This window comes from Salvia hispanica, chromosome 4 (assembly GCF_023119035.1).
Source record: "Salvia hispanica cultivar TCC Black 2014 chromosome 4, UniMelb_Shisp_WGS_1.0, whole genome shotgun sequence".
NCBI lineage: Eukaryota > Viridiplantae > Streptophyta > Magnoliopsida > Lamiales > Lamiaceae > Salvia > Salvia hispanica.
The window spans coordinates 32,608,870-32,677,147 of record NC_062968.1 but is presented as its reverse complement, the minus strand read 5'-3'; the positions used below and the strand labels follow the sequence as shown (position 1 = coordinate 32,677,147).

The window sequence follows — 68,278 nt, the reverse complement described above, 5'->3', positions numbered from 1 at the left end:
CATGCTTGAACTAGCAATTGATGGATTCAAGCAACCTAAATCTAGGAATTGGATAGAAACCCTCTCCAAGAGGAAACAAAGCTCTCAAGCATCTAATTTCATCAAAGTCTAAGGAAAAGAAATGACATCAAGAGGTATTTATACTATGGGTCCAAAAATAGAAAGTTGGCCCACAAAATCTAAAAATCGGCATAATCGCCCGGTCGGGCGTTTTTCACATGCCAAAATGCCCGGCCCGGGCGTTTTCCCTGTCCCCGGGCGATTTTCACAAGCGAAACGCCCGGTCGGGCGTTTTTCCCGAAGCTCCCGGCCTTCTCTGCGCGACTTCCGTAAAACCGCCATAACTCCCTCATTCGGACTCCGATTGGGATGTGCAAGATACCCACGCGAAGCCGTTTCCAAGACGAAGACAATGGTGGTAGTTTCATAGCTTTCGGATGTCATCTCAATAGGACGATTTCCAGTTGAATCCAACTGTAGTTGAAATCCTTGACGCACGGCTTCCATGATCGTATCATCCTCCCCTTCTTGGAAAGGATTTGTCCTCAAATCCGAGCCGTCTCTATTCATTGCCTCATCGGGAATCCCTCTAGCTTTGTTGGACCATTGGCTTGTCTTCTCTTTCATCCTTGGGCCCCAATCAACCCATGGCTCACGCCGAAATGAAGACCCTTGACGTCGAGCACTCGTGGTCATATCATCCTCCCCTTCTTGGAAAGGATTTGCCCTCAAATCCGGGTTCCGTACACCTATAAAATAGCACGAGATCAAATCAAATATCCAAGTAGGATGATAGAGATTAAGACCACTAACGACTCTAATAGAAGTCACCATACCACGACGGTGGACACACTCTAACAAGCTCAAAACTAATACATAAGCTATGTTGAAACAAATACCTAGGCAATCTTTTACATTGAAGTCCCAAACAAAACCATGTGATGCATAGTCTTTGACAAAATGACAATAAAAGATACCAACCCCACTAAACGGCTTGATTGTCATGCAATGAAAACAAGTATTATGCCAGACACAAGCTTCACACAATTTGACTCTTTTTGCCTCAAACATTTCCATATTATCTATACCCATGTCCTTCAACATCTTCACAAAAGATTTGACATTCTCATCAAGACAAGGCATATACAAGAAAGGGTCCTCATATGGTGCAAAATGGAAAGTTATCAAGAGAGGCCTAAGCACAAAAATCTTATTCTCACGTTCATGCAACGAACAATCATTTTCAATCATTAACACACCATTCTTGCTCAAATAAGAAGTTCTCTTCCACAAATTGACAAACTCTTGGTCAGAATATAGAGGAGGTTTATGATAATTCACATTAAGTTTGCAAGAAAGTGTCTCAACCAACAAACCAAGTTTATTACAAGGGATCTCACTCAATTGTCCCAACAATTTCAAGAAATGATCAAAAATATATGAGCAATGCATCCATATACCTTCATGCACAACATGTAGAGTAAGAACAACATCATGCATGGGGAACTTATGAGAAGCAACATCAAGTATCAAGAGAAATGTTTCCAAATTACCCCCACACAAATGCTCCAACAATTTTAAAATAATACCACAAACATGAGAACGATGCAATTTTATGTCATTAATCACAACACCATCCACAAGAGACATATGAGTGGAAAAATCCTTCACAAAACGGCCATAGAACACTCCAATCCCATTGAAGGGTTTAACCACTTTGCAATGAAGACATAGCAAACACCAAGTTCTAAAGTCATTATCCATGTTACTCTTCTTGGTCTTACTATCCTCACCCACATACACATGAAGCTCAAAATTACCAACAAATGAAAGCTTAGGCATCTTAGCATGCAAGGAAGTCACTCCAACATTCAAGGTAGAAGCCACAAGAGAAATGTCATGTCTCTCAATGCTTGATTTTACCAAGAAAGGATCAATATATGGTGCAAAGGTAGATTTAGCATTCAAAGTTTCAAGCTCATGAGACCACTTTTTACACAAGACATCAATAACAAATTTATCAACACAAAGGGGCTTCTTTAATATAATCTCATTCAATGAAACATCACAAGGAGATAAGGATAGTGCACTTGAACCTTGGGCAAGGAGTTCATCCACTTGCCCTCGTTCCTCTTGTTCCTTCTCCGGGTGAGTAGTTTCCAAGCCATGTACAACATGATGCCTCACTTCCATGCCTTCAATTAAATTTCCTACAAATTCATGAACACAAAAAGACATAGAAGAAGTGTTAGTGGGTAAGGGTTTAGTTTCCTCACCAAGGGCAAGAGGCAAAGGATCATTTGGTGCCCACCCAAGGTTGACCTTAGAATCTAACAAGCACCCTTTACTCACTTGTGCTTGTGGTTTTTCTCTCATTTGATATTTTTCTTTTCTCTCACCCCCACCACTCTCTCTTGACTTTTGCACCTCACACTCTTGTCTTTTATCACGCTCTCTTGGCTTTTTAGACTCACATTCACTCTCAAGCCTTTTCTCTCTCTCTCGTTCTTTTTCTCTACTAATTTGGATTAAGCTCATCGAAGAGGAGACATTTCCACATACATCAAGAGACTTATGTGATAAATGGAAAGAAGAGGGTGTAGCCAAATTACTTGATGAGTTACCTCTTTGGTTTGTGTCAACACCACCATGTGGGTAGGTAGGCCTCAATCGAGCTCTATATGAGACTTCTTCTTCAATTGGCCTCTCAAACCCCTTATGGCTAACTTGATCTCTCACCCTCCTAGAATACCACTCTCCATGAGACTTGGGAGCTCTTTTCCCACTATATCCTCTATCAAGCCCATCTCCATGGTACCTTGATTCATAGTCACCTTTAAAACGGCCATGGGCACCATTTCTTCTCCCAAACCGATCATTCTCCATGTGATTGACTCTATTTCTATCATTCCCCCTTTGCCATCCCTCATACACCACTTCTTCCATCATCTCCTCCGGGGCAACATTAGGTAGATGGTTGCCCCTAGGAGTAGGAGTCCTAGATGTGCGGCCTCCCTTCAAGGTGTTGAACTCTTCAACTAGGGTGTATTGAGCGGCAATCATACGATCCTCGGACTCCTTCATTCGTGCCTCCATCCGGGTGTCTCTTTCTCTAATCTCAAGTTTGAAATCCGCCATCATTTGAGCCATCATGCTCACAAGGTCCCCCTCGGATGTAGGATGGATCATGCTTGTTTCCTCCCCTTCCGCACTTGTCCCCGCCATTTTGTTGGACCGGGTGCGAGGAGGCATAGAGTAAGCACCTACAAATCAAACAAACTCTAGGAACTAGTCCTAGAGGTTAGTAATAAAAGAAAATAGAATTTAAGAAGATGAACTCAACCTTGATGTCCCAAACCCCCTCAAATCACTCCCCAATAACTCTCGACAAAGGCTTAGAATATTGTGAGAAAGGTGGATTCACTCACACTCACAACTCCAATTCCAAGATTTAAGTGCTTGAGGTGGATCAATCAAGGTATACTCCTTGGCAAACAAAATTCAAGAAGACAAAGCCATAAACACATATTAGCAAGATGCAAGTCAAAGAAAAACAAACAAGAGGTGAAACTTTTGCTGAAATCTGGCTGATCTTTATGATTTTTTTTGGTATTGATTCCCACGCCCAATTTGGATGAATTTTGGTGGATAGATTCCCAAACAAGTATAGATCAAGGTAAAAATGGCCATATATAGTCAGATTTGATAATTGGATAGGTTTTGTATGGTTTTCCCCAACTATGCCAAAACAGGGCAATGATGTTAATCTCCACGGTTAACTAGGCAAATGAAAGAATTATTTGATGAAATTATGCAGGTACATAGGTAACATAACATAGATCATACAAACCAAATTTCAGCTTAATCTAAGCACAATTGATCAATCCGATCATCCCAACAAAACAGAGCAAAAACAAAGGACAAAAGGAAAAATAACCCAACCCAAAGCAACAATAGATCAAACACCTAGTGGGTACTAGGCTCTAGATACCAAATGATGTGGACCCATGTATTGTAAGGTCCATTTCCCAAGGATTTACCCAATTTGGATGCTTGATCTAGGTATTTTTTTTGTGAGAATTGATTTTCTATTTTATCAATAAAGGGCAACCCAACAAGAAATAAGGAAGCTAAGATAAACAAGAAGGAAATAACATTGGATAGGGTGGAAATTGAGATACATAGTCATTGATGAAGCAAGCTAAGACACTTACAACATAACTAACATGCATCCATGGCTAGATCTTCAAGGGAACCACAAACCTCAAAGCATACCTCTACTTGATCCATGCTTGAACTAGCAATTGATGGAAATCCCATGCTTGAACTAGCAATTGATGGATTCAAGCAACCTAAATCTAGGAATTGGATAGAAACCCTCTCCAAGAGGAAACAAAGCTCTCAAGCATCTAATTTCATCAAAGTCTTAGGAAAAGAAATGACATCAAGAGGTATTTATACCATGGGTCCAAAAATAGAAAGTTGGCCCACAAAATCTAAAAAACGGCATAATCGCCCGGTCGGGCGTTTTTCACATGCCAAAATGCCCGGCCCGGGCGTTTTCCCTGTCCCCGGGCGATTTTCACAAGCGAAACGCCCGGTCGGGCGTTTTTCCCGAAGCTCCCGGCCTTCTCTGCGCGACTTCCGTAAAACCGCCATAACTCCCTCATTCGGACTCCGATTGGGATGTGCAGGATACCAACGCGAAGCCGTTTCCAAGACGAAGACAATAGTGGTAGTATCATAGCTTTCGGATGTCATCTCAATAGGGGCACAATACTTGCGGGCCAATGATGACCTATGGGAAAAGATATTCAAGGTATGCATACTTCACTGTGGTATTTATGTAGCCGAACCAAAAACTCAACTATGTTTCTGTTGCAGAAAACTCCTTTCGCAGGGGCATACTACCACCGAGATGACCCCCATTTCTCGAAGCTCGCTTGCTTGTACGGAATGGACAATGTGAAGAAGGAAGGAGAAACTTAAGTCATTGTCATCTCCGACCAGACAGAGAAGATCTCTGACGGTGAGCCGAGCTGCTACGAGCTTGTTGCTTGCGACACAGAGGTGAACTCACCCTGTGTTTTCCCACCTCGTACAGTTCGTCGCAAGCTCTTTGTCGACGAGGTCGTGGCCCCTACTGATCGGGAGTCCTCTACTGAACTTGGTGTATATTTCATTGACTTAGGCCCCAATGGCAAATTGCGCCCAAGGTTTGAGAGGGGAAGGGACTTGCCTAGCAAACCCGAAGGAGACCAAGGCAAAGCTGGCCCTTCAACTCGCTCACCAAACACGAGTTTAGTTGCATCCAATTCTCCGAAGCAATGGTGGCCGCACAACTTCAAGCGACCACCATTTTAGTGGGCCTAATATGAGCGTGGGTATCCCCTGTGTTTGGGCTCATAAATATAGTTATGTAAGCCGTTCACTTTGGCAAAAACATCAAGGGGATATATATTTTGTATTAGGTAGTAACAACGCTCATCTTATAGCTGGGGAAGCATAGTATGGTTTTACCCCTGTAGTGGTACTTTGTCGGGTTGTATGCTCGATTGTTTATGTGGTGTTTTAATTTTTGCAACTTAGGATTGGTGTGTAGTTGGTGCGTTGCTACATTGTTGTTGTTAATAGCGTTGTTAAGTATTTTGTATATCACAATGCCTTCTATTACGACTATGCAAACACCTCATTTATCAGACTTGAAGGGAAAACACTCTGTCAATATGAAGGTCAGTATGCATCTTACACATACATCCAAACACCAGAATGAAATACCATAATATACATATCATTAGTAGGTTCATTTTACATAGATTGGATGCACTCACAAGTGAGCATACCGTCAAAATGGCAACCAAATTGCAAACTAAGTTCAACCGACAATAATACCCAAGGTTTACCTAGCAAAAACCCAAAATATGCATCATAAAATATACGCCTAATTAAACAACAAGGCCATCAAAACACGCTGATCTTCATACAGTCAAGCCCCCTTCTGTTTGTCCTCGATTAGTTTCAGCAGGTATCCAAGACGTGCGGTCTTCTGCATTTCCATAAAGATCTCCATCCGCTGCGGCTTGTCACCTAGGATGTTACAAAGCTCATACCTTTGGTCGAGAGTTAGCCCGTCGACGTCGCACAGCTTAGCAAAGACAAGACATCTTGCCTAGCCTGTCCCAAATCAAACTCGTACCTGATCCGAGTCGAGATCACCTCCAAGCGAGAGTTTGTCTCAGCGTGCAGAGTAGCTAGAAACTCCATGAGTGCATCATCCGATCCAGCGACTTTTCTTTTCTTGCTAGCGTTAGACTTGGTAGTTGATGTTTGCTTTCTGATACTATTTCCTGAGCTCATATCCTGATTGTCCATCGTCTCTGATGGAGGTACCAACCTGTCTGCTTCAATGTCATCGAGGCTTGGGTTGTAGTCATTTTCATTTACCTCACTGTGTGCGCCTGTCTGTCTCCGTAGGATCTCAGCCGCTTGTTTTACCTGCTCCGCCCCCCACCACTCGCACGGTCCTTACCAAATATCATCTTCCACATTTCCCATAACGGCCACGACTTATGGCACATAAACTTGGCGTCCTTATCGGCCTACATCAACGGCATCAAGCAATGTGAATTAGTCTCTGTAAAGTTGCTACGAATAAATACAGAAATTATTTAGTAATCATTACCAGGACGATTGCTTCCCATTGATCGTCATCGCATTCAATCCGGTATTCATTATCAGAATTGAACCCCACTCCACTCCTTCCGAGTATAGCTCTCATGCTACCGTAGTTCTTCTTCCAAGCTTGTAGTTTAGAAGTTACATGAGGATTGCCTTTGATGTCGGTGTTTGGAAATTCCTTCCGGATAGCATCCTCGATCTTTCCTAAATACCCAGTCCGGAAGCCATTGTCACTTTTCCATCCCCTAGAGACCAGATCCAGCAAACATGTAGCGAGGATTTCTTCCTCTCGAACGGTCCAAATCCTACGAGATCGGTCACCTTTACGATATTTCCTTCGAGAAGGTAGAGGGATACCTAACTCCGAAGTTACAAGTCAACCAAAATACAACAAGGTTCATGTCAAACTTTCAGATACAATTCCTTGAAACCATGTATATCTCTGGATTAATGCAGCAACTTACCTTCTGAGGGATTTCCGGTTGAGCGAACAGAATGTTCTCTTCCACTCTCGGCCATAACTCCTACAGCAAACAAACAGCACAAATCGTTTCAAGCTCAAAAACATCATTGTAATAACTAACCGTACAGTCTATTCCACTGTCGATTCGAAGACATAAAACCCAAACTACACCAAAACACATCGTGCATCTTATTCAACCAACAAATATTTGGAAAACATCGATTCACGGCACAAGTATGACTAAACGTCGCCTAGGAAGAGTATTTACCTCCTCTTGCAGCTCCTTTTTATTGAAGGGTGTGGGTATAGTGCTTTACGCAGTCGTGAATTTGAATAGCCAAATTTCCCCAATTTGCCGCCCATAAATTGAAGAGGACGAGGAGTCCAATTGATTTGAATTTGTAGAGGGCATAAAAGTCATTTCGTAATATACATTGTTTATTTGTTTATACACAAAATGAATTAATGGACCAATTCTGGGCCCAAAACGAAGAAAGCAAACGCCAGAACACATTTCAGTAGTTGTGGGCCCTACACATTTAATTCTGCTCAAGAAATATATCTGCCAAACCCATATTTGAAGAACCGAACAAATCCTTATTGTAATTACTCCGCATTCTTCACACATTTATGATGGGATAGTATTAGAACTGTTTTTCCACACCTATGTTCCTTGGTGTGATTTGGTAGTTGTTTTGAGTTAAGAAGACAATTTCATATGGTGGAAACTCTTTTTCGGTAGAGGTTCTTGATTTTATTTATTTTTTATTCTGGGTATTGTTGTGTGTGGAGGATGCTTCTTGTTATGTGTGATGGACACTAAACAATTGATTTCTTTATTATAATTAACTCCTATAATTTCTCATGTAGGTATGGGCAAATGGAGCGAGGTGTGCTGTCTTGGGGCATTGCTGAACTTGATCTTAGGGGTGTTATTACTCGCATTATTGGTGTCCAGGGAGTTGAACTCAGTGAAACAGTGAAGATGAACTAATTCTAGCCCTAGACGATGTAACATTACAGTATATCACCATCCTTCAGGGTAACCTGAAAGCACTAAGAGCAGTGTGTGGGGTGGATGTAGCCGCGGATAACATTGTAGGAAAGAAAGAAACTGGATCTGATAGGAAAGATGCAGCTTCGCATGCACGTAAAATTGATTTTAGTTCCAATGAGGAGGAATGGTCTTTTGTTCAGGGTGCTTTGCAGATTCTCACCGTTGCAGATTGCGTCACAAGCCGAATTTCAGTTTTTGAAGCTTCATTGAAGTCCACACTTACTCGACTGAGCACTAATCTGTCTTTCTCCGTGTATGGTTCAAATCTTGACCATAACCAATCACATTTTGATGACAATGATGGAATTGGGGGCTCTTCAACAGCAGGAAAAGGTTCCTTGGATGTTGCAGCTCTATGGCTTGTTGATGTTCCTGAAAAAGCTCGAAAACTATTTAGCCTCTTAGAGCAGGTACATACATCATTCCCTTATTCGTAAGATTCAGGGAAACAACTTTTTGGTGCCACCCTATATTATATTTTCCAACAGAAACTGATCATAAATCATTTGATTTAATTACTTAATGACTGATACATCCTGGGCTCACGAGTCTTAACGAGTTTCTCTTGGTTCTTGCAGTCAAAAGATCCCCGATTCCACGCTCTTCCACTAGCTTCTCAAAGAGTAGCAGCCTTTTCAGAGGCAGTTAATGAGCTAGTATACGATGTACTCATACTAAAAGTGAGACAACACTTCAATGGTTTGTCTAATCTACCGATATGGTCTTCTGTTGAAGAGGCAAGCGCTTACCCTGTTCCAAGCTTTAGCGCCTATCCTCAGTCATACGTGAACAACGTGGGTGAATACCTTCTTACTCTGCCCCAACAGCTAGAGCCCCTTGCCGAGGGAATTTCCAACAGTGACTCCAATGCTGAGGAGGCACAGTTTTTCGCAACCGAATGGATGTTCAAGGTAACTAAGCTCACTAATTTACTTTAATACTCCAATGTTGAACCCGATCATGTGAACGTGTAGGTTGGTGAGGGAGCTGGTGCTCTTTATATAGAACAGCTCCGCGGGATCGAGGAGCTCAGCAGCTAGCAGTGGATATCGAGTACTTGAGCAACGTGCTGTCAGCTCTATCGATGCCAACACCACCAGTTCTTGCCATGTTTCACACATGCTTCTCAGCACCAAGGGATCAGCTCAAGGATGTTGTCAAATCGGATTCAGGAAATCAGCTAGATCTTCCCACAGCTAACCTTGTGTGTAAGATGCGAGGAGTCAGGCTTGATTAGGGCCTATCTCCCAGCTCGCTTCAGCGATGAACTCATCTCCCTCCCAAATCCTATACAAATATTCGTATTGTAGTGTACTGGAAAAATGGAAAATGAGATTGTAAAAATGCCAATATTGTGGTAGCTTCGTCGAAAATAAGTTTTTTTTTTTGTTTTTGTTCAGAGAGAGAGATTGATAGGGTTGAGAAATGGTATTTACTATACTGAGTACTACCATTTCGCAGCAGTATTAAATTAATTCAAGTAATCATGCAGTCCAGAGGCCGGGAGATAAAAGATCTTTGTTAAAAAGTAAAATGAGAAAAATAAAACTCAAGAGCTCTTGAAGACTACATTGTGATTGATTTGAATTGTTCTTTGTGATACATTGTACATGGTTTTGATCTATGAATACCAGATTTAAATACAGAAACAGAACACGGTCATACGTAAGGCATTTTAGGTCATAGTTAGTTTATTTTTAGGTCATGAAAACAAAACATGACCTAAAATGATCTTAACATGACATAAACTCAAATCTTATAATATGACTTAAAACTACTTAATTATGACCTTCCATGTTTTGGGTTAATTATTGACTAATGATCATCTAATCCTAGGGCCAAGATTTAGGCTGCATTTCTGGATTTAAATGCATTCAATATTTTAAATTAGTAATACAAAAGTTTTAAATTTAAATAAATAATACTCCATCCGTCCCAGTTTTGGAGTCACATTTTGTCATAAAAGTTCGTCCCAATTTTAGAGTCACATTTAGAATTTTTCATATTTTGTCATACAATTATCTACATTGAAATAAACCAAACCAAAACAAAAATAAAAAACCAAAAAGTCAAAAAGGAACTCACCTTCAACCAACTTACTTAATTTATTACATTCCATCATCTCACTTCATTTATTACACACTCCACCATCTCACTTCATTAATTACACACTCCATCAATTTCTTAAAACCCGTGCCATAAATAAATGTGACTCCAAATGTGGGACGGATGGAGTATAAAATAATAATTTAAGTACATTGGATGTGCTAACGTGGCAAAAAGCGACGAGTATTGAAGCATAAAAATAGACGAACTTTCGTTGTTTTCTAGAATTTTCCCCCAACTTTGAGATTTTGTAAAATTTTCCCCCTAAACTTTGAAAATTTCTCATAGAGAAGTTATGTCCATCATCAGCTACCTAAACCTGCACCAAAGTCTACTAGAGGTCGTCGATCCAGTCACCATATATCTTGCTAATTTTGTCCGGCCCCTTCCATTTCTGTGTCGGTCTGTGTCCACCAGTCTTCTGAACCACATTCGGCAGCCTTTGTGCCGGGACTCCAAGGTGGTAGGCATTGGAATAAGGAACGGAGGTGACAGATGCAAGAACAGAATCCACTGAAGTTTTAGTAGCTACTTCCCCTTGAGTGGAAGCATCTTTAACTTCTGAGTCCAATCCGCCGTGATTATGCAGTTCTGTAAAAGAGATTGCATAATTATAGTAACTAAGTATGGCTATTGTACAAGAAAATACAAAAACCAAGAAACCATAAAAATGAAAGAAGAGTTGTGCCATTAAAATACACTTCTGTCACTTCTGTGGCCCCTAGGAAATGCGACAACGCAATATTGAACGTGTGTAGATACATAAGCTATATAGTGTATCCCAATATCCCTACTAGAAAGAAAAGAGAACTGCTAAGGGGAGGAAACGTCACATGTTAGAACGATACGGACAGTGCCACCACTTCCAGGGGACGAAACAGAACAATGGTATTTATCTCATGTATCCTACCAAACATCTAAACAGAAATTTATCATCTTATTCAGCATGTTTCAAGCCATTCTTCTTAATGCCTTGATGGTATATACTTAAGTCCTTAGTAGTCAGCAAAATACATGATAACTCATCAAGAAAATTGACTGGTAATATAGATGGACACGAAAATCTCATCTAATGTGCTTATATGGTGATAAGAATTTATACCTGCTGCTCCATGGGCGAAATGGCACTTGCTGCCAAACGGGCAATACCCGGTAAGCTCCCACTTATTACAAATCCTTGTTTTCCAATTTGATGGCTTCAAGGCTACTGAATTCGCGTTATTCCCATATCCACTAGCGCCGCTGCCAGGGCCTAAGCTTATGGCAAAACTTTCTCGGGTTTTTGACTGCTCATCGTGAAGGAAAGTGCAGTTCTCACCATAAGGGCAGCCTTCCTCAGTATAGAACTTCTTGCAGTGCCGCCCTTTGTTTGACCTCTGCGTCTCCTCAGTGGCTCCCACAATCGGTATCTGGAATTCCTCCCTTGGCTCAGACGACGCTGGCCGGTCTTCCTCATGTGCAGCCACGATTTCCTGCCAGTTAGGGGGCGGTTTCCTGAGTTCCTCTATGTTGTGTGCAAAGTTACAGTTGGTGACATACGGGCAAGTGCCAGCTCGGAATTTGCAGCACAGTTTGGTCTTGTAAAACATCTTCCCGATCGCCTTTGATCTGTTGGAAGACATCAAATCCCCTGACTTGGATCTTTTACTTGGAGGCTCGCTTCCTGACCGGGCCTGTGATGGCATTCCCTCATAATTCGGGTTTGAATTAGTGTCGCCACTCCACATTCCATAGTCATCCTCGGTAGCCCAAATCGCCTGATCAGATGACCCCGGCCCCCAGTTCTCACTACCACCATTCCCAGAGCTCCCAGAAATAATTTGCACCACATTCCCATTAGAAAATCCATTATCTCGGTGCATATCCATTTCCAAGAACAACAACAATAGTGAAATATACTCCCTCAGACAAGAAAAAACTCAAGCAATTTCTACTTTCTAGTAAAATTCTAGCTTTCTTTGTTGTCTTGTACAGAAAAATGACATAAAGCAAAATCTACTTGCAAAATATACAGAATACTACTAGTATTACAAATTAGATTAGAATTACAACGAATGCAAGCACTGGAAGTTAAATAAATTGGAGTACTTCAAAATCTAAGAATCACCTGCTTTTCCTCAACGGCAACATTTCATTCAGTAGAACCCTACAAATTAGCAAGTTGAATAAAAAAATCAGCCTACAATAGAACAATCAAACTAGTCAAAATCAAGTTGACTGTTAGAGTCTGAACGGTTACAAAAATATTGAAAAAATTAGTTTAACTTGTGTTTACTGCAAAATTTAGGAAAATGGATTTGTTACCGAATTGGAAGTGAGTTCCGGATCTTAGAATCTTAAAAGGGAAAGTGTAGGAAATTGGGTTGAAGAAGGAAAACAAATTTGGTTTGATGATTAATTTGCGTTGAGCCAAACGCCGCCCATCTACTTGCAACTGCTGTGTACCTGCTTTGTCACATCAGTTTTTCATTTTTTTACTAGTAGTACTCGTACTACTACTTTATTACAAAAAATCTAAGTAAAATAAACTTGTTTTATTTTCCTTAATACAGCTCCGGCCGAAATGATACATTCATAATTTTTCAATACTGCTAGGTCTAGTACTCATATCAATTCAAATCAGATAGTTTAATTTAACAAATACTTCCTCCATCCATCTCATTTATATTCTATGCAATTTTTAAAAATTACTATTTGAGTGTATAATAATTCAATGTTTAGAAGTCTCATTTATACTCTTTGATTGCCGCAATTTATAATTCCAGTTAATTGCATTTAATCTTTAAAAAAACTTGATTTTTGGTCTTAATTTGAACAAGTTTTTCTTTTTTAAATATAAATTTTAATAAATTACCAATTTATGGTATCTAATTACTTAAGAAACCTGTCTACATGTATATAGATTCAAATCAAATAGTTCAGTTATTTATATATAACTATACCAACTTATTGATCACTAGTAAATCATGTTTTGTTGCAGTTTTTCTGCTTAAATACCTGAAAATTAAAGCCACGCATTATGAATGAAAAATACAGTTGCGACAACGCAAAATAAACCTTTATCCTACAAACATCATTAATAAATAGCAATAGCAATAGCACTAATATAAGATTTACTTTACGATTACAAAAAGTAAAAGAAATCCATTATTTAATTTAATTGAGACCAACGACCAGAAATGCCCATACTGGAGAGTGCCCCACAAGTTGTGACCGTGCGATGCGTGTGAACGGCATGTCCGAAGATAAGTGCCTTAACGCGTGCCAACTCCTCCCACACGCTTCCCTCGTGCGAAACCCTCCTCCTCTCTCCTCCGTCGCACCGCCGCCGTCTGCCCGCCGGAATTTTTTACACGTCCCTTGAATTCCGGACGCTGCCTTCTTCTCCGCGTAGTTGGCTCGCCGGAACTCGGAGTAGATAACTTCCGACGGCGCTTGTCTGGATCCGCTACGTCGGAAGTGAGTTTAATTTTTTGCTCAACTATTTTATGAGCTGAATCGTGTGTAATTCCGGTGGATTTATAAGGTTTTGGAAACATTGGGATTTCTGTTGAGCAGTATTATTGCTCATTTGTTTTTAGCTGATTTTTGGGTTTAGAAAACTTAGCTTAGCTGATTTATATAAATGTTTCTCTCTGTATTCTTGCTACTTAAGCAATGCTGCAGCACAATCAGTGAAGCAATCTCTTCATGAGCTGAACTTACTAGGGAACGACAGTAACGGTGATGTTAAATATGTGAAAATGCTTGTAGAGGTATATGTATGGAAGTTTGAAAGTTTAGCTGTAGAATTTATCTTCGAGATAAGAAGTTCTAAGGATCTCTTCCATTTAGGCATGTATAGAGTTGTGATATATGCAAAACTCAATCTTAATGACAAACTCCAGATCGAACACGACATTCATTATTAGATCATTTTTAGTTCATTTTAGAAAATTCAGATTTTTAAAACACAGTGATCACATAGGTCATTTTCAGATAACACGGATGTCATTTTTTTTTATCGTTTTTGGTTCATTTTAGAAATTTATAGTACTTTGATATGATGACCACCCCGTGTTTTTCCAGTTCAAATTTTCTAAATGAACTAAAACGATCTAAAAATGAACTCTGTCTGATCTAATAATACCTTGTTTTGGTTCTGCAGTTCTGCATTAGAAATTACTAGTAGTTCTTTATGATTCTCTTGACTTTGTTTGTTGTGTTTCTATTGTAGTATAAAATTAAGCCAAACAGTCAGAGATCCTGAGTACGAATGCAAACCATCCCATTTCATGGGAAGTATGCCACAAGTAAACTATAATTAAGGTGTGAAGGTGGACGTACATTCGTCAGCATGACTAGTTACTGCAAAATATGTGCCTCCTTGAGGTGAAGATAACAAAGAGATACGAGGAAACTGAAAAGGCTGATGGCAGCAGAGATGCAGAGATTTGGCACAAGTGAAGAAGATGATGATGAAATGGGGATGGATGTGAAGGAGGAAGATGATGATGATGATGATGATGATGATGAAGATGAAGAGAAGAACATGGTAACCCCTGCTATGGTGGGTGTGGATGTTGGTGTGTTGTCAACAGGGGGTAGTAATAGGTATGTACATAATCAGCAATATCAAGATCCGCCTACTCCGCAGGTAGGAGGGTCTCGACGGTGTAGGCCTCAGGAAGAGAAAGAGAGAACAAAGCTGCGGGAACGACAACGTAGAGCGATCACAGCAAAGATATTGGCTGGGCTCCGTAGGCACGGCAACTACAACCTTAGAGTCAGAGCTGATATCAATGATGTCATTGCTGCTTTGGCTAGGGAAGCAGGTTGGGTTGTTCTTCCAGATGGGACCACCTTCCCTTCCAGAGCACAGGTACCACTATTGTTGCTGTGCTTTTTTCAGTGAATTTACACTTGCACAAAAATAAATTCTTTCTTGCTTGATTTACAGTGTTAGTACTAATTTGCATTTTTCATTCATTCTAAATTCTTGTATTATGGAGTAGTATGGGTTTCTTATATACTCCCTCCGTCCCATTCTAAGTGAACCATTTTCTCTTTTGGGATGTCCCATCTAAATAACACATTTCTAAAAATAGAAACATCATTCGCTCTACTTTTTCCCTCTCTCTTACTTTATTCTCTCTACTTAACTCACAAAACAACACTACATAAAATCCCGTGCCGGAATAGAAATCCTCCACTTAGAGTGGGACAGAGGGAGTATTTTATTAGTATTCACTTAGTCGGATGCCCCTTGTTGAACATCACTGGCACATGGATGATGTTAGTGTTGGTCCCCCGGTTGATTGGGTAGAGTTTTTGAGATGCTACCCTAGAACTCTGAGATCTGAGGTTTAAAAAGAAGAAACTAGTAAATGAGTATTTCATCTATTAATGGTTCATTTCAATTAACATATTATTATTCTCTTTTACCTAATACTCCCCCTGTCCCACAAGAATATGCACTTTTGGTTGGGCATGGGTTTTAATGCACAATTGGTAAAGTAAGAGAGACGTAGAAAGAAGTAGTAATAAGTATTGTTAATGGTTCATTTCAATTAACATATTATTAATGGTTCATTTCAATTAACATATTATTATTCTCTTTTACCTAATACTCCCTCTGTCCCACAAGAATATGCACTTTTGGTTGGGCATGGGTTTTAATGCACAATTGGTAAAGTAAGAGAGACGTAGAAAGAAGTAGTAATAAGTATTGTTAGTGGAAAATGAGTCCCACCTCATTAGAGAGAAAAGAGTTTCCAAAATTAGAAAGTGCATATTCATGTGGGATGGACTAAAAAGGAAAGAGTGCATATTTTTGTGGACGGAGGGAGTATATATTAATGTGAAATCAAATTTCTTCTATATTTACCTTACATGTTTGTCTAAGCATGCTACAATATGTGCAACTAAGGCTGCCTTAAAGCTGAAACAGAAATATCCTAGCTCATGTCTGCATCTGACATTCAAAGTTGAAGTGGAGTCTGTGTATTCTAGTTGTATGGATCTTGAGAAACTGGTCTTGAACTAATTTCATTTAAATACCAACAGAGTACCGGCCCTACTGGTGCAGCACAAAACACAGCTGTGACATCATCTTCTTCACAAATGCCAGCACACCATACATCTCCTACTTCCTTGAGAGGCATCTCCCCAGGCTATAAAAGCACTGTTGATTATAGCTCAGGTCACTTGAAAGGTGTTTTGGTGCCCACCTCATCTCCTTATGATGTATCCTCCAGCACTAAGAGTCAAACACCAGCAATGATTGGGGATGGAGGAGAGCTACCAAATCCTAATGATCCTCTTCTTGGAGGTTCAATTGATTCAGTTGACGCCATGCAGGCAAGTATCCTGGCTTCTCTAGATTGAAATTCTTACACTAGCTTTTGAATTTACTTCTTAGGTGCATTTTGTAGTTGCCTCATTTGGGATACCACATGATAATTTGTCCTGAACATTGATTGGTTTTTATGCCCCTAGGTTGTCGACATGCCATCAAAACTACAGGAGCGGGAATTTTCTGGTACCTCTTATGTTCCAGTATATGTTATGTTGCCAGTGAGTAAGCTAATTTTACTGACCCATCACCTTACTTTTTACATATACTGGTCCAGTTTTAATGGTCCTATGAAGTAAATATTTTTTGTTTACATATTGACTATTTGACAAAATGACATGTATTCTTGGAGATGTTTTAGGCTTGTTTTTAAGGGCAAGTGATTCTTAGAGCACCAATTCATTTTGGCTGCAGTAGGTTGTCATTTAGATGAACTTCAGCTTACGAGAAAGATAATTGTTAACGCCCTAAACATTTTGGTGCCAGTTGGGTGTCATTAACATGAAATGCGAGCTTGTTGATCCAGATGGTCTAGTGAAGCAATTGAAAATCTTGAAATCAGTTCATGTTGACGGTATTATGGTTGACTGCTGGTGGGGTATAGTTGAAGCGCATACACCTCAGGAGTACAACTGGAATGGTTACCGGAGGTTATTTCAAATGGTGAAGGAGCTGAAAATGAAGCTGCAGGTGACTTTTCATGTCCTGGCTACTTAGCATTCAATTTAACCTCTATTTCAGATTCCTAAGTCTACATGATTATATCTAGCAGTAGTTTTCATCCAACAGAAAATACAAAATAAGTCTTAATGTTCTGAATTTTCAACTGTTCAAAGGTGCCAAGAGTTTCATAGATTTTGTTTCATGTAGAGAGATGAATTTATTGAATCTAAAATCTCATGGATGAATATTACATCACTTGAACCAAGTAACTTTGAGAAAATATCTTTGGGAACCCGTTTGAATGATTATAATAACGAGAGATGGAATATTCAGCTTATGGCATTGGTTAAGAGTCTAAGGTAGTCTAGATAAGTACACTACTGTTTGCAGGGTAGAACCTTAGACATGCTACTGTGACCTCTTTCTTGTTTCTTATGTTTATATACAGTGAACTTCTTCTACCACTGGTTAAGATTTAATATGATAACAGGTTGCTATGTCCTTTCACGAATGTGGAGGTAATATTGGGGATGATGTGTGCATTCCCCTGCCTCACTGGGTCACTGAAATCGGTCGAAACAACCCAGACATATTTTTCACGGATAGAGTTGGAAGGCGGGACTCAGAATGTCTGTCTTGGGGTGTTGATAAAGAGCGAGTTTTAAGAGGTCGAACGGCTATAGAGGTGATGACTTGATATGAACTAATGGTCTTATGTTGTTTTTGCGAACTGAGTTACAATTAGAATATTTTTTGAGCATGTAATTTTCCTGTCGACATATTATTTCCACTTGTTAATTTGTACTCCCTCCGTCCCACAAGAGTATGCACTCTTTCCTATTTAGTCCGTCTCACAAGAGTATGCACTTTCTAATTTTGGAAACTCTTTTTCTCTCTATTAAGGTGGGGGCCATTCTCCACTAACAATACTTTATATACTTTTTCTTTCTATCACTCTCTTACTTTACCAATTGTGCATTAAAACTTGTGTCCAACCAAATGCATAATTTTGTGGGATGGAGGGAGTAGAAGGAAGGAGAACCGGAGCTGCTGAAAAACTGCAATGCTTTTTTCTTGTGTTTTTCTAGTGATTTTCTCTTTGGTTTGATGGTGATTTGATGCCTGATTTCTAGAAGCTGCGCTTTCTTAAAGTTATCCATCATGTTCACCTACCAGCTAGCAACTTGATTTGTCAATAGGAAAAACTTGTCCTATAAAATAGGTTTCAAACTACCCCAGCTACATCAACAAAATCATTAAGATGGTTGTGATGTTAGTATTTGTTAAGCTTAACCAATGCTCTAATTAACTAGCTTGTGCATTCCATTGATCTTATAATTTGCTTAACTATTGTAGGTCTACTTTGATTGCATGAGAAGCTTTCGGGTTGAATTTGACGAGTTATTTGAGGATGGTGTCATATCTATGATTGTAGTTGGACTTGGTCCATGTGGAGAGCTGAGGTACCCTTGTAACCCTGTGAAGCATGGTTGGAGATACCCTGGCATTGGTGAATTTCAGGTAATCAGCTTTTTGTAAATTTGTTTCTAGTACTGCACTTAGGATAAGCCATGCAACCTTGTAGGAAAGAAGTGGTATGATAATTTTCGTACCTATCACAGCTTCTGAAGGCGTTGAGATATACTACTAATGTAAGATATTTTGTATGAACATGATCTATAATGTATCAGACAATATAATATATGTGCTCTATTCCCAGTGCTATGATCAATATATGCTGAAAAGCTTGCGGAAGGCTGCAGAAATTAGAGGTCACTCTTTCTGGGCCCGAGGACCAGAAAATACCGGTTCTTACAATTCACGGCCCCATGAAACAGGCTTTTTCTGCGACGGGGGTGACTACGATGGTTATTATGGCAGGTTTTTCTTAAGTTGGTATTCTCAGGTTTTAGTTGAGCATGGTGATAGAGTGCTTTCTCTCGCCAAGTTAGCTTTTGAAGGGACACAAATTGCTGCGAAGGTGAGCTCCTATGCTATAAACTAGTGATTATTTCCTTATGTAGATATGGTTTTATTTTTTACCATCTTCAATTCTTCAGCCAGTATCAATTAATTGATGTTGAAATTTGGGCCTTTTGTTAAATCATGATCTCTATCTGAAAATGTTGTCATATTTTGATTTTTGAGCAGATGTCCAGCATGCACTGGTGGTACAAGACAGCTAGTCATGCTGCTGAATTAACTGCTGGATTCTATAATTCTAGCAATCGCGATGGCTATGCTGCTATCACGTCAATGCTGAAGAGGCATGGCGCTACTCTATGCTTTACATGTTCCGGAATGAGCATGATGAATCAGAACACCAACCTCTCCGAGTCCTTGTCTGATCCCGAAGGATTGCTTTGGCAAGTAAGCTAGCGTTAGCAACTCGGTTTTGATATTTTTCCATTTCTATAGTAATGCCTTTGTCTTCACAGGAAAGACAGTTTATTTGCTTAATTTAACAATTGTACTACCATTTTATGTTGGAAATACACATCATTCTCCCTCCAAATCATGTATTAACTGCTGGATCGCAATTCAGGTTCTGAATGCTGCCTGGGATGCCAATATATCAGTTGCCAGTGAAAATTCTTTTGCGTGCAATGGCAGAGAAACGTTTAGTTATTTATTGGAAAAGGCAAAGCCCATCAGTGATCCTGACAGGAGGCATTTTTCTTCTTTTACCTATTTGAGGCTCAGCCCACTTCTCATGGAAAGACCGAACCTCGTTGAATTTGAACGGTTCATCAAGAGAATGCATGGTGAGTTACTGTTACGTACTTAACGTACATTGAGAATGCATCATATTCCAGTATACATCTCTACAAGTGGTCGAATTAGATTCAAAATTTATAAGAATTCCCTTTGGCTCACATACATCTATCATCTCGATCATCTCAACGTTGAAATAGTGATATGAGCCATTTTAGTCTACTTTACTAGCTTGCCTGATTTCATGAGTCATTGTAGGTTATGTCAGAAGCAGCCATTATAGTTTTTATGCATTTTCTTGTTCTAAGCGAAGACACATTTTTATTGCATTAAGATAAGATTGACATCTGAGCATTCTAGTAGAACTTTTGTCTAAAATATTCACAAACAGATCAAATCTGCTGTCTAAACCAATTGTAGATCTTACCAAACATAATGGTGATATTATCTCCCGTGACATAATTTGCAGGGGAATCTGTTCTCGAGTATCAGACGTAGTTCAAAGTTTGAGAGTAAGAATACTGACTTAGCTTTTCTAATATAGCTCGTACGTACACATCTGTAACTAAACGATTTTTAGAGGACTGATCGATGCTCCCCATAATGTGCTAAGTTATACCATAGGAATCAGTCCCATTAAAATGATTTGAATGTAATCTGTATGTATTGAAGAAACTGTGCAAATTAACTTGTACAGAATGGGTAATATATTTATGCTTCTTACTATTGTTGTATGCTCCTTTCAACGAGTTTATTTTACGTTATAACCGGGTTTCTTATTTTATGGATCATTTTTTAATCTTACATCTTCAGTGAAAATTATGAAACCAGAGCTTGCTTAAGAGCTAATGTGGCTTCAATTTATGTTGGCTTAATATGTGTTCCATTTTTATAGGTTTTTCCTTCAATGAGATGTGAGAATATGCTTAGCTTACTTTCCTATGGTTTTTAATTTTGTTTCCTTTGAAATTTCAGTTCGTATTAGTCATTGCATCATTTTATTGATGATAGTTTTACATGTCGCAATGATAGAATTTTGTTATGAAATTTTATAATTTTGTATATTCAAATCAAACACTAACTACTTACTTAAAAGGGTTTATGCATAATATCATTTGAATAAGTAATGTAATGTTTAGGGATACCATATTGAGAAAAATCTGAAATGCATGGATTCCATATAAAAATAATAGTATTAGCTAATTCTTTATTTACTTTTTTTCCTTTCTTTAAATAATAGAATTAATAATGATATTTTATTTATTCCCATGATGATTTGAAACCCAAACCGAATGGATTGGATGAAGTGACCAACGCAAATTTTCGAATTTGAGCAAGAATTGACATGAAAGTCAATTTATTACAACCAACGCAATTGTTCATGTTTTATTGTGTTTTGACAAGTTACTAAATTTATACTAGTACCTTGACAAGTCATCAAACTCCACCAACTACAATTAAAATCACTATTCCCTCCGTTAGCATTAATGTTAGATTATGGAGTACTTATTTCTTTTTGGACCATTTCATTAAAATTAGATAATTTTCTTTTCTGTAAAAATATAACTTATTCTATTTTTTCCTACTTTATTTTCATAACATCATATATTTTTTAATCTTCGTATCAAGAAATGTTTCAACACTAAAGAAACGAAGAGAGTATTTTTTAAAGAAATAAGTTGGTGGAATCGGACCGGACGTCGATTCACTAATCTATATTAGTGCAATATTTCAAAATGAACAAAGCCAATTCTAATGAGGCTAATTTTGTCAAAATGAGTAAGCATTAAATAAGTTTTTCCCAAAATAAACGTAAAACAAAGAAACAGTTGTAAAGTTGTAATCCTTCATAACGGTATTCAAAACTGGTATATATAAGGCTTCGCGCTTCATAAATTCACATTTCGTCGCTGCCTCAATTTTGCAGCAATGAATCCCGAATCAGGTTCCTTCTCTATTCAATCTTACTCCTACAATTCAATTCTATTACGTTCAACTCTTATGTACTTTGGTTTGGAGCCAATTGTGGTTTTCTCACATGATTTGTTTCAAGTGGCAGTGATCGAGTTTTTGGGGTGTGTGCCGCTGCTCCAGACGCTGCCGATTTCGTCTCACAAGAAGATCGCCGAAGTCGTATTCATCAAGCGCTACGGTAATTTTGGTTACGAATTTGTGTTTGCTTTCTCGAATTTCATCTTTTGGCATATGATTTGCTGTCGAGTTTTAGGAGGGCTTTTTTTTATCGGGAACTAGAATTGACTGAGATGGTAGCTCTATTGTTATATGTCTATTGACGAGTTAATTGAATTGAGCTAAAACCAGTTACTGTAAAGCATTTTAGCAAGACAGGCATTTGAAAAGATTCATTTTCTTATGTCAATGTGGACCAGCTTTTTGGTACATTCACAATTTCACTTCAATCATCTAATAACTTTTTCTGCCTGCAATAATGAAGACCAAGGAGATTCTATAGTTTGTGGAGGAGATGAGGCTGATGGGATCTATTTCATATGGGAAGGAGAGGTAATGTTGATTTTCATTATAGACTATTCAGGTGTACAATATGCTTGTGTGATATATTTTCTTAACTGTACTCTTACATTCTTGCAGGCTGAGGTCTGTGGGTCTTTACAGTCCGATGATAAAAGTCACGCTGAATATCACTTGAAGCAATATGACTTTTTTGGCCATGGTTAGATGCCAATGCTTAAATTTTCATTGTACACATATGTCCTGTTGTACAGAAGATTGGTAAACTAAATGGGTTCTATGTAACTTCACTTTTACTTCCTCTGTGAATACATTTTGTTAAAACAGATGGTACTTGTTATAATATACTAGTCTTCCTTTAGCCCAACCTTAGATACTTACTCATTGACACTTGCATATTCTTGGTAATTTTGTATGCATCTCTATACAGTTGTATATGAGAATATATTGAAGGCTGAGGTTCTATTGCAGGTATGTCACCATCTACTCAGCCAGTGGATGTGCTTGCTTTGTCTAAGGTTTCATTGTTATCTTATATGTCCAGTATATTTACTTGTGCAAGCATGTTCATAAATATGCCCTGGAATCTACTCACGTTTCTAGTTGTGCAGCTGACTTGCTTAGTCCTTCCAAATGATCAAGTGCATTTGTTAAAACCAAAATCAATTTGGAGTGCGGATGACGCACAGGAGAAGCACCCACTCATTGAGCGAATTTTACAACTGGATCCTATAGAGGTATGTACCAAGAAGTTACTCTTTTTTGGGAAGTTACTTGATTTAAAGTTTTGACAAGGGGCAAGTGGAAAACTAATACTAGTATTCGTATGCAAACAGTATCTTTTGGTTTCCCTGAGTTCACCTCTTGTTTATATTTGTTTAGCTGCATTGTACTATAAAAAATTGTAATCATTCTGACAAATAGTTATCCTTCTCCATCACAGGTTGATATTTTCCAAGGTATTACATTGCCTGGTGCAATAAAACATGTAAGCGTGTTTGGCGGCCAATTTCTCGGACAGGTATGCCTGAGCTTAAACGAAGAGTCCTGTTATTTCGAATTCATTTGGGAGGCCAAATGCAATTTATGATGTGATTGGTTAAGTAACTACTTAAGCCCATTTCTAAAATTTGTGAACGGGCTTACCATTTGAAAACTGTTGCCTTCACCTGGCATAGCATGGGCCTTTTACATAGTGCTCTTCTCGATTTTCCTTTAAACGTTGTATGCATTGGGTGATGAGTGCAGGCACTAGCTGCAGCGTGTAAAACTGTTGATTCTCAAAAGATTGTTCACAGTTTGCATGCATACTTCATTCTTCCTGGCGATCTTAGTAGTATGTATCAATCTGAATTCACTTTCCTCAGTATCTCTACCTTTATTGCTAATTCTGAATTCTGACATGCTTACTTACACAAGTTTGTTCATTGCTTTCCAATTAAATAAGTATCTAGTTAGTTAAATGTATCATAATGGTTTCAGGACCAATTATATATAAAGTGCATCATGTACGTGGTGGGAAAAGCTTTGCAACCCGAAGGGTAGAAGCTATACAAAGAGAGAAAGTCTTGTTTACACTAATGGTTTCTTTTCAGGTAAATCCATCTTAAATGTGCTGAAACTAAAGATGGCATTGGTAGCCCATTTTTGGACTTAAATATCGTTGTTCTGTGATTGCAACTTTTCTAAACACACTGCTATAACATACAGAACGAGGAACAACTGTTCATTCACCAGGTGGTAGCAATGCCTTCTGTGCCTGATCCAGAAAAGGTTTTGAATTACTATGATTTTATCAGTTCTTATTAGCAGTACCTTTTATATTCTGGAAAATTTTAGTTTTTTGCTCCCTTTTCAGCTTATATCAAGGGAAGAGTTGCACGAACAACGTCTTGTTGATCCTAGGATTCCGAGGTCAGACTTCTTATCGTGAGCATTATGTTCTTTTAACTGTACCATGAGCTCTTCACTTTCTGGTCTAGTTTCTTATCAAACGTGTCCTCTCAAATGCAGAAATTTGTCAAAACCTTATAGATTATTAACATGTGTTGCAGGACATACCGCATTAGAGCTGCTGGTACTGATTTTTTTCCGTGGCCCATTGAGCTTAGGTTCTGTGAGCCTGATACTGCTGCCACCAATTACAAAAAATCTCCTCCAAGGTCTCTGTCATATTCATTGTGATGTAGTAATAATTTTGAAGGCATTCTCTCACTTGCATTTCTGTTCTTTACTCTGCAGTTTAAGGTACTGGTTTAGAGCTAGAGGAATACTTTCTGATGATCAGGCTTTGCACAGGTCAGGTCACTCTCCTTTACCAGCCCCTAGACGCTCCCTTATTTGCTTATAAAACATGAACCTTTGGGACACCAAATAAGAACTGTTATCAACTTGAATTGATAGTGCCATATTCAGAATCATATCTGAGTATTATCTGCTTGTAGGAGGGGAATCATACGAGTCCCCTTTCTTATCGCGAGTCTCCTTTTTATCACTGCTTCGGATGTACGTATAATTATTGAAAATCCTGTGTATAAATGATTGTACAGCGGATTCAGTAATTTTATACGTACAATGAAGTGATAGCGAGGGGACTCTGGATTCACAATAAGAAGGGTACTAATAACCAAACCGTATATTACTGGACATTTAACCCTTTTCCCACACTGTATTGGCATTGATGTTCACTCCACTTCCTTGCAGATGCATAGTGGCTTATGCTTCTGATCTGTTTTTTCTCCAAGTGAGTTTAAACCCACATTATGAAAAGGATCTTAAGTCAACAAATGTTAGCCTAGGCCATTCGTAAGTCAAAATTTCTCATATTTTCTTGTAATTGGACCAAGGAGCAAAATCTTAACACTGTATATTTGATTGCAAAATACTATTGTCTCAGGATGTGGTTTCACAAGCCTCTTAGAGCTGACGATTGGCTGCTATATGTGGTGAGTAGCCAACGCACTCCTATTCATATTACACAGTTGAGCAAGTTTTAATGCTCTTTGTTTTTTTTTTTCTCAGATTGATAGTCCAATTTCTCACAGCGGTCGTGGATTTGTTAGTGGACGAATGTTTACTCGAACAGGAGAGGTAAATAAGTCATTATTTACTGGAGAACAATGTTGAGTTTAAAATGGAATGCTTTTTTTGATGAAATCAATTATTGTTAGCAGCTAGTTGTTTCTATAGCGCAAGAGGGATTATTGAGGAGGGCGAGGGAACCAGCTCCAGCTCCAGCTTCCGCATCCAAACTATAAAATTCAGTGGCATTGATCAAGTCTATTTTTTTCAACTCTAAAGGAGTCGTTTGATACTACCGAATAGCCTAGAAAATGGCAGTATTTTGGTCAAAGTCTGATGTTTGATAGTAAAGTATATTTTCTTAATGGCCCTTGAAAAATGCTTGGCCCGCGTATCTATTCTTATATACTCCAGTTAATTTTTCGGACCGAACCCCTCCGATTGTATTCTTGCCTCGAACAAGGGACCCAGAAAATGTACTGCTTTCCACCAATACCCCTCCTCTCTCTTCTCATCCAATACCCTTCTTCTCTCTCTTCTTCTTTTCTTCTCTTCTCTTCCCTTCCAAGGGGATGATTGAACTCCAGCAATAAAAATTCAATTGAGTCTCGTTTTTCAGTTGGATTTGAGGATTTCAATTTAACTCATACACTCTGACTACTGCTCTCCCTCCCATGGGGCGTGGATTCAAGGTTGTCCTTTCCCTTTTGTTTCTCTGCAAAATATATTGAGATTTGCGAATTCTTGCGGGGAGAGATTACAATTGATCACCACGCCTAATTTATTTCAATTTCTTATTCCAATCTTCAACAATTCTGACTTTTGTAAATTGACTGTAACTTGTTGTATAAATTTGCAGATTTGGGTTGTTTAGTTTTACGTGTGTCATTAAATTGAATCTCTTATTTTGTGATTATCAGTATTCAATTCAAATACGGAAAAATAGCAAAGCATCACCGCTGGAAAAAAAAAATGAAGAGTTGCAGAATGGAGTAACATCTGCGCAATAGATTTGTCGGAGCCGGAGGCATAAACTGAAAATGCCTAATTAAAGGGTGCAAGTGTCATTTCCCTATTAAAAATGATAAAAGGAATATAATCGGTGTCCACTTCCGCCTTGTATCAAACAAAAGTAGAGCGACTCTCTATCGGTAGCTTTCTTGGTCAAAATCTGGATGAGTTTCTTGGCACACCTTTTCCTCACATTGTTATCAAACATACCCTAAACAGAGCTGCCCCATTCAGAGAAATGATTTGTGGTAGAGAATAAACTGGCTCGGAAATGAGGGAATTAGAATTCCACCAAGAATTGTGCTAAAATTTCAATTAATTCAATTATTTGGCATGTAGGTTATGCATGCTCAGCCCTTGTTAATGTATCTTGACACAGCTTCATGATGCTAAAATTAGACTGTTTCTCATGATTAATCCCATCCCCAATCCTATGACTACTTTAATCCTAGACAAATCGTATCATGAGTCTGTGACTTACCTCCATAATGCTGATTTTTATTTTTCAACAGCTATTTTTACTCCATAAACTCCTTCACCAGCATGTGTATATGTATAATTGAACGAGGATATATACTAGTCCAAATATGTTTCTTTTCTTTTTTCATTTTCATTTTCTTTTTTTTATATATACGAGATGTTCACTTTGACTTACTTCTATCATCTATACACATATATACTTATCTAACACCAAAACTTTGCCACTCTCTTCTAAGAATATTTCAACCGGGTTGTCTGTCTTTCTCCAAGGAGTTTGGCCATCCATTCAGGGAGTGTTTCTTCCCACAACTTCGGTTTCTGTTTGCACTTACACGAGCCCGAATGAGCTTCTCATTCCTCACAACCTCATCTATGTTGTTGCGAAGCCTGAGGCACATCTCATCAAGAGCCAGCACTGGGAAAGGCTCTTCAATAAGAACACCAACCTGTAAAAAAGCCCTCATGTTTAACAGCGATATTGTGTTTGTGTTTGTATCTGTGTGTGAGCAGTGGATTGGTGTTTATACCTCCTCAATGCAGAATAGAGAAGCAGCACTAATGAAAGTGGCGGGCACAACGATCCAATGACAATCATCCCAAAGTATGATAGGGAGAGTAAGATGCCAGAGGACTAGGAATCTGGAGGTAAGTCTAGTGTACGAGAGAGGGATAGGCGTGCCCATGATCTGTTCACACACTCCAATACCCTCTTGAAAACAGCCAAGATTCGATTCCTGCAAGGATTCAAACCAGTTTTACATTGAAACGAGCCTCTGAAATCAAAGGAAAATGGACTTTTACCAGTAAATGGCGGTTTGTGGCCTCGATATCAAGCAGCTGCAGGCTTTGAGAGATGAACTCGATGATGCAGCGAGGCCGGTGCTTGGAGCTCAGAACTACAGACAGGTCATCCACCTCAAGTAAGTTGTCGAGATCTTGTGCAACATCTGATCCATAAACGATGTGACACTGCCATTCATCGTCATCATTCATCATGATCATCATTTGGCAAACCTACATACATACAATCCTCTACAAAATAGATGCAAAGACTAGTTCTACTTTTTGAGACAGAGATCAAACAACCAAAAACCTAAATCCCAACTGAAGCATAAAGTTCAGAATCCATTTCCCCCAAATCAATCACTTTTGAAACAGAGACCTAAATCCCAACAGAAGCATAAAGTTCAGAATCCATTTCCCCCAAATCAATCACCTTTGAAACAGAGACCTAAATCCAACTGAAGCTTAAAGTTGAGAATTTATTTCCCCCAAATCAATCACTTTTGGAACAGAGATCAAACAACCAAAAACCTAAATCCATCTCCCCCAAATGAATAACTTTGTAAAATGGAATCAAACAATATATGCAGCAATGACAACCTTGAGAGCAACAGGAAAGGCGATGATATACTGCAAAATGGCCTTCTTAAGCATATCATCATCGGCGCTGCGCACATTAGCATTAATCTGGGTGGCAAACTCCTCAGCACCGGAAATGACCTTAGTCCAAGCCATCTTCCCTTCCTCAAACCTGGAATACGATGCTTCCGTCCTAAAAACGAGCAGCAGCGCCAGCGCAGGAGCGGTGAGCTGGTAGGGCAGGGAGGAGGCTCTGAGGGTGGGGAAGAAGTCCGGCAGCAGATCGAGCGAGACGGCAGTGTTGTAGACGGCGACGAATACGGCGACGGAGGTGAAGGCGATGACGGGCGGGACGAGGGAGAGGATGACGCGCGAGGTCAAGCTGGTGAGCAGGTGGCGGACGTGGCGGAGGGAGCTCCGGTGCTGGACCCAGCTCTCGTGGTCGTAGAGGTAGCGCTTCTGCTTCATGCCTCGCTCCTTGATCTCGTCGGCCCAGTCGGGGATGGCGAAGAGGACTGAGAGTAGGGCGGAATCGCGGAGTGGGGGGGAATTGGAGGGTTTGGAGGAGTGGCAGGCGCAGGGGAATTTGGGGGCTGGTTTGATACATGGATTGGGGAGTGGTGAGTGGGAGTAGTAGAATTTGGATAGCATTTTTGGGGAAGAGGAAGAGGAAGAAGATGAAGATGAAGATGAAGATGGGAGCGTGAGGTTTGGGAATTGAGGAATGGGGTTTGTGTTTGCCATTGGAAAGGTTTTAGGATTTGGGGGAAGAGAGAGGGGGGAGAAGCAACATAAACATGTGACTCTGCTTTGCCAATTGCCATCAGATAATACAACCACAACCTCTCCCCTTCCACCTAATGTATCACATGACTCCACTTAAATTTTTTCACTTTATCCATTATAATAATACCTTAAACATAATTACTAACATCATTAATTTTATAAATATTTAAACTCAATTTTTTCTTCTTTTTTTAACTATAAACTATAAACATTATGGATAAATAGAGTTTTATTTTCAAACGTGAATTACTGGAAACTTCTTTTTTCTTCTCATCCATTTTGTTGGTATGACAATTTGTTTACAATTTTCAATTTTTTATTTCCTGATTTTTAAATAATTAGTTATTAGAGTAAATCAATCAGAATTAGGATGAACGAACTTAGTCTACAAAAGAGTACTTACATCACTTCATGAACCGTAAGAGTATATTTTTAAAAAAATACTAGTAATATTTTAGTTAGAAATACATATACCATTATATCATGGTTCATTATCACTACATAATTAGTTTCCATCTTTCAGTTTGTGGAATGATAATTAATTAGTGTTTCGAATCCTAAACCAATACATGAAAACTTTCTTCAAAAAGTTTTCATGTAAAAACTTGTACAAACTTCAAAAAGTCGATAAAGATTAAGACAACATGTAAAAGATAACTCTCAACCATTGCAAAAGTACTATATGTTAGGAAATAGCATTCACAAAACTGGGCAAAATCAAAAAATGCAGTTTCCGATTATACAGACTGTGTTACGGAAACTATAGCAAGCTATTATCAGGAATGTACTACTAGCATTTAACATATTATGAGTGTTTCTCTGAAGCAGCTGAAGGAGGCTTTTCGATCTCACTTTGTGGAGTTTCCTTCTTCAATCCAAAAACGAACTCTTTCACTGACTGTTTTGCTGATTCCACAGCATTTTTTATCTGTCATTAGGCAGTACACATCAAGAGCTCGGCAATGAAGCATAGTATTTAGCAGTTCTCTCCCATGGCAGATTCATCACAAGTAGAGAAAAAAATCAGCGAGATCACAAGTAGAGATGAATGTATGAAATTCAACATTGGCAAAGCAAAAAAATGCTCGTATCCTCTACTACAAGTTTGCAACCAACAACACATTGTGTGCTTCCCACCCCATCCAATGAAAAGGACAAACGAAGAAATAATGCATAGTATTTTTATGAGTTCTACTATCCAAGGAAAACGATGGAGAGTTATAAAATTATGACTTGCTGGTTGCTGAAACCAGAAAATCACATTTTCTATTTCCTAAGTAATGCTGCAAGTCATCAGATATGTGAAAGACAACAAAACCAGACTGCTTTTAGTTCAGTATTGGAATAACAGAAACTGAGAGGCAGTGGTGGTTGGGTACAATCTACATCCTAGCTCATCAATTTCAAAGAATGAATCATATGGCATGCTTTCTCACGTTTGAAAACATAGGAATCAAGAAATCACATCTTTTGCACATAATCATATGCACCAGCTTGGTGAAAGCATACCACCTATGCTTGTGTTCAAGACGAGTGTATGCATTTGTTGGAACTCCCTTAATAGTTCAGTTAAGGCGACTCAAGTCACATGTCGGTTTGGGACGACCTCACAACATATCAAGGGCAATGCAAATGATACATGTTTTAAGTTCTGCATAGCTCTCCCGTAAGTAAAACGCATCACTAGAATTTCAGCCAACTCCCCTGCAACGTCTACTAAGCTGTGTTGCTGAGAATCTCATCCGGAAACCTCCTTTCTGTTGATGTATTTGTTAACAACTTTTAACATCAATACAACCATAAGACTCTATGATCCAGTATCAGAAACTACAATAAAAATTAACAAAGCTGGACTTTAGCTTAATTCATATTCCCACTTTCACCTTCCTAATCCTCTGATTGCATCTTAATTAATGAATGTATTTACTACTATTGATTTGTTATTAGCAAGTGATCCCTCCAACATTAGAGGGGGAAAAGTGGGATAAAATCGTTCCTGATTCCCCACCATATTCATTTATTTATAGTAACATCAACATCCAAATTTCACAAATACTCAATTTTATTTGTGAGATCCTTCTCTTCAACTCAATTACCACTAAGACTACCCAATCCAATATCGTAGCCTTGGATTTCCCTCTCCAATCAAACCTCTAATGCTTCAAATCGAACTAATGGCAAGTGAAAATCCAATCGGGTAGCAATTCTAAACTACAAATTAGGAGCACAGCAAATAATCAAACAAAACAAAACAAAAAGGAGCCAAAAAATAAAAAGAGAAAGCGAGAGGATGAAGGTAGTTACGGGATCCAGAAAGTTGGGTTCAGGACCGTAATCAGCCGTGAGTAGAAGATAAGAAGCTGTGGCAGTGGCTATCATGGTTGTCCTCCTCACTAACTTGTCCGTTTTGGGGTCCATTTTCTGTAAATCAGTATCTGAAATGGATGAGTTTATAGCAAACTCTGTTGCAAATTTCCAGATGATTCCCGTGCTACAATAAATAAATTTTTCATTGCTTACGGTTTATGTATATTATCAAAGCTTAATATGAAATCCAAGGGTCCATAGCTCAGTGGTAGAGCAATTGACTGCAGATCAATAGGCCACCGGTTCGAACCCGGTTCGGCCCTTAAAATGTGTATGTATTTAATCATGGACTAATAAATTTTTAACTAACTACTTTTTTGTTAGGTAAGATGGTGGAGCTTGGTGGTAAGATCACTCATTCATAATCCATGTATAAACCCTCTTTAGATAACTTGATAATCTATACCCCCAAAATTAGGAGTACGCAATATAAAAAAATCCAATTTAAATCAAAATCTAAAATTCAAGTCGAATTTCTCAGATTTGCGTTTTGAAGTTTTCGCATTTTGGTAATTCCATTCGCATGAGGCCTTTTGGGAAGTACCCCAAAAGCAAAACTAAAGCAGACAATTTCATACTAATAATGTGGAATTCGGATGTGCGCTGCCTCGAATATTTTAAAATCTAAAATATATCTGTGTTGGACAACTTATTATTAGATTTTTGTATCTAGGTATTGAATTTCAATTTTTCGGTATTAAAATTTTGAATTTTTGACATTTTCATGCAGTTTTGGATTTTTTTGAGTCAATTAGATTTCATAGTTTAAATTCCGATATTTTCATACAATTTGAATCGAATCGAATCGAATCGAATTCATTTTTCATAAAATTTCACAGTTTCGGATCGAACTGGATTGAGCAAAAATCCTATCCAAAATCCGAACCCGAAATGCTCACTATACCGAAAAAATAAAATGAAAGGTGATGCAACAGGCACGCGCCAGGGGTGCGAGTGGGCGCGAAGATTTGACAAAACACATTGAAATCTGACTATTGAATAAAGATGAGATATATCCACCAAGCGGCTGCTGCTGCTCTCCTGTTGAAGATTTTCTCTTTCTATCCCTACAAAACAACCGCGCACCACACTAACTCAAAACCCGCATCACTATTCCCCTCCACACTCTATCACCTCACCTCATCCCACACTACACACAGTGCACACGAAATTCCCAGCATAAAAAATGCATTATGTTTCGGATAAGAATTCTTTCACTGTTATGGTGAGTTCATCAATGGCTTATTCTCACAACCTGCGCTGCTAGCTGCTTTTCATAAAAACACTCTCTTTTTCATCAACCCCTTTTTGTTAGATTAATGTTATTGCATGGCTGCTTTTGGCATAGGCGATGATGTTTCTTTCTCTTGAGGTGGGCCTCTGTTGCTTTCTCTTCTCCTGCTCTTCAAGGGCTGTGTTTGTAGTCCATAGATAGATATGTTTTGAGCTTATGAGATGAATCTTGGAGCATTGTGTTTGGCGAGAGCGAAAATGGAGAATTTTATCTTAAAAATGAAGTCTTTTTCTTGTTTTGATTTAGTACTGTGTACGTTGTTGTCTTGAAATTTTGAATCTTTTTCTCTTCTTTTGAATTGAAAGTTGAAACCATTTCAATCTCGATTTCGTGTTATTTGGGGATTACAAATTTGTAAATAGCACATTTTAATTATTTTTGCCACGATTCAAGAACCGTGGGATTGAGCTTTCTCTTGCATTGCATAATAGAGCTATTGGGCTCATTTAAGTTGAGTTGATAGAGGTCTTCCAGTGCCGAGTTTAAGCATTGTCAAAATCGAACAGAGCAGCATCCAAGCCAGTCCCAGAGTTCCATGTTTTGCTTGATGAAGGCATAATTTGATACCGATTTTGGAAGTGTTGTATTTGGCATTTTTGGAGTGCCTTAGATTGGAACAATTTATTAAGTAAGCATACATGGATCAAAGGGAAGCTATGACGCTGCAAGGTTCGGCTCCCTATTATCTTCATCAAGGAAATGCCGAGTCTGTCATGGGACTACAGGGATCACCCGGCATGAATTCGTTGACTAATCCTGGTTTGCAGTACCAAACCAACACAGGGAGGAATATGATGGGATCATCGTTGCCTTTAGATACTTCATCGACAATGTCACCTCACGGGATGAGTGTTGGCCCACCTCCCGCACTTGGTGTAGGTCCGCCTCCTGCTATGATGCAAGGGGAGCCTGTTCGTAGAAAAAGGGGAAGGCCACGGAAATATGGGCGTGATAGTGCTGTTTCACTGGCATTGTCGCCCTCCACATCTAATCCTGTGCCATTTGTGAGACCTACTCAGAAGCGGAGAGGACGACCACCAGGGACGGGGAGAAAGCATCAACAAATCCCCCTTGGTATTTCTGAATCTTGTTCTTTATCTGTTTCATGGCTGTGCTTGGATACACTTGCTATTTCTTGGTAGCAATTAAATACAGGTTTTGGATGATTTGAAGTCTATGGTTGCATGTTAATGATTGAGTTTTAGCTATTTTTTTTAACTTTTTTAGTGATGGAAGTTTCTTATTTGTTGTCTTTGATCCTAATAATGCCTTTCAAACGCATAATTTGAAAATGGTATGGCGCTTGAGCTTGATTGGAAGCCATTAAATAGACAAGATGCTGCATTGACCAATTTCAGTGCATAAATGATTTTGGGATAGGAATTACCAGTTAAAATATGGTTTGAAAACTAAATTCTTAAAATTTATGATCTTATCAAATGCTAGTCTTGAATCATGTCTTCATTATGTGAATTCAGTGATAGAAATTACTAGAGAAATAGTAATTTACTATGTAAACAGGCACTTGTATAAAGACAGGGCAGTTGCAGAATTATGTAGAAAGTAAGGTACTAAGTTTCTTTTTAGTGATGGAAAGGCTTATAAACAAGCACTTGTATAAAGACAGGGCAGTTACGCGAGAAATAATATATCATGACAAGTGGCTGAATACATAGTGCCACCAGCAAATACCTCATCAATTGAGCCTTAAGCTGCTGACTCACCCCTTACCTATGTCATTCTGCCCCCTCTCTTCCCTTCCCCCCCCTCTCTCTCTCTCTCTGTACAGAAATATTTTAGTACTATGGCTTTGCACAGAAATATTTTAGTAGTGACAGAAATGTTTAAAGTTTCGGATCTAAATGGAGGAGCGCATCCAGGTTATTTAAATCTTCTCAATAGAGAAAGCATGTATTTTTCTTGTCAAAAAGGGATCATTTAACATGAAATGCATCAAATTCCCTAATTTAGCCGATATGCATTATTCTCAAGCTGAACCTTTTTGCTCAAAATGCAACCCTTTTTAACTCATTAAATACATATTTGAGGATTTGCTGCTCTGTTGTGTGTTATTGAGAGTCTCTTATTGTGGAAACGCTGATAAATGCTCACTTGTATCATCATATATATGTACCTATCAAATTCTTGATATCACCCCAAGCCTTAAAATTTAGTTATTGCCTATTCGGCGATAATAGTCTAGCAATATGCTCACATCGTCTTGTCATATGCACATATCTCATGATAATATGAGCATTTTTTACTGTTGAACTAAAATGTTTATTTCCTTCTCGATGCCTTTATGTTCATAAATGGCGTCTCTCAATTTTTTTCCGAATTTGATAGCATAGTGTCAACTGAGATGTTTATGATGGCTAGTTCTTGCATTTTCTTGATTTTGTGGGGAATTCATCTTTTTTGGCCAGGCGGATCTATCTTTACCGTGCCTGGAAAACTGGTCCCACATATCATCAATGTTGCTGTTGGAGAAGTTAGTGCAATCTCAACTATCTGAATGAATTTACCTAACATTGTGTATTTATCTCTATCTTCCACTCTTCCACCTGTTTACGCATCTAGCTAAGAAACTTCTCGAAAGAAGATTTATGAACTTGTAATACTTTTCATAAATAGTGTAATGAGATAAAGCTTCAGCATATCTAGTTCTTAATATTTGGAAAGAAAATCATGGAAAATATTGTTCAAATGAACTCGGATAAAACTGAAAATGTAAATCTTATGATACGTCAGTTTCCTGATATGCAACTTCTCGCTTATGTAACTGGCCAGTCTATAGACAAAATACTCGGCTGTGAGAAAGGGAAGGCTCGAGTCATTTATTAAAACTTGATATGGTCTAAATACTTTGTATGTCTTTCAGGGCATCTCAGAAAGGCATTTTCTAAATTTTTCATGATAACAAATGTCAACTTCTTTACATCCTTAATTTATAATTAGTGGATCATTTATTGTTATAGTTTTTATGCAGGATATTAAAAGAAAGGTACTGTCGTTTGCACAGGGGCGGCAGAGCACTGTCATTTTATCAGGAAATGGTACAATATCAGCTGTAAATATTAGAATATCAAGTTCTGGTGGGAGCGTCACATACGAGGTATGTATATGCTCCATTTCTTATTGCAAATATATTGTGAAAACTAGAGGCATCAGTACTATGCTCCAGCAGTTCATAATGAGGGTTAGATTGTAGTCCATCGAAAAATTTAAATACCTTATCTTCCCTTAACTTAAAAGCTATAGCTAGCACGATTGCTGTTAAGAAATATACTTTGTAATAGCTCACATGTTAAACTATGAATTTTGCAGTTATTTCTCAGTGTAATTAATGCAAGCTTCAACTTGTGAAACTTCCTTGGCTATCTTATCTAATTATGATAGTGGTAAATTCCATTTTTAATAGAACTATTTATCTTGATTCAGAATCTTTTGTTGAAGTATGTCTTGTTGATCGAGTGTTTTTGTCTTCCCTTGTTTCTTTGGTTCTTGTCTTGTAGTATATTCTTGTCTCAGTACCAATTATTTCTTGTCTTGTTTCTTCTTGACTCAGTAACTATTTTTCTCTGCTTTCGCTTTTCTATAGGGACGCTTTGATATTTTGAGTTTAACTGGTTCGTATGCACAAAATGATGTGAATGCGCTTCATGGCCCAGTCGGTTGTCTGAATGTTACTCTGTCTGGTCCTGATGGGCGTGTCATAGGTGGTGGAGTCGAGAGTGTCATGGTTGCCTGCAGCCCTGTTCAGGTACCTTTAGAATATTCAGCACTGAATTAGGCCTGTTTTCTGAAATTTTATTCAGTTTCAAGATATTCACTTAGATGATACTTTCGGAACCACTCATTTGATAAACGCCTCCAGGTTGTCGTGGCAAGCCTGCTACCGCGCACTTCAAAGATGAAAAACGTTGCTGGGGGAACTTCAGCAGATTCTGAAGATCGTACAGTTGGGAATCTCGTCATTCCAGCCAATGCTTAGCCTAGCTCAGAATCTTAGCTCAGTTTGGTAGGGATAGATAGCAATCCCATTTCTTATATTTTGTTCAAGTTATCGACTTCAACATCCAGCGATGTCTGGGTGAAACCGCATTATTGATTAGTCTTTAGCAGAGCATCTGACTCTAACCATGTTGCTATTCTACCTGACATAGGTTGCACTAATTCAGATCTTTGTTAATGATTCAGTTCTTCACTTTATACATGTTTCTTGAGATTAGAAATGGATTTATCTGTGTCTATGCAGGAGTTTTTGCTGTGAAAATGGAACTTAGTTTCAAGTGTTACATTCAGAAATTTACAACAGTATTTATAGGTGGTCACAACATGCTATCAGTCCTAGCAGGCAGGCGGCGGAAGAAGTTGAGCGGTGCTGGAGGCAGCTTGCGTCGGAATTTAGGAGGTCTCATGGCGTAGGATCCGGCAGTGATTATTAGCAGCTGAAGAGGCACGGCGTAGAACACCACGGCTGACGCAATGCAGAAGGCCATGAATATGATGGTGGCGCGAGGATCCCGCCAGCTCAGAACCGCCTGCACCCGCTCCCCCTGCGACGCCACGTCCCCCACGACTCTCTGTATCTGGCCAGCAACGCTCCGCAGACGATCGTACCTCATCCGCAGAGTATCACCACTTCTAGCCGTTGGGAACGTGTCAAACTCCTCGTCAAGCTCGTCGGCCGTCGCGGTGTCTGCACAAGACAACCTCATGTTCATGTGTGGTGGATTCTTCGGCCTGAACCTATAGTTCCAGAGTCCAATGAGGAACATGTATAGGTACAACGTTGGCAGGATCAGGTCGGGGAAGAACACTAGCATGACAAAGAGGGCGTACACGAGCACCGTTGTGACCGGATTCTTCCAGTGGCAGACCTCGTTGAGCCACTTTGAGACAGCGAAGATGCCGTTGAAGACCGCCATCAATCTGTAGAAGTTTGCCTTGCTTCGCCTCATGCTCCATAGATGTGAGTTTACATCACTCATGTATTCTACAACCTCTTTTCGGAGAGGTGGCTCAGCCCGGCTCAGACGTGCCGCCAGGATGTTGACCGCTTGGTAGCGCAGCATGTCAAGCTGCGCCACCGACAACGGTCTTACGTAGTGCATTTTAGGCAGGAGAGGCCTCGAGTATAAGGACATCATGTTGAGCATCGACGTGCATGTGAATCGGATTGCCAAATGCAACTCTCCCATCTTCTTCACCCCCGAGGGGTGAAGAACGACCAATGGATACGAATGCGTGTAAACACGATTCGTTTCCAAGGTCGAGATCCGGATCCGAACCTTCCCGATCTTGAGGTCTCTGTGGCTATTGGCACCACCAAAGTGTCCGTTGTCGAAAACGCCCACAGTTAGAACTGTGGCCGGATCGTAAACGTCCCAAGTGTACTGCTCATTGAACTTGGGGTTTAAGCTATCGGTGATAGTTCTAGTTCGAATCCATTTCTGTCCATATTTGGCCACACAGAATGTGTCTGAAGTCCCTCGACCGTTTCTACTCTTCATAGGTGTGAGGGCGTTGGCGTTCAAGATTCCGAGCTCAAGCACACCTACGGGCGGTTTCCAAAGCTGCTTTGCTGTTGGCCTGAGATCACTGCTATACTGCGTGGATTCATCTAGAACATGGTAGCCTCCATCGAGGCAGATCCGGAGATGGATCCGGCTTGCAAAATGATCCCTCTTGAGCTCCACAGCCTCGGTGGCACTCGGCTTCTGCAGGTGCCACCACTTTGTGTGCACCACTCTGTCGTCGGCCCGTTTCTCAATCGTTGCCAACGGCACAAAAGCCTTGCCAAGAGACTCCTCTTTGTTAGGCCCGACGCGATCATCAACTGATATCACCAGCTGATCATCGTCGAAGGGCTCAGCGGCAACAAACATGAGGTCCTCGTTCCATGACGCGTTCGAGGTCTGTGACTGGACTGGCTTTGTTCTCAGGATCTGGTTCCCAATTTGGGCCTTCACGTGCACGACAGGGTACCGGTTCCTGTCATGTGTGACGAGATCCTGGGCCTCAATCACGTTCACGCGCACATACCACAACCGGGGCGCGTGGTACACTTTGGACCGGATGTGTGCGGTCGAGGCGGAGGTGTCGACGAGGCTAGCTGCATCGGAATGCCAAGCATCAGCAAAGGCCTCATCAGCTTGTGTGCCTATCCAAACTGCAACCATGAGCTCCCCGTGCTTCCTCTCGCCCTTGCTGTCCTCGAGTCGGTGCCACTCGGGCGCCAATGGGCTGTCCGGAGGGGCCCGTCTTGGGATATCGTGAAGGTCGAACTTCACCACGCCCACAAAATCGTCCTTGATCACATCCTTGTCCATCACCACAACTTCCAAAATAGTGGCTTGCATTCTGTCCTTTGAAAACGTGAACACTGTGTTCCATTCTGGATTCTTTGTCTTGTCGAAATGGCGAGTAACGCCCTTGTAATTACCCAGCTTCACCACCACGTAGGGGTCGAGGCTCCCTGTGGCGTCCTTGGACGGGAGGTCCCGTGCCTTCACAACACGAACAAAGAGAAACTGCATAGGCTGCACGAGATCATACGTGCTGGTAGCCCTAATCCGCCCCCCTCCGAGAACCGGATTCGTTTCTCTGAGTGAAAAATCATTAGGCTGAGACGATGTGTTCAGATGCATTCGAGCAGACTGTGATGACTGAGGCTCGAACATCATCTCACTAGTGTTGTATTGCGTTGTTTGGTACGATGGCATTGTATAAGAAGAAGAAGGTCGTTGTTGTTGTGATTGTTGCTGCTGCTGCTGTTGTGGTGGTTGATGCTGTTGTTGTTGTTGCTGCGGCTGGTGGTGTTGACTATGATCTGAGCCAGCAAGAGTGTACAAACTGCGCCTAGACCGGGATGCCTTCTCCTCGTGCCTGTGAGAACGGGGTGATGGTTCATCGTGGATCGAATGCAGGCTAGAGAAGGACGAGGAGGAGGCGTAGTGATGACTAGGGGTGGGATCGCCGGTGAGGTAGACTTTCAAGGCGAGCTCGCCTCTGGTGGAGGAGAAGAGGCTGTTTTTCTCAAGGGGGTAGTTGAAGACGACAGAGTCAGAGAGGGGGACGAAGGAGGTGCCGTTGATCCGGACCTTCCCGAGGGAGTGTTTCTTGGAGGTGGCTCGATTGATGCTATAGAGGTGAGCCTCGAGGGTGAGGTGGCGGAGGTCGAGGGGGTTGGCGACGTTGAAGTAGAAGGTCTCGTTCCAAAAGGGGTTGAGGTCTCTCTCCTTGATGGTGGTGCGGAACTTCTGGCCATCGAAGACGAGCTCCACGGCCGCGCTGGACGAGCCCTGCCCGTCTTTGGGGAGGAGGTTGTGGGCTCGGACCACCTCCACTGCTAGCTTCAGGTTGTTCATCTGTTCATGAGATATTCAGAGGCGTGGGATTCAAGTATTTAAATGTGTACAAGTAAAGTAATGCTTACATTACAACATTAATTAAGAAGAAAAATCAAGGAGGAGGAGGAAGAAGAAGAAGAAGAAGTCGTGTGAAAGTCGTTTTATACTAATTGTGAGAAGATTAATACAACATTTTGAGTCGTGTTGGGGTGAGGTGATCAAGAACAAGACATGCCTTCTGGTTTTAAGAGAAATTAATATTTGTACAAACGCAACTAACTGACTAGTTCTACTTTTTAATGACAGAGTTATTGGTCAACTCAATCTTTGTGAACTTGCAAGTTGTATTTAACAGAATATTTGTCACCATCACATTCCATTTTTCTACTACATCTATTCAAATTTTCAAATCTCGGTAATTTCCTGTAAATTGCAAGGCCAATGTGTAATTGACATTTTCTTTGTTTTTGTACATTTTCTTTGATTTATTAAGGGGCTCAGTATATTTATTATAGATTTTGAAAATACTTGATGTAACTTGATTTGAAGATGTATAATATTCACTGCTTTCATAAGGATGATTCTTTTATTTCAATAAATAATAATAATAATAATAATAATAATAATAATAATGTATCTCAGGATTATATACGGAGTGCATTTGTTTCAAGAGATTCAATCTCAAAACTCAATCTTATAGATAATCATGCAATAATTAGTCTTAAGCCAACTCCCTCCAACTAAAATAACCTTAGAACTTAATCCTAGATAATATTATCTTAGTACTATTTTATCTAGCAAACCGAAAGTGACCTTATGTGATAAATTCGATAGTCTGCAGTAATATGAGGCTAATTTCAAAAATCGTTTACTTCTATTTTTTAATTAATCGTTTACTTTTTTTTCTTCCTTATGGGCCATGCTACAATCTTTTAAATGTCTATAATTAGAGTTTACTATTATATTGATAACATCATCAGGCACGACATAACAAGTTAATTAAAGATTAAGTAACTAAAGACTCAGCTTGTTTATTTATGTGTTTGTTTATTCTGACAGCAAATAGGTAGCTTAATTGATTTCACCAAATCAATATCTTATTTGATTATCGAACAATAATCTTCTATCTATTCAGCTTAAACAATTGCATAATTTGCATTTGAACTTATAACATTTTTCTTTATATAATATAAGAATATAAGGGTAGTAAGTTAAGGTATACATAGTTTTTTTTATTTGTTGTAAGATAATGATTTTTGTATATATACTGCTTCAAAATTATATATTGGCTTTATGTTACAGTTTATATATTATAAACAAATTTCCTAAAATCTCTCTCATCCTTTGAAACTTTCAATGCCCTACCAAAATTCAAGGATCCATATCTCTCCACCCTATTTTCTTCTTCTCTCCCTTTGATCTCTAATCACATTTACTCGAGGCTGCTCGAATTTTTACTCAAGAGCAAAATGGTAAGTCATCTTTGCCATTCCTACATCATATAATTCTTTTTATATGTCATCATTCAACTACATTCCCTCCCTTTTTTTATGTTATGTTGCTAGAATGCTTGGCTCTCATTGATATCCACTTTCTTCATGATATTTTGATTGATTTCCTCAGCATTATAAGGTGAATTTATGTATTCTATTTGCTTGATTTTTTCACTGCTTATGGGACAAGTTGGCATTAGTAATATCAATATGTGTGTGTTTGTCTGTGTAATATCTTTTGTTTAATGCCTAATTATGTGTGTGATATTTGAATTTAGACCTCAAACAATATCAAGATTCATGAATGATGCAAAAAATAATGCAGATCTCTGTTTTGTAAGGAAGTAAGGATCTCTAATTAGAGATTTCACACATTTATCGTAAGAAAATGAAGTATAGGAAAATATCAGATAATTTATCACATATTAGTGCTGACCACCTTCTTTTTATCTCATGTGAAAAGAGTGGGAAAAAGGGTGAAAATAACATAATCACAATTTTCCATCAAAGAGTTAGGGGGAAATTTATCAACAAAAATTGCTATACCATCTGTTTTACATATATTCATTAAGGCGTCTGACATGATCAAGAATATTGATGTGCTCCCATTTTTTTTTCTGATTATAAGAGAAAAACGTGTTCATGGTTTGGATTCTCAACAGGCAAATTCTGCATCCGGGGTTGCTGTGGACGACGCGTGCAAACTGAAGTTTTTGGAGCTAAAGGCTAAGCGGAACTACAGGTACATCGTGTTCAAACTCGATGATGGACTCCAGCAAGTGGTGGTGGAGAAGGCCGGGGGTCAAGACGAGACTCACGATGACCTCAACAATAGCTTGCCCGCTGATGATTGTCGGTATGCTGTCTACGACTATGACTTTACAACTGATGAGAACTGCCGCAAGAGCAAGATTTTCTTCATTGCATGGTGAGATCACATGAAACTCCAAATTTTTGCAACTATTGTTTTTTTGATGAAATCATGAAATTGTTGTGATATTGCCTCAGGTCACCCGAGACTTCGAAGGTGAGGACCAAGATGCTTTACGCGAGTTCAAAAGATCGTTTCAAGAGAGAGTTGGATGGAATTCAGGTTGAGTTGCAAGCAACTGATGCAAGTGAGATGAGCATGGACATCTTCAAGGAAAGAGCTTATTAATTCAAGTTTCTTTAATGCTGAGACAGCACTAGTTCTATTTTTATTAGTTATTCAAAACTTTCTTAATCACATGATTTCTTTTCCTTTTTCAAATCTTGACATTTGTTTTTGAGTTCATAATCTTGACATTTACCTTCTCTTGAATGACGTATAAATTAGTTTCTCTTGAATCATTTTCTCTCGTATTGTTTCCTCCCGTACTCGTCTTCCAATGCCTCCACCTCGTTGATGGCCTCCATATCCGCTCGTGCAAAATCTCCAAGATCTCGAAGCTTGAAAGGTGGAGGCATCTTGCAGGGAGGCGAATCACTAGGCGACTTCTCAATGGTTTCCTCCATGAACTCCCTCAACTTCCCCTGTGCAGGGCAGGCCAGCAACTCCGAGCAAAGCTGAGTCGCGTTTGGAGGAATCTTAGGCTTGTACTTGAAGAGCTTCGCGTACTCATTTAGCAGATGGAACATGTAGTCATAAATATTCTCCATTTTCAGAGCCTCATGGGCGAAGTGGCTACCGGCTTCACCAATCTTCTTGGCCTAAAAAGCAGAATTCAGTAAAAAAAGAGTGACGTAACTGAAAAGATGATATGATGATACATACCTTTGCAGTATGATTGTTGCCATATTCAACTGCAAATTTGATGGAACTGCACTTTTGGGCGTCCCTGATCGGCCAATAATGGCGTTGAGGGATGAGCCCCCGTGAGAAGAAGTCGTGCCAACGCGAGTTGATGAGCAACGTTGGAGAGTTGCATGCTAGGATGTCTTTCTCACTAACAGACCATCCCCATCCTTCTGCATAAATCTTGTACCTTAAATCACAAAAAAGGAATCTAGAATAAGAAACAACACAACACTTTGTTTCTCCTGTGTAAAAAAACACAACCTGTGGGTGCACTGGTTTGCAAGATTGGTCTGCTTGAATCCTTTTCGTGCCTCTTCATCCCAATCCTATGATCAAAACAAGAGAAAGTTGGTCTATATTTAGGGGCCGTTTGGTTAGATAACTTCAAGATAGAAGAGTTATGATAGGATAGGATAGGATAGGATAGGAGTGGCTACGAGGGAGTAAAGGCGAGCATTCCAATCAGTTTGATTAGTGAGGTTGCATTTCATGAGTTGGTGTCTTTGTTTAGAAACCTTGGGGTTGCCTTTCCAGTAGGCGTAGGGAACTCTATCCTCCCATTTCGATTTCTCCATCTCTTCTTTCATTTCCTTCACAAACACACCCCATGGCTTTATATTTACCTCTGTCCTGCATCCCCATAACATCACTCAAATTTTTATTTTATCATAATCAATCAATAACTATAATCTTAAACTATTTAAATTATAAATCCTACTCATGAAAACCAAAAAATGTTTAAATTAACATAAACCCCAATTGTGTATATATGGTCAACCACCTCTAAAAACTGTTTAAGATAGAACTAAAACATAAACTTGGTAGAGATACACCAAAAGGTGCCTAACCTTTATCATTTGGGGTATTAGTCCATAAAATCATAACTCTTGCCAAAATTTGATATTTCTTACAAACATTGGCCGAAGTTTGAGATTTCCCAAAAACTTTAAAGTTTTCACAAATTATCAACTTAGCCACGACCAGTTTTAAAGTTTACAGAGTACTAAATTTTGGGCAAAGTTTGTAATTAAGGACCAATACCCCTTACCATTTCTCTTTTCTTCAATTAAATGAGTGTAAATTTACATTATTATTCTATTTAGTGATCCAAACAAAAATTAGCAATCTATAACTTTCATTTTTTGTGAGTGTAACTACATCATAAGGAATCGGTTCCATTTGAGTTTTTCAAAGTTTGTTAATCTGTGTAAATAAAGGAAGGATGACTATAATCTTTTCTTCTTTCTTTGCATTAAAAATTACTACTATAATTTTTTCTTTCTTTCTTTGCATGAAAAGATGACTATAATCTAGAGATAGATGGAGTATTCAAGATTGTCAATATTTAAAAGAAATGTATACTCCCTATTCATATGTAATAAGATTATTTACAACTTGTGTTCATAATCATATGGCCAAATTAGAATCAATTAGGACTCATTAATCACTCAAAAGTAAAATTTATAAAATTTGATCATCATATCAGCATGGAAGAAAAAATGAAAATGAGAGAGAGTGAAGAAGCACATTACCAGAAAGACCAATCGGGGAAGACGATATCGACGGTGCGATTATCCGCGCAGTACTTGAAAAGCGGCGGCGGAATCGCCCCTGCCGCCTCGTACTTCTCCGCTTCCACCACCGGCCGATCATCGCAGTCAAACATCAGTTCCAGATCGGGCAATTTCCCACCATACCTCCTCATCAGCTGCGCGAATCCCCACAGCGCGCGACTGAAACGCCTCCTCGAAATTCTCCACGTACATTTTCCCGCCTAAAATCGTAATCCGGAAATGCGCCGTGCGCCACCATCTCCTCGGTGATCCCCGTGCTTCTCCAGTGGCGCAAGTCCTCGTGAATCCATCGGAAGTAGTCAGGGCACTGGGATCCGCTTCCCTGATGAGGATTCGCCTCCGAAAATGCTGCTGGTTGAAATTTGGGGCAAATTCTGGTGTGATTCCATGCCGCGCAGTCCGGAGTTGGTAATGGCTTCTCAACGGCAATCAGAAAATCATATTCACCCTGCGATGATTGGAATTTGTTAGAGTAATTAAAAGGAAAAATATCCAAAATGGGATCATGAATTGTTAATTATAGTAATCTAATTCTAATTGTTACTGTATTTGGTTGGAGAAGAGACCAGAGTTAGAATCCATGGCGCCGAAAACACCAAAGAAATGAAGATGAGAAGCAGAAGAAGAAGCAGAGGATTGGAAGGCCTTAGCATTAGCCATGATTTGATGTTCATCGTCAATGTGTGTGTTTCATTCACTTCAATATTGAATATTTGTATGCAAACAGTTGTGAATTGTGATCATACAGTTGAGATTTAAATAATAACACTGGGTTATACAATTTCGAAATCTAATTATTTAGACTAATGCCACATGTAAAATTGAAAATGAATATTAGTGAAAAAGTTATACTCAATTTAAATTTTAAGCATAAGATGGGCTTGTACATGGGCGTGGATCGATTAAAATCGGCTTCATAAATTACTTATTGGTTATAATTGATCCTCATTAAATTAGTTAAATAAGCGATGGACACTTACTTGAATTAAATTAATTAAGTAAAGATTTGCGAATATATTTTAATTCAGTTTTAATATTATTGTGGTATGTTCAATCTATTTCAATTTCTCAAATTGTGTACACTTTTTATATGTAATAATATAGGATCGAGTATCAATATTAATAATCACATCATATTAATATTCGATTTTGTATGCTGTCATTATGATTAACTTTGAATGTATATGTTTTAATTCTTGTAAGAAAATCTTATTGAATTATTTAATTTATAGTAAATTATTGATAAAGTATTATGGCGTTAGGTGTAATTTATATATTATATAAGTATGATTGAAAATGTAAAAAAAAAAGTGAAAATGAAATATTTTTTTGAATATAAATAATTTGAATGAATAGAGTAAAAATTTCTATTTGATGTGATATATATCGAAAAATAGGTTCAGTTTGGTATAAATTGCTAGATGGAGATGATCTAGCAAGATAGGGAGTACTTTTATGGCTCATTTGGTAGCTATCTCATGTTTCGACTAGACATTATATCATTATGATAGTAATCATAGTTTCGATTAGTTAATTTATATATATTAGGTGTTTGGTAGATTAAGATAATTGTGAGTTATTTTAATGTAGTATTTGGTACAATAAGTCACAAGTAAGGATTAAAATTATAATTGACAAAATTATCCTCATTAATTTAAGTTAATTACTAAACTATCCTCATTTTGCCCTAATAATTCCTAAAAAATGTAACAGCCACTCCCCAGATTATCACCACTGAGTTCTTTGCTTCTGAGCAGAGTATTATATCGTTCATTCTACATCACAAAGAATCTGGTGAGTTTTCTCATTTATGTTGTGTGGGAGTAAAATTAATTGCTGGACTGGACTTTCTATTTTTTTTAGCCATGTTTGGTTGACGAGAAAATAAACTTGGCAAGGAAAATGATTCATGGGAAAATGAATCATAGGAATATGATTACCAACAACTTTACTTTCTCGTGTTTGAAAAAAATCAAGATTTTAAATTTTATATTTGATTTAAACACTAAACTGGAAATAAAATAATTACTTTTAATTAAAATATAATAATTATTATTATTATATATTAAGATGTTTTTTAATAAATTACTATTAATTAAAACAATAATGATAATAATTTTAAATTTATGATTATTAAGAATAATTTAAATATGAATCATCCATCATAATAATAATACTATAATTGTAATTCTAGTTATTTATTGATATTATAATTATTAAATAATATAATATGATTATTCTGATAATTATAATTGAATAAATTTAAAATTTAAAATTTCACTAATTGTTTGTTGATTAATTATTAATTTTTAATATAATAATAAATTATTATTATTTATTACTCCCTCCGTCCCTGATTAGGAGTCACAGTTTGACCGGGCACGGGTTTTAAGAAATGTAAAGAAAAGTTGGTTGAAAAAGTTAGTGGAATGTGGGACCCACCTTTTTATATTAGTTTTTTTATAAAATGTGTGTGAAGTGAATTAGTGGAATGTGGGACCTACTTACCATTTATGGTAAAAATGAAGTGTGACTCTTAATTGGGGACGGACCGAAATGGAAAAATGTGACTCTTAATAGGGGACGGAGGGAGTATATGCTTCATAATTTAATTAAGCATATTATAATTGTTTAATAAATTATAATTATTATCAGGATAATAACAATTATAAATAATATAATATAATAACATAGTTATTACTATTATAGTTTTGATTATAGTTATGTATTAACTATATTGAAATTAAGTAAGTAAAAATTTAAATATTTAAATTATTTTTTAAAATATTTTAATTAATTAATTAATACTAATTGTAATAATCTAATAATAATAATATATGAAATTATACTATACCCCATTAAATAACTAAATATGCAAGAATCCTAAAACTTGGAAAAAGAATACTTAAGAAAAGTAGTGATTTAGAATCCTGGAAAGTTGTAGAACTATTTTCCTTGTTTTCAACTGATTACTTTCCCAGCTTAATTTAAAAACAAAGAAACAAGGAAAATTTAAAATTTGAGGATTCAAATTACTTTTCTAGACAGGAATCCTAACAATCAAACATGACTTTAGTTGGAATGTTATAGACCGTTTAATACATTTGATAAAAAAAAAGGTTAACTCTAAAATTTCACACCCGACTAGTCTGAAATAAAAATAGTGGCCCGACTGATTAAGTGGATTAACCTTGATGAAAAATTTATTGTTAATTAACTTTGGAATTTGATGATAATATTTTGTTATAGAAAGTCTAAAATCGGTCCTCTATATTTGCTAAAATAGAAGTTATGTTAAATTAGGACGAGATATTTAACGGACAAATAGAGTACTCCTATATTTTATATGCATATTTTATATGCAGGAATATATGGTGGTTTGTAGTACTAGTCTATATAAACTAGAAACAAAAATCAACATATTGCTATGACAAATTACTCAAAACACTATCAAGTTTGGTCAATTTTAGGTTAATCAATTTATAAAAATTATTCATTATAATTTTGATATTTTTTTCAACTATCCTATAATCTCAAATTTGGGGAAATTATACATGATATGACAAGCATAAAATACCATGCAGACAAAATGTTTGACTACTTAACAACGTCGTTTAATACAGCTACTCAACGATGTTTTAATTTTTACACATGCATGTTTCGGTATCAATAAAGATTATTTTCTTTATTTAACAATAGCCCTATACTAATAAAAAATTCAATAAGCATTGTCCTATCCAGCTATCCTATTCCTATCTATAATGGCAAAGTAAATTTTATCATTCAACAATTTGAAAATTATAATCAAAGACACATGCAACTTGAGAAAATGGATCAATGATAAATATCATGTATTCAAATCAATTTCATGAAATCAGATATGCAACCAATATTATTGTCAAACAAACTTAAATATTACATCCTTTTATATCCATTATAAAATGTTATAAACCTTCTTCAATTTCTCTCATCCCAAAACGATTGTATAGTACCACAAAAAGATAAAAAAAGAAAGAAGATGTCTCGTGCTTTTTCTGTTTTGGTGCTCATTGGTTTTTTAGTTCTTATTATTACCCCATCTCTTGCTCGTGATTTAGAGGATAATGCACTATTGTCAGATTTGAATTTAAATGAGAATAATGAAAGTTTCGAGGATAACGAGACGTTGAATATTGAATCGCTCAGGCACCATCGCCGTCGTCGTGGCCGTCGTGCTCCTCCTCCACGTAGCCATGGCGCACCAGATAACCACCGCCGCCATGCTCCTCCTCCCCACCACCGCAATCAAGCTCCTCCACCGGAAATGTTTTAAAAATGTAGTACTCATTATTGAAGAAAATAAATTAATACATCCATTATTGTGAAATTTTCTTATATACGAGAGTTCAAGTTTACCACATGAATATTAATATAAATATTATAGTGCACAACTTCTTAATTATTTAACGGTGAAAATATGCGTATCATTTCCAATGAGACATAAAAATCTGTTTAAAACTCTCTTAATTTGTTTAGATTTGATATAGTTATAATTACGGTAGATAATTTGAGTTATTTGTAATACATATATGCATTTTAAGCTATATGAAAATGAATCTATTAGGTATATCTAAGTAAGTAAAATTATGTACCACATAACCACATTATTAAATTGTTGAAATCAAATCAACATTAAAGTTGGCTCATGAACCCTAATTAATTAAAAAAAATAGAAGTATTTTAGTACTAATGGTATGTTAAATTATAATATTGATTAAGTTTTTTTATTTTAATTAGTAAAATTTAAAAATTATGAATTTATTTATGCGAGAACTATAGTCAATAAACATCTAACGAGACTCATTTGAAAATTATAAGCAATGTGACACATATTTATAGCATTCAGAGAGGAGTAATACTTTAACTCAAAATTAACCGATCAATTTATTAAATTTGAAAATTTCTTATTACTTTACTATGGAATTTGAGGTCAAGATTTTGTTATCTGTGTGGAATTTGATGACAAAATTTTATCATTTGCGGAATGTACGTACTTTGGTTTTCTCCTACATTTAATAAATAACTTTTATAATAAAATTAATCAATTAGTTATTATGTGAGTCGTTCTTCTTCACACCCACTTTTGTATTAGTATAAATATTTAATTAATATTTAGATTTGTCGATTCAAAGAAGTTGTTTAATAAAAAAAACACTAATTACTGTTGCGGCATATTTCAACCGTTCTGAAATTTGACTTTATACTTGCTTATGCAACTTGCAAGATGCACATCATTTTGGGAAATCAGATATCCGAAATTTAAAAACTCGAAAATAATTCAATAGTTGTGAAGCTTTTTCATATGAAAATTTTCAAAGTTAACTAAATATAGTAAGAAGTACCAAGTCAAATAAACGGTGCAATATTCATAGAATATAAAAGTCCAGGCAATTACTTAATTATAAATGGAAAACACAAAATCTAATTACGTACAGTTACCTAATTATCATTCGCAATTTTGAAAATAATAAATAAATAGACCACTCAAACAATTGCATTATTGGTAAAAAATTTAATATTATTGACCCACAAACTTAAGCATTATACTCTTCGCATCCACTATAAAATAGCATAAACTTTCTTCAGTTTTTCTCATAAAAATATCATTCATTGAACAAAATGTCTCGTACATTCTCTCTCTTGATACTCATTGGATTTTTAGTTCTAGTGCTGACACCATCTCTAGCTCGTGATTTAAAAGAAGATGCATTGGTTTCTAGTAATATAAACGAAACCAATGAAGTTGATGAGATGTTGTGGAATATAGAATCGCTCAAGCACCGCCACCACTGCAACTGCCGCCACCAAAGCCGTCACGCTCCTTCTCCTCAATGCCATGGCGCTCCAAGAATCCATCGCTACCTTCCTCCTCCTACCTAACATTGCCATTATGCTCCCCCAACCCAGCATCGCCGCCATGCTCCTCCACCGGAAAGCTTTTAAAAGTGTATCGGTTGTTCAAGAAAAAAACAACAAAACAAATTAGTATACTTGTTGTGATTATTTTCTTATGTATGAGATATACTACCTTATGAAGTACTCTACATGATTTCTTATTAATTAACATAATGAAATATTGACCCAAACCTAAATATCATGCATCATTTACATTCATCATAAAAATGTTATAAACTCTTTTCAATATCCCTCGTGTCAAAACATTTCTTCATTTAAGAATAGCCCTGATTATGTATACCAAAAAAAAATCAACAAATATATTAATGATCTTATCATCATTAAAATTTTTGAAAGTAGTAACTAATAATCAAATACACATGCAACTTGAGAAAAAAATGCATTAACGCTGAACATCTTATATTTAAATTAATATTATGAAATTAGATATGCAACTTATATTAATCACTAAAATCCTATGTATTGCATCATTTTACATCCATTATAAAATGCTATAAACTTTCTTCAATTTCTATCATCTGAAAACTATCATAGTGTATATAAAAGGTAAAACGAAGATGTCTCATGCATTTTCTTTTTAGTGCTCATCGATTTTTTGGTTCTTGTAATTAAATTTACCAAGTATAATTTAATTAACGTTTCTTGTGAAAATTAATTTTTAAAATTTTCTTATTTATTTTGAATTAATTCAATTGCGATACCGAGTCATGAATCATTGAAAAAATAAAAATTTTACAAATTAATACTCCCTCCGTTCCATCGTAATAGTCATTTTGTCATTTTGGTACGTTCCATAGTAATAGAGTTATTTCCCTTTTTAGTAAAATTCAACACATTTTTCCTCGCTTACTTTACTCTCTTACTTTTCTCCCTTTATCTCATAACCTATTTCATTTCCACTTTATTTTCTCTTTACTTACCTCATCTAACACAATTTTTCTTAATCTCCATGTTGAAAAGAAACGCCTCCGTTACTATGGAACGGGAGAGTAACAAGCAATATCAAAGTTCATTTTCCCAATGATTCTTGAGTCAATATTACAACTGAATTGACTGAAAAATAAATATAAGAAAAACAAATAATTTTAATAAACACAAAATAATTAATCAAATTTGAAGTCCATTAAATAAGATCCAACCAAATAAAATAAAAGTATTAAAACTTATTAAATCAAAATAAAAAAATTGTCAAATGATCAAATAAAACAAGATGTATTAGTATAAGGGCCTCGAAATATGTTTTTCCTATTATTTTCTTCTTTCTTACCATACATACATCCCACGTTCCATTACCAAATACTTTTTCCAGCAAATTAAAATAAAATAAAAGGCATGTCCAATCCAACAATCATCTTTATTGAAGAATCTACATCCCAAATCTAACACCAGTTCTAACTTCTAAAACATCACAATATGTGAATCAGTAACGTCAAGAACTTAGAAGCAGCATTCAGAAAAGTAGTGCACAAACTCACTCTCATTCGTGAAAATCGTACTCTAGATAAACTCTCGTGGGTCAGTGACAAAACCAGACAACGCAGATGCAGCAGCCGTGTATGGAGAGGCTAGATAAATCTGTCCCTCTTTATGGCCCATCCGACCGGGGAAATTCCTGTTTGTGGTTGAAACACACACCTGCATTTTACCAAGATTGCAATATTTAGTTATATTACTACTGGTTATGTTATAACTTCTAGTCCTCTGCTCCATGTATATAAATCTCTATAAGCAGTTCAGAACAAGAAGATATTAAGCCCAAAGAAGACCTTTACTTAATCGTGTTTTTTATCGCCAACCTTTCTTTTCAATTCTCGCTTGACATAACAATTTAAAAAACCCAATTCCAGCAACAGAACATTGAGCTAGCTCAATTGATTCAATTGGAACATACATCAAACTTTTCAGAGTCGGGGGTTGTGAAGAGAAAAAAAATAAGTTATGAACAAGTTCTGATAAATGCTTGAAATTAGGGAGACAAGCATGATTATCCCACTTAATAAAATTATTTGATGAAAACTTGAGTTAGCAATCAGACATGCAAAAGCACTTTCTATCACCTTCTTCCTTGGAGACCACAGGAATTACTAATTGGGCAAAGCTAGAATATATTGTTATAAAACACAATGGTGTATACCTGAGCTTCATTCATGCGAGCATATGTGTCTCTTGGTCCTCCCAAACAAGCACCACAACTGGGGCTTGCAGGAGTGTCGCATCCAGCTTCCTCAAATATCTGTGAGCAAGTTTTCCCGCCCGATCCTGGGACCGGAAGGCTATATACATCCATCCAAACCTGTGAAATATGTGTAATTAGATACAAAATATTGAATGTTTGGAATTGAGGTTTTACCTTTGGCCTGTTTAGAAAACATGTGTAGTTTAGAAAAAATACCTTCTGCGTAGCTGGAACTAGGAAGGTTGGGACTTTGACCTTTTTACCCTGCGAATCAGCAAATATGTTTTAAGTTCGAGAGAGTTTTTGCATCCCAACTATAATTTTCTAATCATCCAGAGAGAGTACTGATACGAGCATAACCCTAGAAATATCTCCATATCTTTATTAATTAGTGAAATTAGGATATATATTTCTTGCTCATTAAGTTAGTATAGTATTATAAATATAACTATTGTTATTCTCTTCACTCAATCAATGAAATAACATATTTTGCTCTACTTATTTTATTGTTTATTTTCTTTCTGCAAACCCTAGTTTGGATTTGATCCCGGGGCAAGCCTGCGACGTCCACTTTTATCTCTCCGCCGCCGACCTCTCGTCGTCGGATGACTACGGAATCTTGTTAGGATTGCTCTCTTAGCTATTGGTGTTTTCATTGCTCTCTCAATGAAAGCACCTTATCAAGTGAAAAAGATAAAGAAAGTGGCAGAGAAACCGTGCTCCGTCGACAATCGGAAATTCTAAACGGAAAACTAAATAAATACTCCCTCCGTCCCTAAGCGAGACGTTTCTATTTTGGCACAGGAATTTAGGTAGTGGTGTTTAGCGAATTAAATTATTAATAGTAAAGTAAGAGAGAGAGAGAAAAAAGTAAGAGAGAAGATAAGTAAGAAAAAGAAAGAGAGCATAAAGTAAAGAGTGAGGATAAAGCAGGAGAGAGGAGTGAGTTGATTGTTGCCAAAAAAAAAAAAGGAAACGTCTCACTTGGTTGGGACGTACCAAAAAGGAATACGTCTCACTTAGGTTGGGACGGAGGGAGTATAAAAGACCAATAATTATGATTTCATTGATTGATTCAAAAGAATAACAATAGGTCCTACTTACGAATAACCTAACTTGGTGAACAAGATAATAAAGAATATATGGGAAAGATATGCTAAATCAATAATATATGAAATAATAGAGATATGGGATCTTCTATAGATATATCCGTATCAAGTACATATGCTTCATTTAGCTTAAAATAGACTGATCTGATACTTTTCACAAACTGTAACATTCACGGGTAAAAGGTCCACACATTTATTTCACACACACTTAAGTGCATAAATAAATAAATCATCTCCAGTACTAGGCACTAGCATACACTAAAATTAGGAAGGTTTTAGACAGCAATGAGGTCGTCAGATTTTGAGCTTACATAACAAGATTCTCATAATTCAAGATCACAAAAAGGCCTACTGCTAAAACAATATTTAGCTACTTACCGAAGCAAGAAATACTTTAGCAGCAGCCATGAAATCTTCTGTTTTCCCACCAGTACAAGATCCAATATATACCCTGTCAATTTTCACATCTTTGCATTCTCGAGCTAAAGCACGATTGTCGGGAGAATGAGGCTGATATCCATAAAATTTTATGTCAGTGTATAAAAGATGATAATTTTAGGGTAAAAAACAAGGATTCCCTCTATATTTCACCAAAAATGCAAAAAAAAACAAAAACATCCAAAATATTTGGGTTAATTGGTCCTCTCAAAACAGAACTACACATCAAAATTATCAGCAAGTATTAGAGATGTGTTTCATTCCACCTAAAATTCTAGGAATTCGAAGAGTTAAAACAGTTTCGTAAATCAGGTCGGCTGATCCATTTTAGATTTAACGAATTGGTGTTCCGAAAGTGTAGTAGTGTACATCTTTCCATGTCTCAATTGAGCTAATGAATAGTAAAAAAATACCCTTGCAAAGAATGCTAGTCATTGAAGTATTTATAACTTCAATAAAATCATAAAACTTAAGTTTGATGATTGTAATTAATTTCATTGTATACTTCAGAAGAATGAAAAAGGATTGCATCACTTCGACAAATTTACCTTTTGCTATCATCATGATTCACAAGTGTAAGGGATATAATGGACAAATAAAACCAAATACGGTTTACTATAGGAGGGGGTAGGGTGATATCGTGCAAGAACTTGACATGTCAAGTCATTAGCTATAACATAGAGATTATTTTCCTTTTATCCATTAATTTATGGGTTAACAATATTTATGGCTTGATCTTTTGGGCCAAGTTGCAAAAATGGCATGACCTTTAAAATACCGCAAATAATAGTCTGATTTTTGGACACGAGTGGCAACTATGGCTCATGCCAGTATTTCTTGGCTTTATAAGCTGGGACGGAAATTCTGACATGGAAGGCCCAAACGTAGCGTGGATGTTCTGACTTATATTGTAAAATTAAATGGAAAATATATATATTGGGCATCAAACGACGACATGTTGATGCTCGAGTGAAAAATGCATTTTCCACATATTTTTAACAAAATAAATTAGAATATCCAAGTCGGATCTGAGTTTTCCACGACAATTTTTAGCCCAAAAAAGTAGGCACAGGCCATATCCAAGTCACATCGAGTCTTGCTAATTTTGCAATTTTACACAGATCATGCCATTTTTGCGATCAGCACAAAGGTCTGCTCATTTGAACGAGAAGGCCAAGGTGTAAACAGTAATTAACCGTGAATCGAAAGGGAAAGCACATTAACCAAAACAAAAACAACCACACCCTAAAATATACTCCCCCCGTCCCACAATAAGTCACATTTTGCCATTTCGGTCCGTCCCACAATAAAAGTCACATTTCACTTTTACCATAAATGATAAGTAGGTCCCCCATTCAACTAACTCACTTCACTCACATTCTAGTATAAAATCAATATAAAAAAAGTGGACCCCATATTCCACCAACTTTTTCAATCCACTATTATTTACATTTCTTAAAACCCGTGCCCACACCAAATGTGACTCCTATTGTGGGACGGAGGGAGTATGTTTTACACCCTTTTCTATCAAAAAAAACACACCTCAAGAGTATAAGAGTTACTTATCATACAATAATCTTCCATTTACAAAAGAGATTAATGAAACAGAATGTCTATGAGAAACATTTAAGTCTCTAATGATAATTACCAAGAGGATTCAAAGACAAACAATGGGGTTTATATTACTCACCTTAGCTACCAAAGGCTCGAGCTTTGAAATATCAAACCGGTACTCTTTGAGAAACCTAATTAAAAGAAAAGGGAAAAATAAACTTGACCATAAGCACCCAATTGTACAAGTTTACCATATTAAAGACATGACATGATGCTAAAAAGATCATAATAGTTAGGTTTCAGTATATTAAAATTGACAGGAAATATATTGATCAATGTGTTAAAGGGAATTCCAAATTTATTTCACAAGAGAGGTTTCCATATATCATAAGGATGGGAAATACACTGATTAATATGTCAAAGAGCATCCTAGCACAATCTCTCTCAGCTATTATTTGATTTAAGAATAAGACTAGAACTCTAGAAGTGTCACAAACATAAACTGTTCAAAACTTGCAAAAGTAACAAGAAGCTACCTGGCTCCCCCATCGCTAAATACTGGTTCAAATGGCAAAGATGTCTTGTCCTGGGCAGCCAAAAAGTAATATCACTATTAATAAAAGGAAAAATAGTAAAATAGATGTTCTCGTTTCTTGCAGATTTCAAAAGGCATCAACTAAAGAAAACTTGAACCAGCATGTATATTTATTATTCATATACTCACAATGACTGGTTAGCTGAGTGAAATTCGTGAGCCCTGTGTGTTTTTGTTCAGGCACACACTACGGTTACAGAATTTATCTCCTAAAACTAACCTCAAGGAACTTGTAAGTGGTACTATCAGCAGGGATGACACCATTCTTTCCACCAGCTTCAACTACCATGTTGCACAGAGTCATTCTTTCTTCCATCTTCAGCAAAAAGTAAATTTCAAGTTACACAAAGAACAAAATTAAAGTGAATTCACGTCATTATCCTCAAGAACCTATATGCATTAATGAATGGTTAGACGCACTTACAGTCAAACTTTCAACAGCAGAACCAACAAACTCCATTGCTTTGTATGTCGCGCCAGCAACTGAAATTTCACCAATAATCTACAAAATACGCAGCACATGAATCGATATGTTGCCTTTGATATTAGTGTTACCAAATGATTATAAGCTTGCATGTACTTACTTGCAGAATTAAATCTTTTGCAAGTAGATAGTTGGGCATTTCACCATCCATTACAAATCTCAAAGTCGGGGGCACCTGAAATGCATTTACAAGAAATACTCACTGATTCATACGTTCATCGTATCTAAGACGTGGAGGGATAGTCTCACAAACAGTCAATACCCATTAAGAAATAAAAAAAATTGTGAATTATCATTTTAGTCTTAGATAGTCAAACTTTAGTCTTCCAAATCAAATAAAACTGTCAGTGGTTAATTATTAAATCTGCATGACCAGAGTGAAAAGAAAGAAATGGGACTGGACGGGATATTGAGCAATTTAGAATTCGTGAAGAAATTACACGCTGTGAGAGATACAGAGTTAAAAGAAAACAAGATGAAACAAGATAAGAACGTGTAACATCAAATGTACCTTAAGCAAAAGCTTTCCAGTGCCCAACACGAAACCGGCATCGGTGTTTCCGATTCCAGTAGCAAACTGACCAAATGCTCCAGCAGTACACGTGTGAGAGTCGGTGCCCAACAGGACCTAGGAGCATAATATAGTTCATAAGTTATCACAGGGTTTGATATCATTTTTAAATACAGCCTCATCTAGAATTTGGTTACTAGAGGAGGCCAGAGGGACACCAAATCACGAATACAGAACCTTTTTCTAATAACATATATACCTCTCCAGGTCGGCAATGGCCTTCTTGGGCAAGAGCCACATGGCAGACACCTTTGTAATCAGGATTAGCCTAAAATGTCAGTTGATCAAACTCAATTGCTTTCTTCAAAAAACATTTGACAGGATAATTAGTAAGTTACTAGTTCCAGCAATTAACAAGTAGTCATACCTTGAAATTTCCAAGATCTTTGATATCGTAGAAGTACTTAATATTTTGCTCATTACAGAAATCCCTCAAGATGTCTACATTGCGATTTGCTCGTTCATCAGTTGTGAAGATGTAATGGTCAGGAATGATAACAACTTTTTCACGGTCCCACACCTACAATAGAAAATAGCAAGCAACAAATAAAGTGAGATAGGCACACCAAAATATACAACAATTGTTTAGGAAAGTGTGTAAAGCAGACAATAAAAATTAACTTTTAGTAAAGATAATTTACGCCAAACTTTTCCTTTTGTTTTGAGAACAGCATACACAATAACACCAAAAAAATCATCCAAAAAATATCTGTAGGAGAAGATAATTTAAGTTTTCAAAATTGTGGAATATCACCAAGACCCTAAATTCAAGTGGCAAAATAGAATACAAGAAATTAAGGCATGAAGTACCACCGTGAATTCACCTTTCTAGAGCTCTAAAATAAAGTGTATTAAGTTTTTGTGAACTAAGATCCCCATACAATTCAAGAGATAAATGATCCAAAACTTAACTAAGATATATGCCTTCGATTTGTACTTGCTAAGTTATACAGTATTTTCTTATTAATTTGGTGCCCAGTTGCTTCTATCGATGGCGACACGGCACTAGTCACTAGCGAGAAGATGAGGACACGCCCACAACCTCAACGAATACACTTTATTCATCAAAGAGTTACAAGGTCTCAAACATGGAATGTAATACATGACCTCAAGATGTTCCAATAATAATTCTATAAAAACAAATTTCACATTTTTCTTGTTAAGATTATTCAACCAAGAAAATGCAGTTTTTTAATATATACCTTTGCATTTTCGCCGAATTCCTTTTTGAATATCCCAATGGAACCAGGGCCACAAACATCATGTGTCATCAAAATATCCACATTGACCCATGCATTCTCACCGGGAACCAATTGGGATTTTTCTGAAGCTCTCGCCAGTATCTTCTCAGTCATGGTCATCCCAGTCTTAACCTACAATTTTATTTTTTTCAATCCAAAACCCTCTCCATTTAATCTGAAATCTATTATAAAAATGATATAAAAAAAAAACTAAATTAATTACCGCCCCTGTAGCCGATGGTTTGCGCTCAGATTGCTGAGGCGTCATTACAGAAACTATTTTCGTGGAAGCCCTTTTTTTGGAAAGCTGCGGGGAACATGGAAATGAAGAAGGCTGGGCACAGGAAGCTGAAAATCCCAAAATTTTCTGCAAACACAGACACAAAAATGAGGGAAATTATATAAACTTGCTCGATTAACTAAACGTCCCATGAATTGGAAGAAAATAAATCAAAAGATGCTACTTTTTTCAAGCACACAAACCTTGTCAACAAGGAATGAGGACGTCGGAGCTACGGCAGATGACGCCATCTTATGTTGTCGGAACAGCGAAAGTCGGTTTCAAGGAATTACACAGACACAGTATGGGGATTTCTCTTCAGTGGCGGCTGCTAGTGCTGGACACACTTATGAATTGAATGGCGGAGATGGAGAATAAGAAAGAGGCTATAAAATCTGAATATTTGCTGCAATACTCACACCAAAATATTGTTTATATACGGAGTATACTTTTTTATTTCTTACACGTACATAGTCGGTCACCATATTTTGTCATGTTTTATCGAACCCATAAAATACACATCTCTATTTTTAAGTACTACTCTACACAATTCACTTTTGGAGTAATTTTTTGTAGTAAAAACCTCTATTTCACTTTCACAATATTTCAATTACTTGTTCATTTTAATTTCTTACTTTATATATTAATAGTCGTACAATTTTTAAGATATGTTACTTTTATGAAATATAATAACCTCACTTTGTGTATTAATAGTTCTACAATTTTCAGAAATTATTAACTTTACAAAGAAATGTGGACAAAAAAAAATTAGTGAAATGTGATAGACAAGTTTTACCATTTTGAGCCGTCCATCAAAATTAAACTGATACTGAATATGGAAAGTTCTAAACCGATATTAACTCCACACGTCATTATAAATATGGACCACATAATCCACCAACACTACTTCCACCATATTCTCCCTTCATGTCTCTTACTTTACCAATTGCGCATTAAAATATGTGTCGTTTACAACTTTGTCTATTTTTTGTGGACGGGTGTAATATTAGTTTTATAGTAAAACGCGAGAGGTATGAGGTAGTGGAATGCGATGTCCGCTTATTAAAAATAGTATACAAGTGGAATGAAATATTTAATGCCGGATGAACGAAAAAAGAATATGAGATATTTAATAGCGGACATAAAGATCCATTAGGATAGACGCAAAAAATATTTACTCCACATAATGGATCCCCTACCAATATTTGCAGCGTTTGTGGAGGCAGGCTGACAAGGAGCAAGTCGAGTAGGTTTATGGGAGAAGAGCAAGGAGGGCCTCTCCTTTGAGGTGCGTCGCTACGATCAGTTGGAGATGAAGAAGGCAGGATAAGGCCAAGAACAAGGAAGCACAACTCCACAAGAAGACTGAAAAGAAGAGAGCTAGTGTTGCAACGCAAAAGAGTCAAGAGATGCTCAAGTCCAACCATTAGCCTCAACTTTTTGTTTCCCACTTTTGAGTTTTTGATAAATTATGTCAACCATATATTTAATGCGAAAACTAATTCAACTGAACATATAAAGTATCTAAAAAAGACAGGATTCTTCATTCTTGGATGGTGAAGGGACCTCATGTGATGTGTGATCTCGATCCTTATTTAACTAATCCCTTAACTTTCGTTAATGCTCCTTCAGCCGGCCGGGATACCACATCTTTTACCGAAAATGTTATGAGGCAACAAAAAACAGAATCAATCTCTTTTTCTCCTTCAATCAAGATCAATCGTACAAACTAGGATAAGAAAACCCTCTTTCGCACAGAACATACAGAAACACATGATGGCCATAGTCTAACGTTAATATAGAGAATAAGACGAGTCATAACCTAGAGCAATAAGATATAATCCTGAAGGTTGTACGGTATACCATCCCTTTAGAAGTTCAAGTGGTATCAGATGCCCAATATGTTGGAAATTTGAGCATCATATATAAAGCTTCTCATTACCAAGACCATGGTTGCATCTGAACCTCAACCTTCAATCATCTCACCTCTTCCACAGGGCAGCAACTTTCCTGCAACAGAAAAGGTGTTAGAGAGTAGAGCATGAAAAATAATCTGACTGTTTAATAAATGGCCGATAAAATGAGATACGGGAAGAAAACATCTAATACAGGAAATAAGAGTTACAAAACTTGACAACCTTACAAACTTCAAATCGTGGGTCGAATAGCAAACGCTGCAGATCACTGACAGTATACAGCCTGGTCAATTTGTGGTGGGATCTGCTTGATTTCTGTTCCTAATTCTTGTTCAATCCTATACCTAAAAGATGGTACATTTTGATAAACATATTAATCTCTAATAACAATGAATTATATAAACAGTTACATAGAAAATAAGGATTGAAGTGCATACAAATTAAAACGGTCCTCATAGGTGATGAGATTCACAGCTAAGCCAAGGTGTCCAAATCTTCCGGATCGGCCAACCTTCACACAAAATGAACAAATATAGTAGGAAGCAGGCAAAAACTAACATGAAACCTTATATGGAAGTAAAAACCTCACACATACCCTGTGTAAATATGTTTCAGAATTCTTAGGAAAATCAAAGTTGATTACAACATTGACTGCCTGGATATCTATCCCTCTCGTAAACAAGTCTGCAAAATAACAAAGAGGAAAAAATAAAATACCAAATAAGATAGTTTAGAGCATAAATGATCATAAAGATAATATGTAATTGTGACCAAATGCCAGACCCCAAAGTAGGCCATTTCTATAGTTCTATCAATGTACAATATAAAGGCAGCATACAAAACTCAAGGTTCCAAAAGAGATTTGTTAGCAGACCCTAAAGTAAGGTCATATAGAATAAGTAAAAATGATATTTCAGCCAAAAGAACACAATCACGGTTCAGAGTGAGGAGAGAATATGGTTTCTGAACAAGAGAATCGGTAAAAGAATATCAAGGGAGCAAAAATCATGAGTGTATAATTATCTATATGTGTACAAACAGTCAAACACAACATAGAGAAAGAGAGGGGGAGAGATTGGAAGACACACCATGCCCAAGCCAGATAAGAGTAAGGGCATTCACCATGCAAGTAATAAGAACAAGATAGTTTATGGTGGTTTTCTAAATTATTGATCATCATATTCCAATTTCCATACAGTCAGAACAAATATATATAGCACTACCAAGTACCGATAACTCACAAACTTCTCCACACTGTTGGTGACCTCACAGAAAAATTTAAAATGGGGTACGGGAGAAGAAAAACATCGGAGTTTCAGATAGCCCTTAAAAGAAAATATCACAATTTTTGTTACATGTAACCATGTTGCAATTAGAACATGGTGTATACCAGTGCAGACAAGATTCCTGCAGGCACCATTACGGAAGTCATGAAATACTCTGTTGCGGTGATCCTGAAGCATCTTAGCGTGAATGTAGAAGCAAGAGTAGCCAAGTTCTGTGATTTTCTTGGCAAGAAGTTCCACCCGATTCACAGAATTGCAGAAAATAATAGACTGGTTTATTTGAAGCTGCGCCAAAGAAAACAGTTATATCAAAAAAATCATCAAATATGGTGAAATCATCCCCAGAGTCCCAGACAATAATAGAACAGCTCTAATTAATTAACCTTTGAAAAAAGGGTGTTGAGGCAGTGAACTTTCTGTCTTTCTTCAACAAAAGCATAAAACTGGGTTATACCCTTTAGGGTAAGCTCATCCATAAGGTTGATGATATAGGGTTTTCTCAGGTATCGATCTTTGAAATCTTTTACTGTAACAGGAAATGTAGCTGAGAACATAAGAATCTGACGGCTTGTGGGCATAAAGCGAATCAACTGCTCGATAGAAGGTTGGAATTCTGGGGACAGAAGCTTATCAGCCTGAAGGAAATCAACAGAACAAGGGAACTTTTTTAGCAATCAGTCACATTTTTCTGACAGCTTAAATGGGTTATGAGAAACAGAAAAATCAGAAATGTACAAGAAAATGATGTTCTGATGAGTGATGATTATGTTAAAAGCAAATACTAGCAGCCAGCAAAGTCGGATAAAAAGTACTTCCACCACTAATGGACAGTTTATTCTGATGTTAACTGTTTTTCAAGTATTTTCATATCTGGCCTCATCTAGACATTCTGAGATTAGCACATCACAAATGCTCAATAATGCCTTTGGCGTGGGCTACCAACCACAGACCCAATTTCCAATTCCATAAAGGTATAAGAATGGAGTGATACAAGAAAGCGAGTCATAATAAGTAGTCATGCAATATCAGAGGACCAATATTTTCCACATCCTACACTCCAATAACAAAAAAGAGAGGATATATTTACTTACCTCATCCATTACAAGCATGCTACACTCATTCAGAACACAGACATTCTTGTTAGCAAGATCAAGAATTCTTCCGGGCGTCCCAACAAGTAAATGCACTGGCTGGTAAAGGCGCATTATGTCATCTTTTAAGCTAGTTCCACCAGTAGTAGCCATGACTTGAATTTGTAAGTGCTTTCCCAGTTCTTTACAAACTTGTGAAGTTTGAAGAGCCAATTCTCTTGTTGGGACAAGAATAACAACTGCAAATGCATGTATAAGATACCGTGATCAGATTAGTTGAATAAGGAATCGAGATTAGCATCAATAAGTTAGCTAAATTAACCTACAATGGTATTCAATAGTAAGTTATGAATTGCATTATATAGTTACATCAACGGATATTGGCAATTAACTAGTTAAATAAAACAACAACAAATGCTCTCAGCTCTAAACATGTTAATGCTAGAATTTGTCTAATCGTGTTCTTCAACTTTATGCAGAACATTTACCTAGGAGCTGCCAGATTAACCCAACGAGACCTATCAACTACTATCGTTGACCAAGACTATCTTCACTATCCCACACTTTTATAAACCCCTACATGTTTGTGTACACACACACAGAGCACCATGGTACATTGTCAAAATGCAATTGCCTCCTAACAAAATGATAAATACCAACATTTGTCATGAACTGTTACATTTCATTAAGTGCCAATTTGAAAGCAGTTCCTATTTCCTCAAAGAATATTAAGAGATTCTACAATTGCAGAAAGCTTCAAATAGGTAAACTAAACCTTGAATAGCATTTTTATCTTGATCAATCTTCTCCAAGGCGGGAATGCAAAACGCTGCAGTTTTTCCGGTTCCATTTTTTGCCCTAGCCAAAATATCACTTCCAGTGAGAGCAATTGGAATACTCTCTTCCTGAATCGGGGATGGGCTCTCAAAACCCTTCTCATATATTCCCATTAGCAGTTCGCGCTTTAAAAAGTAGTCTTCAAATTCATTTCCTTTGGTAGCTGTAACATCCTAAAAGACAAAATACAGATAGAAGTCAGGCCAACAGTCACTCCAGACATGGCTTAAGATTACAAACAGCCATATTGCATAAAATGGCAAACAAATATCAACCTTTCAAGAATTTAATGTCCAATAAGACCATTAATGGAAGTGCTAAAAGAGAACCAGAAGTCGTTCTACACATCAAGACAAATTAAATGAGTCTAATTGTGGCAGTGTCCGGTATAAATTTAGGGTTTAGCGTTCAGACATCAAATAACATGCAAAAAGCGGTTGAGAATGCAGTCAATGCACTCAAGTGCTCACTTATTCACCAACAAACACTCCTAAGATCTTTAACAGACTCTTCACTTAGATTGAGTTCTTCAAATCTGTTATTAACATTAATTATCAACTCACATATCAAGAAAAACATCATAAATGGTTGACAGAAGTTTCTTGCTTTCCTAGTAGAAGTTGCTCACTTTTCTAGTAGAGAAGGAAGGGGGGTTCTTCCATAGTGAAGATAAAAGGGAAATTAATTATTAGTGCTGCTCTCATGCTACAAGTAACAATGCAAAAGAAAAGTAATTCAGGATAAGCAAAAGATGCCTACATCTTTTCTAACTTTGTAGAAGAATATCATGCTACTGAATCAGTCACCTAAACAAGATCCTTCCTTTGAGTTCTTGACGTATATCATGATTGCTAGAGCAATTAAGCTAGCAAGGAATTAAACACACATGCACACACTGGGGAAGATTTAGTTTCTAAGCATTTATTGGAAATCAACAATGCAGAAAATACAGCTTGAATAAGAAGCACAAACAAAAAGCATACGCAAATGGCATTCTCCAAGGTATGTTTGATCAAATCCTACACATAGTTATGATTTAATTGTTTACTAGCTAATCCTGTCACATAAAATGTAGTTAGCCAATGTGCATCCAAAATTTGTTTTATGCTCAATAAGACCTTTTTAGTTACAACATATCAGAAACATTCTGACGCAACTACTATATTTTTTTTACAATGATAGTCCAAGGATTGCATTAACCAGCAGAAAAGACCAGAGATTGTTAACTGGACGAAAACAATATCCACTTTAAGTTTGACAGTTCAACAATCCAAAAGTCACGGACAATGGAAGTGTTACCTCGGTTCTGTAACGATTGTCCCGTGGTGGTAACTTTAAGCTTGCCTTCCAATCTTGTGAACTGGTCAAGATAAATACTTAAGTGCCAATTATGCAAGAATAATGTTATGTGTACACTACAGTGGAGATAAAATGGAAAAGGAAGACTGCTCAAAGCTCAGCAAAAAATGAAACAGTAAGCATAAAAAGAAGCAAAAATAGCACTTCCACAAAACCACATTGCAGGGTTAAGAAATAACAAGATTATCCCCCATGTCCTTAAAATTATAGCTAGACCATTCTATTAACAAGCTGCATACTTTCTAAATCTTGACCTAGCAATTCTAACTTTAAATGACACTCTATAGAGCACTTCGTTCCACAAAACACAGTGACTACCTGCTTGATGTCCGCAAGAAAAAGAAAAAGAAAAAGAAAGATAAGTTACAGATGAATCATATATCCAAAATCTTGCAAAATACAAATAGCACAGACATTTCTGAGGCTGAAGTCAGGTTCTCACTAATTAGTTTTTATATCAAAACTGTATCACCTCGGATTCTCAAAAGCTCGATGACAGAACTAGCTCATCTGTCCTTTACCCGTTATTTCAATGATTACCCTACCCCCAGGAGAAAAATGACAGGCAAAATCTTACAATCACTTATTCGGTTAAAAATGTAGCAGTAAAAAGAGATATAAAAGACAAATTCACTGTAACCGAAGATATATTTCAGTATGCACCACCAAAAGCAAGAAGAGAAAAAAGAGATAAGACGATAGGAACAGGGAGATTTTAACCAATACGAAACATAGGGCAAAATGTGTAAATTAAATGTGCAAATTAATGACAATCACCTAGAATGAATGGCTTCTGACTGCACGGTCTTTTCAACCTCGTCTACAGCGGAATCGGATGGAGGCAACTGATTTCTTCGCAGCCATTGCTGCTGCTGATGATTCTGATACATTTGCTGATTCTGATTATTAGGCGCTGGACCTCTTTGCACATACTGGTGCATAGGGTTTCGTGGCTGAAAACTAGGGTTTGGTCCGGCATTCGGGTTCATTCCGCCCCCTCCGCCTCTGCCGCCGCCCATTCCTGGCGGTGGGTATCTCGCTCGCGAACTCATCAAAAATAGCTGCTAAAAACTGTATTAAACTTTACAACAATGGCGAATTGAGCGATCCTGAGCGTCTATTAGTATCCAATTACACAACCTTGAAAATCTTGAGATATAGATCGAGTGATCCTACACAAATTGTTTCAGAAGCAAAATTTGGGCGAGGTTAAAGAAACAGTGATGTCTCGCGATTGAGAGGGAAGAATATGCTACAAAGATTTTCCTAAGAAAGTGAAGTTGAAAGAGAATTGAAAGCCCAGGAAATGCAACCGAGGGTGTCCGAGGAATTTCTTGCATCAGATTATTTAAAATTACTTCACCTGAAAAAACTTTTTCTATTTTAACGTTTTATTTTCATACTGCTCCATAATTCATAGGTTCATATTTTAAAAAAATTGTTAAAGAAAAGTTGATGGAAAAAAGATCGTGAAATATGGGTCGCATTTGTATATATTAATTAATTTTAAATGAAATATTAGTGGAATTAGTTAGTGGGATGTGGGAACCTAGTAATATTTGAACTGAGTCTAAAATAAAAAAAAAATGGGACTATTATTCGCGAACGAAGAGAATAATTAGGAGTATCTCTTTTCTATAGGAGTACTAGTAATTACGTACTATCATATGGTTTATTATCTCTTATTTTGGAGGCAAATTTGCAACCATGCGTCTTTTAACCATCTTTTTTAACTATTCATAAGTTTCACTAATTAATTCTTTTCTATACATGGGTCCCACTAATTTATCTCTTCTCTTAAGTCTTAACTATTCATGGGCTACTAAGTATCAGCATATACAGAATTGACGTTGGAAGTTTTTGTCTAAAACAATAAATGACTCAACTATCTTGCGACGAAGGGAGCATGTTTTGTTTATTTTAAAAATCCTAACTATTTACAATAGTAGTGATTCATATAATGTTTCGACATCCCACCTAAAATGACTTACTTTTTCTCTATTTATTTTATTTATCATTAAAAAATTATATTAACTTATATTTAATTTTTAAATATTTAATTCCATTTCCTCTATTTATTTTATTATTAAAAAATTATTTATTAACTTACACTTGATTTTTAAATATTTAATTCCATTTTATATTTGATTAGTTCATCTTTTAGAATTTAGGGAAAAAAAAAAAAGTTCTTTAATGATATTTTACATTTTTTAGTAAATGTGCAAATCTCATTTTTCGATTATCATATTTGTAGTTCAAATATGTTACTGTATAAATATTTTATTCTCATTGCATATCTATGGTGTAATATTATTTATTACTATATTATTAAAAAAACATATTAATTTATATTTCAT

The 68,278-nt window shown here is 37.2% G+C and overlaps 10 protein-coding genes, 1 non-coding gene and 2 pseudogenes across 15 annotated transcripts; 6 read left to right on the top strand and 7 right to left on the bottom strand.

Annotated features, from left to right (window-relative positions):
* Nucleotides 1-9,435, top strand: part of LOC125220924 — a 16,203-nt pseudogene extending 6,768 nt beyond the window's left edge.
* Nucleotides 9,436-10,435: 1,000 nt separating this feature from the next.
* Nucleotides 10,436-12,753, bottom strand: LOC125218822 (zinc finger CCCH domain-containing protein 56-like). 2 transcript variants are annotated; one of them, XM_048120600.1, is made up of 4 exons: nt 12,609-12,753; nt 12,412-12,450; nt 11,407-12,110; nt 10,436-10,895 (listed from the first exon to the last, which is right to left on the bottom strand). In XM_048120600.1, the coding sequence occupies exons 2-4, from the start codon at nt 12,432-12,434 to the stop codon at nt 10,639-10,641; spliced, it is 984 nt and encodes a 327-aa protein (XP_047976557.1). In that variant the 5' UTR covers nt 12,435-12,450; nt 12,609-12,753; the 3' UTR covers nt 10,436-10,638. The 2 variants fall into 2 exon arrangements, with proteins under 2 accessions (XP_047976557.1, XP_047976556.1); XM_048120599.1 differs by having other exon boundaries at nt 11,407-12,450; nt 12,609-12,736.
* Nucleotides 12,754-13,461: 708 nt separating this feature from the next.
* Nucleotides 13,462-20,742, top strand: LOC125223047 (beta-amylase 7). Its single transcript, XM_048126005.1, has 11 exons — nt 13,462-13,763; nt 14,521-15,165; nt 16,350-16,643; nt 16,782-16,859; nt 17,125-17,328; nt 17,792-17,986; nt 18,658-18,822; nt 19,022-19,282; nt 19,453-19,671; nt 19,847-20,066; nt 20,486-20,742. Exons 2-11 carry the CDS (start codon nt 14,716-14,718, stop codon nt 20,512-20,514), a joined length of 2,115 nt encoding a protein of 704 aa, XP_047981962.1. The 5' UTR covers nt 13,462-13,763; nt 14,521-14,715; the 3' UTR covers nt 20,515-20,742.
* Nucleotides 20,743-21,869: 1,127 nt separating this feature from the next.
* On the top strand, nt 21,870-26,959 carry LOC125222483 (acyl-CoA hydrolase 2-like). Of its 2 annotated transcripts, XR_007176565.1 has the most exons (18): nt 21,870-21,961; nt 22,076-22,168; nt 22,472-22,539; nt 22,627-22,708; nt 22,978-23,024; nt 23,118-23,243; nt 23,450-23,527; nt 23,755-23,842; nt 23,989-24,101; nt 24,217-24,279; nt 24,365-24,420; nt 24,561-24,668; nt 24,748-24,804; nt 25,210-25,311; nt 25,403-25,451; nt 25,528-25,596; nt 25,680-26,219; nt 26,448-26,959. XR_007176565.1 is itself a non-coding variant. In XM_048125124.1 (17 exons), the coding sequence occupies exons 1-17, from the start codon at nt 21,946-21,948 to the stop codon at nt 25,761-25,763; spliced, it is 1,299 nt and encodes a 432-aa protein (XP_047981081.1). In that variant the 5' UTR covers nt 21,870-21,945; the 3' UTR covers nt 25,764-26,400. The 2 variants fall into 2 exon arrangements, 1 of the variants encoding a protein (XP_047981081.1); XM_048125124.1 differs by lacking the exon at nt 26,448-26,959 and having other exon boundaries at nt 25,680-26,400.
* A 156-nt stretch (nt 26,960-27,115) lies between these two features.
* On the bottom strand, nt 27,116-29,203 carry LOC125222482 (UPF0187 protein At2g45870, chloroplastic-like). The gene is made up of 4 exons (XM_048125123.1): nt 28,402-29,203; nt 27,820-27,987; nt 27,546-27,752; nt 27,116-27,464 (listed from the first exon to the last, which is right to left on the bottom strand). Exons 1-4 carry the CDS (start codon nt 29,122-29,124, stop codon nt 27,261-27,263), a joined length of 1,302 nt encoding a protein of 433 aa, XP_047981080.1. The 5' UTR covers nt 29,125-29,203; the 3' UTR covers nt 27,116-27,260.
* A 608-nt stretch (nt 29,204-29,811) lies between these two features.
* Nucleotides 29,812-31,676, bottom strand: LOC125219416. The gene is made up of 2 exons (XM_048121391.1): nt 31,471-31,676; nt 29,812-30,094 (listed from the first exon to the last, which is right to left on the bottom strand). Exons 1-2 carry the CDS (start codon nt 31,582-31,584, stop codon nt 29,972-29,974), a joined length of 237 nt encoding a protein of 78 aa, XP_047977348.1. The 5' UTR covers nt 31,585-31,676; the 3' UTR covers nt 29,812-29,971.
* A 48-nt stretch (nt 31,677-31,724) lies between these two features.
* TRNAC-GCA lies at nt 31,725-31,796 on the top strand. Its single transcript has one exon. It is a non-coding gene; the product is annotated as a tRNA-Cys (tRNA).
* A 775-nt stretch (nt 31,797-32,571) lies between these two features.
* LOC125221551 (AT-hook motif nuclear-localized protein 9-like) lies at nt 32,572-37,039 on the top strand. 3 transcript variants are annotated; one of them, XM_048123679.1, is made up of 6 exons: nt 32,572-32,758; nt 33,339-33,901; nt 35,254-35,318; nt 35,817-35,942; nt 36,429-36,590; nt 36,705-37,039. In XM_048123679.1, the coding sequence occupies exons 2-6, from the start codon at nt 33,466-33,468 to the stop codon at nt 36,819-36,821; spliced, it is 906 nt and encodes a 301-aa protein (XP_047979636.1). In that variant the 5' UTR covers nt 32,572-32,758; nt 33,339-33,465; the 3' UTR covers nt 36,822-37,039. The 3 variants fall into 3 exon arrangements, with proteins under 3 accessions (XP_047979636.1, XP_047979635.1, XP_047979634.1); XM_048123678.1 differs by having other exon boundaries at nt 32,572-32,905; nt 33,259-33,901; XM_048123677.1 differs by having other exon boundaries at nt 32,572-33,901.
* A 70-nt stretch (nt 37,040-37,109) lies between these two features.
* LOC125221550 (FT-interacting protein 3-like) lies at nt 37,110-40,450 on the bottom strand. Its single transcript, XM_048123676.1, has one exon. The coding sequence runs from the start codon at nt 40,198-40,200 to the stop codon at nt 37,159-37,161; it is 3,042 nt and encodes a 1,013-aa protein (XP_047979633.1). The 5' UTR covers nt 40,201-40,450; the 3' UTR covers nt 37,110-37,158.
* Nucleotides 40,451-41,546: 1,096 nt separating this feature from the next.
* LOC125223405 (actin-depolymerizing factor 7-like) lies at nt 41,547-43,007 on the top strand. The gene is made up of 3 exons (XM_048126541.1): nt 41,547-41,654; nt 42,338-42,603; nt 42,684-43,007. The coding sequence occupies exons 1-3, from the start codon at nt 41,652-41,654 to the stop codon at nt 42,832-42,834; spliced, it is 420 nt and encodes a 139-aa protein (XP_047982498.1). The 5' UTR covers nt 41,547-41,651; the 3' UTR covers nt 42,835-43,007.
* Nucleotides 43,005-50,987, bottom strand: LOC125220922 (annotated as a pseudogene).
* A 1,330-nt stretch (nt 50,988-52,317) lies between these two features.
* On the bottom strand, nt 52,318-59,833 carry LOC125222311 (3-isopropylmalate dehydratase large subunit, chloroplastic-like). The gene is made up of 15 exons (XM_048124841.1): nt 59,636-59,833; nt 59,376-59,519; nt 59,114-59,284; nt 58,279-58,431; nt 58,111-58,179; nt 57,852-57,968; nt 57,441-57,515; nt 57,281-57,358; nt 57,077-57,172; nt 56,798-56,847; nt 56,398-56,452; nt 54,648-54,779; nt 53,377-53,424; nt 53,119-53,277; nt 52,318-52,619 (listed from the first exon to the last, which is right to left on the bottom strand). The coding sequence occupies exons 1-15, from the start codon at nt 59,681-59,683 to the stop codon at nt 52,482-52,484; spliced, it is 1,533 nt and encodes a 510-aa protein (XP_047980798.1). The 5' UTR covers nt 59,684-59,833; the 3' UTR covers nt 52,318-52,481.
* A 1,279-nt stretch (nt 59,834-61,112) lies between these two features.
* Nucleotides 61,113-67,251, bottom strand: LOC125223119 (DEAD-box ATP-dependent RNA helicase 6-like). The gene is made up of 10 exons (XM_048126107.1): nt 66,699-67,251; nt 65,862-65,922; nt 64,501-64,735; nt 63,726-63,964; nt 63,018-63,269; nt 62,739-62,919; nt 61,944-62,032; nt 61,786-61,859; nt 61,571-61,692; nt 61,113-61,442 (listed from the first exon to the last, which is right to left on the bottom strand). The coding sequence occupies exons 1-9, from the start codon at nt 66,971-66,973 to the stop codon at nt 61,614-61,616; spliced, it is 1,485 nt and encodes a 494-aa protein (XP_047982064.1). The 5' UTR covers nt 66,974-67,251; the 3' UTR covers nt 61,113-61,442; nt 61,571-61,613.
* Between the last annotated feature and the right edge of the window lie 1,027 nt (nt 67,252-68,278).

Bases quoted from the DNA above. Each gene is read 5' to 3' on its own strand.
- LOC125218822 (XM_048120599.1), bottom strand. From the start codon at position 12,172: ATGGATATGCACCGAGATAATGGATTTTCTAATGGGAATGTGGTGCAA. The intron at 10,896-11,406 runs GTATAAATTCTT...TCTCTTTTACAG, and splicing joins TTTCGCCCATGGAGCAGCAG to AACTGCATAATCACGGCGGA.
- LOC125223047 (XM_048126005.1), top strand. From the start codon at position 14,716: ATGGCAGCAGAGATGCAGAGATTTGGCACAAGTGAAGAAGATGATGAT. The intron at 15,166-16,349 runs GTACCACTATTG...AAATACCAACAG, and splicing joins CCTTCCCTTCCAGAGCACAG to AGTACCGGCCCTACTGGTGC. The intron at 17,987-18,657 runs GTGATGACTTGA...TAACTATTGTAG, and splicing joins GAGGTCGAACGGCTATAGAG to GTCTACTTTGATTGCATGAG.
- LOC125222483 (XM_048125124.1), top strand. The intron at 22,540-22,626 runs GTAATGTTGATT...ACATTCTTGCAG, and splicing joins ATTTCATATGGGAAGGAGAG to GCTGAGGTCTGTGGGTCTTT. The intron at 24,805-25,209 runs GTCAGGTCACTC...ACTTCCTTGCAG, and splicing joins GATGATCAGGCTTTGCACAG to ATGCATAGTGGCTTATGCTT.
- LOC125222482 (XM_048125123.1), bottom strand. From the start codon at position 29,124: ATGGCAAACACAAACCCCATTCCTCAATTCCCAAACCTCACGCTCCCA. The intron at 27,988-28,401 runs GTTGTCATTGCT...GATGAATGGCAG, and splicing joins CCTTTCCTGTTGCTCTCAAG to TGTCACATCGTTTATGGATC. The intron at 27,465-27,545 runs GTATAAACACCA...GCTTTTTTACAG, and splicing joins CTCTATTCTGCATTGAGGAG to GTTGGTGTTCTTATTGAAGA.
- LOC125219416 (XM_048121391.1), bottom strand. From the start codon at position 31,584: ATGGACCCCAAAACGGACAAGTTAGTGAGGAGGACAACCATGATAGCC. The intron at 30,095-31,470 runs GTAACTACCTTC...GCCTAATGACAG, and splicing joins AACCCAACTTTCTGGATCCC to ATAAAAAATGCTGTGGAATC.
- LOC125221551 (XM_048123679.1), top strand. From the start codon at position 33,466: ATGGATCAAAGGGAAGCTATGACGCTGCAAGGTTCGGCTCCCTATTAT. The intron at 35,943-36,428 runs GTATGTATATGC...GCTTTTCTATAG, and splicing joins GTGGGAGCGTCACATACGAG to GGACGCTTTGATATTTTGAG. The intron at 36,591-36,704 runs GTACCTTTAGAA...AAACGCCTCCAG, and splicing joins TTGCCTGCAGCCCTGTTCAG to GTTGTCGTGGCAAGCCTGCT.
- LOC125221550 (XM_048123676.1), bottom strand. From the start codon at position 40,200: ATGAACAACCTGAAGCTAGCAGTGGAGGTGGTCCGAGCCCACAACCTC.
- LOC125223405 (XM_048126541.1), top strand. The intron at 42,604-42,683 runs GTGAGATCACAT...ATATTGCCTCAG, and splicing joins AAGATTTTCTTCATTGCATG to GTCACCCGAGACTTCGAAGG.
- LOC125222311 (XM_048124841.1), bottom strand. From the start codon at position 59,683: ATGGCGTCATCTGCCGTAGCTCCGACGTCCTCATTCCTTGTTGACAAG. The intron at 59,285-59,375 runs GTAATTAATTTA...ATAAAATTGTAG, and splicing joins AACCATCGGCTACAGGGGCG to GTTAAGACTGGGATGACCAT. The intron at 56,848-57,076 runs GTTAGTTTTAGG...TTGGCTGCCCAG, and splicing joins CCACTTACAAGTTCCTTGAG to GACAAGACATCTTTGCCATT.
- LOC125223119 (XM_048126107.1), bottom strand. From the start codon at position 66,973: ATGAGTTCGCGAGCGAGATACCCACCGCCAGGAATGGGCGGCGGCAGA. The intron at 63,965-64,500 runs GTTTAGTTTACC...ATGCATTTGCAG, and splicing joins AGATAAAAATGCTATTCAAG to TTGTTATTCTTGTCCCAACA. The intron at 63,270-63,725 runs GTAAGTAAATAT...GATTTCCTTCAG, and splicing joins GCATGCTTGTAATGGATGAG to GCTGATAAGCTTCTGTCCCC.